This window comes from Nycticebus coucang, unplaced genomic scaffold, assembly GCF_027406575.1.
Source record: "Nycticebus coucang isolate mNycCou1 unplaced genomic scaffold, mNycCou1.pri scaffold_79, whole genome shotgun sequence".
NCBI lineage: Eukaryota > Metazoa > Chordata > Mammalia > Primates > Lorisidae > Nycticebus > Nycticebus coucang.
In genome coordinates, this window is record NW_026515595.1 from 35,114 (window position 1) to 107,202 (window position 72,089).

Consider the following 72,089-nt stretch of genomic DNA (forward strand, 5'->3'; position numbering starts at 1 on the left):
CCTCCATCTCCTGGGCTTAGGCGATTATCCTGCCTCGGTCTCCCGAGTAGCTGGGACTACAGGCGCCCGCCACAACGCCCGGCTACTTTTTTGTTGCAGTTCGGCCCGGCCTGGGGTTGAACACACCACCCTTCGTATATGGGGCCGGCGCCTTGCTCACTAAGCCACAGGCCCCGCCCCCGTTATCTTCTTCACTTAATAATAGCTTCCCCCCCACAAATACAGCTCTCCAGATACAGTGAAACCAGGTGTGGGAGAGGGATATTGAACTAAATGGAATTAGGCTGGGCCACGTGAGTCGGCTCAGTCCTGTAATCGTAGCACTTTGGGAGGTCTAGGTGGGCGGATCGCTTCAGCTCACTGAGTTGAGCTCCCGAAAATGGGTTCGTTTCTTTGCTTTCCGGTTATGGCGGAGTCCGGGGTTGAACCAACATCCACGGTATAATATGGGGCCGGCGCCCTAATCCTTGAGCCAGGGGCTGCGCCCACTCACAGGCACAGGCGTTTCTGAGCTGAGAAAAACCCCCGCTGAGGCCCCAGCTCCTGACCTCTTGTCGGCCTCCAATTGGCTGCGGAGAGGGCTGGTCCTCCGTGTCTGCAGGTTGCTGACTTGTTCTGTCTGCGTGTCCCAAGGCACCACTTTCGGGGTTTCTTTTTCCTTCTTTTATCCCTTGTTTCTCTCATTGCACATCTCACACTTGTGCTGGAACACATGATCATGACGCCTATGAACTACTAAAGGTGAAGCTGCGACACACATCCCTCCGTCCTCCACTCCCTCTCCCCTTTCTTTCTCTCCTTCCCTTGTAACATCCCCCCTCCCCTGGCCCCCGCACCTGCATATGAAACACCGGAGCTAGCTAAGAATGAGCACGCCGGGTTCTCCTGCCAGGCAGGCAGGCATGCATGACACCCACGTAGAGCACATGTGGTTGTTAGGAAACTTGGGTCTCCACAGTGCCCCGCGGATGACCAGACGTCCGTGGCAGACCTTAGACTGGGGATCTTGTCACCTTAGCGCCTGTTGTTCGACCAGATGTCTCTTCTGCGTGCTTTGGCCTAGTCAGTCCAGCATGTGCCGTCTTTGTATAAGTTGTGGTTCCCCTGAGGCTCTGAGACTTGCCTAGCTCCTCCAAACCCCGTGTTCCTTCTTTCGTGTTCGTTATCTCTCTCTCTCCCTCTCTCCCTCCCTTTCTCCCCCCTCTCCGTCTCTCTCCCCCCTAATTCTCACTCTCCCTTTATTCTGAAATGGTTCTTGTGACAATACGCACTGCTTGCCTCCTGTGTAACTACTAGAGCTAAAGAGCGAACTCGGCAGTGTGTGGGCCTAGGGGGTTTGTCATTCCTTTCAAAAAAAACAAACAAACAAAAAAAACTCTTCTTCATTCAGGTCTACAGAACCAGCTAGGACAGTATACGTGTGTGGGATTATATATTTATTTATTTATATATTTTTTGGCCATACACCCTCAGTCCACCTTCACTTGGAAGAGCGGCGTTGCGCCATTCACAAGTCACAGCACGCTCGAATTCTTGAGCTCCAGGGATGCCTTTGCCTCAGACTCCCGAACAGGTGGGACTATGGTGGGTTGTGGGGCGGTCGTCTCCTGTCTCCACTGGCCTCGGCCTCCCAGAATGCTAGCATTAGAATGGAGATCAACGGCCCCCGACCCCGTAACTTCTTTCGGTGTGTATGGAGCTGTTCCACGGGGGCAGATCCGTCCTCTCAAAGCCCAGTGGGGAGGCGGTGCGGAGATGGGCGGGGACAGATCCCAGGAGTTCTTCCCTTCAACCTCGGCTCCGGTCAGTTCAGGTCAGGTCAGGTCAGGTCAGCGCCTCTGTGCTTGGCTGCTTAGCTCTTCTGTAAAACGGAACAGATCAGAAATAAAGGTTGAAAACTTAACTGAGGGGCGGCGCCTGTGGCTCAGTGGGTAAGGCGCCGGCCCCACAGACCGAGGGTGGCGGGTTCAAACCCGGCCCCGGCTGAACTGCAACCAAAAAATAGCTGGGCATGGTGGCAGGCTCCTTTCTTCCCAGCTACTCGGGAGGCTGAGGCAAGAGAATCGCTTAAGCCCAGGAGTTGGAAGTTGCTGTGAGCTGTGTGATGCCACGGCAATCTACCCGAAGGGCATAAAGTGGCACTCTGTCTCTACAAAAAAAAAAAAAAAAATCAAAACACTTAATTCATTACTGAAGTTTTTTTGTGGATTGGAAAGCGGGGGTTGGGGGAGTGGAAGGGTTTCTGTTCCAGGAACTGTGCTAGGTGTCTATTTACTTCTTTATTAGATTGATTTTAGTATTTATTAATTTATTTTTTGGTCCTTTTGATTTTTTTTTTTTGGTGAGGCAGACCTTCACTGAGTCACCCTCCGAAGATTGCCGAGGTGTGTGGTAGCTCTCAAGAACCTCCAACTCTTGGGCGTTAACGATTGTCTGGCCTCAGCCTCCCAAGTACCTGGGACTGCATGAGCCCGCCACAGCGCCGGGGTATTTTTGCTTTGTTGCAGTTGTCATTGTTGTTTAGGTTGTCAGACAGGGCTGGAATCCGCCAGCCTCCTCGGTGGATGTGGTTAGTGCCTTAACCACTGTGCTATGCACCACCACCCCCACCCCACGCCAGCCTATTTATTTATCTATTTATTTATTAAATATTTTCCTTCTTCTGCGGTGTTTGACTGAGGCCCGGTTTCAACCTGCCGCCTCTGGTACTTGGTGCGGGTGCCCTACTCCTCTGAGGAACAGGCACTGAACTACTTTTTTTTTTTTTTTTTTTGTAGAGACAGAGTTTCACTTTATGGCCCTCGGTAGAGTGCTGTGGCGTCACACAGCTCACAGCAACCTCCAACTCCTGGGCTTAAGTGATTCTCCTGCCTGAGCCTCCCGAGTAGCTGGGACTACAGGCGCCCGCCACAATGCTCGGCTATTTTTGGTTGCATTTCGGCCGGGGCCGTGTTTGAACCCGCCACCCTCGGTATATGGGGCCGGCGCCTTACCCACTGAGCCACAGGTGCCGCCCCACTGAACTACTTTTACTCTTTCATTTTCCTCCCTCCCTCCCTCCCTCCCTCCTTTCCTTCCTTCCTTCCTTCCTTCCTTCCTTCCTTCCATCGTTCCGTCCCATCCTTTCTCCTTCCCTCCATCCCTCCCTTCCTTCCTTCGTTCTTTCTTTTTTTTTTCTTCCCAGTTTTTTGCCGGGGCTTGGTTTGAACCCGCCACCTCCGAAATATGCGAGCGGAGGGCGGGGGTGCCCGCAGGCGAACTCTTTCAACGAAATGGTTTTGAGGAGGGTGCAGTTTTTCTCGCCACCCACCTCCTCTGTATATGGGGCCGGCACCCTACTCCTTTCTCCCACAGGCACCACCCGTTAACTTGTATTGTTTTTCCTTTTTGTAGAGACAGAGTTTTACTTTATTGCTCTCGGTAGAGTGCCGTGGCGTCACACAACTCACAGCAACCTCCATCTCCTGGGCTTAGGCGATTATCCTGCCTCGGTCTCCCGAGTAGCTGGGACTACAGGCGGCCGCCACAACGCCCGGCTACTTTTTTGTTGCAGTTCGGCCCGGCCTGGGGTTGAACACACTACCCTCCGTATATGGGGCCGGCACCTTGCTCACTGAGCCACAGGCCCCGCCCCCGTTATCTTCTTCCCTTAACAATAGCTTCCCCCCCCACAGATACATCTCTCCAGATACCGTGAAACCAGGTGTGGGAGAAGGATATTGAACTAAATGGAATTAGGCTGGGCGAGGTGAGGCGGCTCAGGCCTGTAATCGTAGCACTTTGGGAGGTCTAGGTGGGCGGATCACTTCAGCTCACTGAGTTGAGCTCCCGAAAATGGGTTTGTTTGTTTGCTTTCCGGTTATGGCGGAGTCCGGGCTTGAACCAACACCCACGGTATAATATGGGGCCGGCGCCCTAATCCTTGAGCCAGGGGCTGCGCCCACTCACAGGCACAGGCGTTTCTGAGCTGAGAAAAACCCCCGCTGAGGCCCCAGCTCCTGACCTCTTGTTGGCCTCTAATTGGCTGCGGAGAGGGCCGGTCCTCCGTGTCTGCAGGTTGCTGACTTGTCCTGACTGCGAGTCCAAAGGCACCACTTCATGGGTTTCTTTTCTCTTCTTTTATCCCTTGTTTCTCTCATTGCACATCTCACACTTGTGCTCGAACACATGATTATGACGCCTATAAACTTCTAAAAGAGATGCTGCTCACACATCCCTCCGTCCTCCCCTTCCTCTCCCCTTTCTTTCTCTCCTTCCCTCGTAACATCCCCCCTCCCCTGGCCCCCGCACCTGCATATGAAACACCGGAGCTAGCTAAGAATGAGCTCCCCGGGTTCTCCTGTTAGGCAGGCAGGCATGCATGACACCCTCGTAGAGCACATGTGGGTGTTAGGAAACTTGGGTCTCCACAGTGCCCCGCGGATGACCAGACGTCCGTGGCCGACCTTAGACCCGGGATCTTGTCACCTTAGCGCCTGTTGGTCGACCAGATGTCTCTCCTGCGAGCTTTGGCCTAGTCATTCCAGCAGGTGTACGGGAAGCCTCAGCAGGGGTGTCGGAACCAGCAGGCTCACACACAGCTCCAGGGGGTGCTGGGGCTAAGACAGATGTGCTTTTGAAGTCTGTGTAAGTAGTAGCTAGAATTCCCTATCCCATTTCCACTTTTCCCAAACCATGTAGCCACATAACTGCTTCTCTCAAATCCCAGCAAAAGACTGAAGGCTAACTCTCCAGAGAAACTAAGCTGGAGGGAATCTGCACTTAGGGGCATCAGTCATGCCAGAGAACAGTGGGGACCTTTCAGAAAATAGTGGACGACATTAATAGGAGAGCCCCAACCCATTCTGCTCCTATATGCCCTTATGCTCTCTAGCCAGGAGGCAGAGGATTCTCTCTGGGGAGAAGACAAAGGGGAGTTTGAGGGTGGGGAGCCTGAAAGGGTGATGGTGGTAAGGAATTTGCTCAGCCAGTCCCACAACAGGGAAGCCCACTTAGTTAGGGTCCTCATTTAAAATACGACTGAGGGTGGCACCTGTGGCTCAGTGGGTAGGGCGCCGGCCCCATATACCAAGGGTGGCGGGTTTGAACCTCGCCCTGGCCAAACGGCAACAACAACAACAACAACAACAAATAGCCGGCTGTTGTGGCAGGTGCCTATAGTCCCAGCTACTCAGGAGACTGAGGCAAGAGAATCGCCTAAGTCCAAGAACTGGAGGTTGCTGTGATCTGTGACACTACGGCACTCTACTGAGAGCGATAAACTCAGACTCTGTCTCCAAAATAAAATAAAATACGACTGAATATGGCCCTTTGGTTAAGAGCACAGACTTTCTGGTTATGCACCCTCTCTGCTAACACTATCCTGATAATGCCATTAATTGGTTTTACCTGATTTTGAACTTTACATAAATGGAAATCGAACAAACAGTGTATGTATTTTTTATTTTTATTTTTTGGAGAAAGGGTCTATTTTCTTTCACTCAGTAATGTGTGTGAGAGGCATGCAACTTAGGGTGAAGAGTTATAGTTGATCTTTTTCATGGCTATTTATTAATAATATCCCATTATATACATAATAGGTTGCTTCCAATTTGTAGCTATTGTCAATTCTTTTATTAATTTTCTCACATGGAGAGGGACAGCTCGCTCAGTAATCTTCCTTTTATAAAATCCTTGTCTCCAGCCCCTTCCCCGATCTCTTTTCTTTTTCTCTTTTTCTGTCTTTGGGGTGTCTCTTGTCTTCTGATGAACTTCCCACAGGTCAAGGGGAGTGGAACAAAAGATAAAAGTCTTTCTTTCACTTAGTTTCTCCTTTCTGTCCCCTTATAATGAAATGCTTATATACTCCTCAGAACCCTATCTGTTTTCATTTTATCTCTATTCTAATTCTGTTGATTCTCTTCTCCTTTCCCCTTCCCGTCCTCCCCTCCCTCCCTTTCTTTCCCCCTCCCTCCTTTCCTTCCTTTTTTTTGAGACAAAATTCTTTTTTTTTTTTTGAGACAGAGTCTCACTATGTCATCCTCAGTAGAGTGCTGTGACATCACAGCTCTCAGCATACTCAAACTCTTGGCCTTAAGCTATTCTCTTACCTCATCCTCCCAAGTAGCTGGAACTACAGGACCTGCCACGACATCCAGCTATTTTTTCGTTGGAGTTGTCATTGTTGCATAGCCAGCCTGGGTGTATGTGGCCAGCGCCCTACCCACTGAGCTACGGGCGCTGCCTAGTGACAAAATTCTTAAGTCTCCGGATTCTCTATTCTTGATGTCTCTTGGACAATTCCCTTCTTCCTTGAGAATGCTCTGATCTTTTAGAAACCTAGTGGGGTGGAAACCTGTGGCCTTGTAGGTCCTGAAGTGAGGCCTTTTGACTGAATCCCGATTTTATACAACTAATCCTTTTATATTAAAAAGGGAGTGCAGCAGAGAAAGAAGAAGCTCTTCTTTCTTCCTTTGGTGCTTAAAAAAGAACAATCTAGAAATCAGAAGGCCATGGGTCTCCCACCCCTGCAGATACCTTATATAAATTCATCAGAACAGTTACCAACTAAAAGCTCTTATTACTACCAACAGCCGTTGCAGTAGTAACAATGAGAACATTTTTTTTTTTTTGACTGTGTAAATCTGTATGGTGAGTATTTTCAGTAGAGGGAAAAAGAAATACATAATGAAAGAAGTAGAAGTAATAAAAGTGTCTTCCTTGTGTGTTAGGAAAATAGTACATGCCCAAGATTTCTATTGCTTTAATATTTATCTTTGGAATATTGGCTGTATATTTAAAACTTCTAACTGGAGCAGTTTAAGTTTTTTTTTTCTTTTTTTGCAGCTTTCGGCCGGGACAGGATTTGAACCCGCCATCTCTGGCATATGGGGTCGGCACCCTACTCCTTTGAGCCACAGGTGCCGCCCCAGTCTAAGTTTTTAAACATTTTTGTTATTCCTTTTCTTAAGTTGCCTATTAGGCTTTTTACCATTTTAAGATGTTCCTTCTGCCTCATTTCAGAAATTGGGTTTACTAGAAGAGTTACTAGAAAGGCTTCTAATACAGATTTAAAGTATGGCAGTGAATGGGTAACAATAATTTGGTTGTAATCACTCTTGAAATCTCCTTTCAAATTTTCCTCTTCTAGATTTCCAGGTGTTGTAAAACAAGCTCATAACTGTCATAAGTACATGCTTCTTCGTCACATGTAAACAGTGCCCTGTGTTTGGTTCAGTGAATGTTTCCTCGAAGGAAAGCTTTGTACACAAAGGAGGTTGGATGGTCAAGATGTGGACAACCTTGCCATAGCGGCTTGGTCACACCTACACATTATGGAGTCTCAGACGATCTTCATTGTGCTGCTGAGACCCACGGTCATGCCAAACAAGGCTGTTGTGGGGATTGTTTGAGCTCAAGGAGTCATATGTTTGGAATAATAACTTCTGAAAATTCTTGCCTGAAAATTATAATTGTATTGATAAGATTATATAACAATGACAGTTATATGTTTAATATGTTAGAGAATAAAGTTAAAACTACTGTGGATGGCCCATAATCTAGGAAATTATCAAACTGATTTAAATTTAAATACAGTAGAAGCCCTGTAAGGAACTGCAACAAACTGGTCCACACACAGAGGTGGTCAACATGAGGCCCCCTGTGTGGATATGTACGTGTGGTGCACGTCTGGCCTATGATAGAGAGGTCAGTTTAAGGAGGTGGTAAGTGTAGGGAGGTGATGAGCTATGGAGGTTCTGGTGTACATGCTCCTTAGAATTAGGTGCTGAGGGCATGTGTTTATGCTGGAATAAGGAATTTTTTTTTTTTTTTTGTAAAGACAGAGTCTCACTTTATCGCCCTTGGTACAGTGCCATGGCATCACACAGCTCACAGCAACCTCCAGCTCCTGGGTTTAAGCGATTCTCTTGCGTCAGCCTCCAAGTAAGTAGATGGGACTACAGGAGCCCACCACAATGCCCAGCTATTTTTTTGTTGCAGTTTGGCTAGGGCCGGGTTTGAACCTGCCACCTTTGGTATGTGGGGCCGGTGCCCTACCCACTGAGCCACAGACACCACCCAGAATAAGGGATTTTAATGGTTTCACAAGTTCAGATAACTTAAATAGCTATGTTCACTCACATAGAAAAATTCACTTTATACCTGGTCTGAAGTGGAAACTATAGTAGATTTATTGTGGTAATTAAAAGACATAGTTTGGCTTTAGAAACAAATTATTGAATGAACAAGTTGACAGTGAAATTAAGTTAAGTGTTAATGAAAGCTTAAAAATTTTGCCATTTGCCTCAGTACCCGTACATCAGTGGGTACGGTGTCAGCCACATACACAGGGCTGGCAGGTTTGAACCTGGCCAGGGCCTAATAAACAACATTGACAACTATAACAAAAAAATAGCTGGGGGTTGTGGCGGGGACCTGTAGACCCAGCTACTTGGGAGGCTGAGGCAGGAGAACCACTTAAGCCCAAGACTTTGAGGTTGCTGTGAGCCACGACACTCTACCGAGGGTGACATAGTAAGACTCTGTCTCAAAAAATATATATATTATTTTTCTTCTTTTTGCCATTTGTTTCCTGATCAAAGCATCCATCCGCTTAAAAGATATTTATCTGTTCTGATTTTCAGGCCCTCGAGCATAATTACAAATGCTTTGGTATCATTCTTTCTGTTCTTATTTATCACTGCTTATTTATCTGTATTTAATTCAAAGGGACTGAGGGTCAGTTTTGAAAGGTTATCATTGGGACCATTAATAATTTTTAAATTTAGGCTCCGCACCTGTGGCTCAAGTGCGTAAGGCGCCAACCACATACACCTGAGCTGGGGAGTTCAAATCCAGCCCAGGCCTACCAAACAACAATGATGGCTACAACCCAAATATAGCCAGGCATTGTGCAGGTGCCTGTAGTCCCAGCTACTTGGGATATGGAGGCAGGAGAATGGCTTGAGCCCAGGAGTTGGAGGTTGCTGTGAGCTGTGATGCCACAGCACTCTACCCGGACGACAGCTTGAAGCTCTGCCTGAAAAAAAAAAAAAAATTAATTTAGTGTTAACAAAAGTAATGAGATACACATTTTTTTATTAATTATTTTTATGTTAGCACATTTTGTTAGAATATTGGTTTTTATTCCTGGAGTTGAATATTTCATATACATTCTACTGTGTCTGGGAATACCATTATGTGTTCAAGTGTCTGAGAGATTTAAAGTAGATCTTGCTTATGTTCTATTTTTTATTTTAGGTATAATAATTTTTTTAAAGTGGCAGTCATCGTTGATATTGATGAAGACCTAGTTTTACCACATGTACTTGGATTCCTCTTTTGTAACAGCGTGTTATGGGAATGATACCTGGTGACCTAGTGTCAACTCTGCATTTGCGGGGTCCTCGCTCTGGTTGTAAATGCTTGATTAACTTATTTTGGTTTCTTTTTAAAACATGATGAGTGAACTGGATGAGAAAACTCAGGGATATCATTGAAATTGTTACTTGTATTAGGTCTTAATGTAAATAGTACTTGAGAAATAATGGTACCTTTTGATTTATTTGAATGTTCTTTTTAAAACATCATACAAATGATGAAAGAACTCCTATGGTCCTTTTTTGTTAGAAAATGTATCTTTTAATTTTTTTTTTTTTTTGCAGTTTTTGGCCAGGGCTGGGTTTGAACCCGCAACCTCTAGCATATGGGGCCGGCGCCCCACTCCTTTGAGCCACAGGTGCCACCTGAAAATGTATCTTTTAGATGTAATCTCAAGAAATTCATTTTAAAACTCTGATGCCATTATTTTGTTTTTTTGTTTGTTTAGCCAGGCGTCCTCAAACTGTGGCCCACAGGCCACATGAAGCGGTGTGAATTGTATTTGTTCCCATTTTGTTTTTTACTTCAAAATAAGATATGTGCAGTGTGCATAGGAATTTGTTAATAGTTTTGTGTTTTTTTAAACTATAGTCCAGCCCTCCAACGGTCTGAGGGACAGTGAATTGGCCCCCTGTTTAAAAAGTTTGAGGACCCCTGGTTTAGACAGAGTCTCACTTTGCCGCTCTTGGTAGAGTGCCATGGTGTCATAGCTTACAGCATCCTTAAACTTTTGGACTGAAGTGATTCTCTTGCCTCAACCTCCTGAGTAGCTGGGACTGCAGGCACCCAACTGTAGTAATTTAAATTATAAATAATGCCTGGCTATTTTTAGAGATGGGTTCTTGCTGTTGGTCAGGCTGTTCTCAAACTCCTGAACTCAGGTGATCACCTGCCTCAGACTCCCAGAGTACTAGGATTACAGGTGTGAGCCACCACACCCATCCTAATGCCATTATTTTTGTACTTAGAATTGATAAGCTTGTAGTATCGCCTAATTATATGAAAGTGTATAGCATCACAGGCAAAAAGGGGAAAATATGCTTGAGGTGAACTAGTTGATTTACTTTTCTCGAAGAGAGATGATACTTTACTATCTAGAAGGTATATTCTAAAGCATAGGAAAGATGAATTAAGTCAGTGTGTTAAACTGTAGTTCAAGTGGTCCTGGTCCCCTGCTCACACTACATGCCTCAACACATACATAACTAAAGGAAATTCAAAGTACTTATTAATTTTTTATAAAAATAACTCTCACTGTATTGTTGTCCTTTTTTTTTTTCTGTCTTAATCTTAATCCACGTATTTAGTGAGGAACTACTAGGTTCTGGCCACTCTGTTCTTTCTTAACGTGCTCATCATTTCCTTAACAAAGAAATGTCTGTGGAAACTGTGGCGTAAATTCATGGTTTCTATGGAGATAAAGGGGTAGGGAATGGTGAATTATTTTTTTCTGTAGTAATTTAAATGTTTAAAAATGTAACAGATGTATTTTGCTATTGCAAGTCAAAAAGTAATAACTTGTTTAATCTAAACACTTCTTCCTTTTTTGCTTATTGGGCCATGAACTTGGAAACTTTGTAGTCTGCTCTGTCACATTAGGCCAAGAATATGAAATTTATTTTTTTGTGCCATAGTTAAACTTAGTAGTTAATTAAAGTACTGAAAAATAACACAGCAGCCAGCCCCTCAGAGTAAACAGCCAGGAAGTTCTAGATCAGTATTTTTCAACTTTTTTTTTTTTTTTATCTCAGAGCATACTTGAACCTATAGTTAAATTACCATGGCACACTTAAATTATGTTGAACAAGAAAAAGAGTGAAAATGACTCGTCGCCTGTAGCTCAGTGATTAGGGTGCCCGCCACATACACCGGGGCTGGTGGTTTTGAATCTGGCCCAGGCCTGCTAAACAATGACAACTACAACAAAAAAATAGCCGGGCGTTGTGGCGGGCGCCTGTAGTCCCAGCTACGCTGGAGGCTGAGGCAAGAGAATCACTTAAGGCTGGGAGTTTGAGGTTGCTATGACAGCACGGCACTCTACTGAGGGGGACAGAGTGAGACTCTGTCTCAAAAAAAAAAAAAGAAAGAAAAGGAAAAGAGTGAAAAAAGAATGTATTTATTGTGCTTTGAACTTCTTTTGAAAAACAATTTTCATATTACTCCTAAGATCCTTTCATGGCACACTGGTTGAAAATCATTGTTTGAGACTCTTTAGTGGAGGGTCTTAATTATTATTAGTATTGTTTTGGGGTTGTCAGAGTTAGCAAATAAAATACAGGCACCTAGTTCTAGTTACATTTGAATTTTAGATAATGAATACTTTTTTAGTCTAACATTGTCCCAGATACTTTGTGGGACAGGATTATACCCAAGAAATTATTTGTCATTTCTTTACATCACCAGTCCATTCACATTTAACTTGTGTCTGGTCTGGTCTTTTATTTGACCACCATAGTTATTTCTATTTTTAAAAAAATTTTTAATATTTTTACTTTTTTTGGAGACAGAGTCTTGCTCTGTCACTCTGGCTAGAGTACAGTGGTGTTATCATAGCTCACTACAACCTCAAACTCTTGGGCACCAGGGATCCTCCTGTCTTAGCCTCCCAAGTAGCTGGCGCTCTGGGTACATGCCAACACGCCTAGCCAATAACTCTTGCTCAGGCCGGTCTCAAACTCCTGACCTCAAGCAATCCTCCTGCCTTGGACTTTTAGAGTACTAGAATTATAGGTGTGAGCCACCCCACATAGCAGTTTTTATTTATTTTATGTTAGATGCCAAGCGGTTCAGGGATGATTAAGGAGTTTTTGAGGGTCTCAAAATCTAACTGGGAGAGGCAAAAAGGAAGAGATGTGGAGAAGAGAACACCAGAGAGGGGAAAACATCACGGGAATCTATGTGTTTGGTGCTGGGGGTCCGAGCCACAGTGGGGGTGAGGAGATTGTTACAGTGCCTTATCAATGCCGAGGAAGGTCATCAGCTTGTTTAGACCCACACGCCATCCGGCTCGGCAAACCGCGCCTGCAAGTGCCTTTGAGTGGATGATGGGAAGGGAGAGAGGAGGAAACTAGAGAGTAATAAAAATGATAAAAAGAAATGAGAATGGGAGAAATTAGAGGAAAATGAGAGAAAGAGTCGAGTCCATCCTTTTTCTTCGGTTGTGGTGTCTCAGAGAAGGAGCCCTGAGAACCCTCGGTGCCTGGCGTGGCGATTCCTTACCTTGAGAAACTAGCAGACTCTGCACCTCAGGCTCCTCACTGGTTAGATGAGGGGCTGGCTGAGACAGTCTCGGACGTGATCTGATTATCAGGCCGTCCACACAACAGAGGCCTAACCCCCGGCTTTCTGTCTTTGAAGAGGCATTATCCAGGTTTTGATACCCTTCCTCCCATTCCCTCAGTCTTGCTCTGTCCTTCCAGCCACTTTTTGGAGGTTACAACGGTGACTTCAAGCCCTTTGTTTGACCCCAACATTCAGTATCTTTGCAATGAAATTGGTTCAGACTGCCTCGAAGATATTTGTTTCTTAATTTTTTTTCTTTGCCCTGACACCAGTGTAGTTTAAAATAAACAGTTGATAAATAAAACCTTCTAATATATTTTAAAATTTCCTTTTGTTCATTGTTGATAATTCAGTTCAGATTGAATAAAATGAAGGCTTAGAGCTAAAGCCTTGTATTTTAACAGAGGCAGTTTGTGAGATTGGAAATATTCAAATGTGTTTTGATCTGTCCCTTGTATGCTTCACTAAACTACCACGTGGTGGGGAATTAGGGCAGGGGTTACTTGTGGCCATTACCTGTTTAATACTCCATTTAAGCCTATGCTATAAACTCAAAAGTGACTGCCAGTGATGATGGAAGATTTAATAGAAATAAATTTACTATTTAAAGTAGTGTTTTTTAACCATTTTTAGATTTGGAAAGTGTTTTGAAAATCTGATGAAGGCAACCAGCCCTCTTATCTGTTGAAGATAATTCAGGGGATTTTAGAGACGTCCTCCTCTCACTGATGGATGACCAGATTTTAAATTCATGATTTTGGACCTCAACTGTATAGTTAAACTGGTCTGTTCATTCAGTTCTTAAATCATTCATTCATGAACTAAGCTTAGGTATTGTGGGAGGCTCTGATTTTTAACTCTCTCCAAGCAGCAATAATAGTATTAATATAAACAGATTCAAGAGACCATTTTCATCTTGAAATGAGAAGCGTTATCTCACATACTGTGTGTCTCTAGCATGTGCTTTCTAAAGATGTAAGACTTACTTGGTGTGTCCTACGGGAAACACGTAGCAACAGCGACCTCCCTGGCTTGTTGTCCGTGGCCTTCTTGCTTCCTTTTAGTACCCGCATACGTTATTTATAGTTATAATCACATAGTATTCTCTCGCCTCCCCATCTAAATTTTTATTTATAGACTTTTTGTGCTTCCATATGACTGTTATCTTTTTTTTTTCTTTTTTTGGGTCAAATATTAGTGTAATGTTAATTTACAAGAAAGTAAACCAAACCTCTCCAGCAGCTCATTACCAACTGGTAAAACATAGGGGTCAGTGTTCTAGAGCTTTAAAAGATAAATATCAATACAATTGAGGAACCCTCCTCTATAGATAAAATGGGATGCTGTATCCATATTGCCAGTGACATTCTCCCCAGGAAATGCAAGCAGCCACATCCACCCTCCTTCAGACTGTAGAGCCATTACATTGTCACCGAAGACTCGGACCCAGCCATCCTTTTGCGTGTGATAAGAGGTCAATCAAACCTCCTGCGCAGGCATCTCTGTTGGTTTGGTAGATGGCTCAATGGGTCAGATCATAGGAGTAACCTTGATCCATGACCTGATAAGCATATACAAAGCCAGAACTCAGAGAGAAGGTGTCTCCCTGAGGTCCAGTTCCCTTCACTATCCACATAGTAGAGGCCGGCAACAGCTCCATGTCTTTGTAAAGATGCGCCCTGTTGGCCAACAGCTTGGAGGCAGCTGAGACCGAGATGCCTCCCTTATTTCAAAGCTTGTAGATTTGATGCTGCTGAGCCAGTAACTACTCCCGGAATCTTCAGGCTGCTGCATTCCAGTCATGGTGCCCAGCAGGTACCTTCTTCACCACCCAGGAGGCTATGTAAGAACCCAGTATAGTCCTGGAGTTGGCTACAACTATGACTGTGACAGAACTTGAAGGCCAGAGTGGTGTTTCCATGAAGCATTTCAATTCCTGTTCCTCTGGGATACCCCAGCTGGGCATGACCAGGCTCAGCCTATCAGCCTGGACTCCTTGAGCCCAGATCCAACAGTCTGCACCACCCCCAGGTCTGAAAAACCCACGCCAGTAGCAGCCTCTCTAGAGTGCTTACCACACCACGTCTACTGAGGGCAAAAGGAACTGACTGCTATCTCTAATGCTGCGCCACACTCCACTGAGTTGATCTTCCTCTCTAACGCTGGCCATAGATGCTGTGTCCTATTTTACACTTTTTGGAGAACGTTGAAAGTAACAATTTTAAGTTGCTTTTTCAGTCTTGTCTTGGATTAATTTTTTCTGAGGGTAGATTCTCAAGGATGGAAGTAATGGTTTATTCGTTAATGTTTTTATTAAGTAGCTACTATATATCAGGCTGGGTCAAAGGCTTGGCTATTTCCGTGACACTTGATATGGTTTGCCATTCTTTCCCTGTGTATGGGAGAAATACTTAACCAGTCAAGTCAGCTCTGAATTATCTAACCCAATAGACATGTGTTTGGTGAATGTTTAGAAGTAAACAAAAAGCATGTCAGAAAGGTAAATTTGAAGAAATGTCAGTATATAGCTAAATGAGATGTGGGTGTTTTTAGAATGATCTGCTGTTTGGTTTATTGACCCAACTTGGCCTTCTTTTGATATGGTAACTGAGTCATGAAACTGATAAGATCAGAGGAGTAGAAACATACACAAAGTTAAACATCCTGATAAATAACCTAGATTTATTTAAATCACCCAGAAAACTTTAAATTGAGTATTGACTGGGCCAGGTGCAGTGGCTCATGTCTGTAATCCTAACACTCTGAGAGGCCGAGGCCGGTGGATAGCTTGAGCTTACAGGTTCGAGACCAGCTTGAGTAAAAATTGAGACCCTGTCTCTACTAAAAATAGAAAAACTGAGGGAAGAGTATCGCTTGAGCCCAAGAGTTGGAGGTTGCTGTAAACTATGATGCCACGACACTCTACCCAGGGCAACAGCTTGAGATTCTGTCTCAAAAAACAAACAACCGAACAAACAAAAACAGCAACTGAATTTTGATTAAAGCAAAACCATAGTACACAGCTTTATTAATATAGCCAAACTTCTATTTTTGAATATTTTTTGAACACAGTATGTTCTAGGAAAACAAATGTGTTGCCTATTCTTGATTATTTCTTGATTAGTGGGGAGAGACAAATATACAAACAGATAGTTGTGCAGCATGTGGCAGACACTGGAAGAGAGTTTGTATGTCAGAAAGTAGAAAGGAGCAAAAGTTTCTGTTTACCCAGATTTTTTACTATAGAGAGGCCTTTCTTTTCCTTTCATGGTTTACTTTTATGTCTTTGGAGAGGAAAAACAACACTTGTTAAAGAGTATGGTAAATATAAGTAACTTAGTTGGGATGAAATTTCAATGAGTTTTTGACATACATGTATAATTTAATGAAGATTCAAAATTGCATAATTAAAGGACCTTTGACTTAATGGTTTGCGGTATGGCTGGCTGGTTGAAGAAAAGTCATGGGTTGATGGTTATCTGAAAAGTAGCTAGTTTCTTCATCAATATAATTTCTAATTATCTTTGGAAGAGAAAATAGAATTGTGCATGCTGTCATTAGCCATAGCAAAAACATATTCTAGGATCTTTTTTTTCTGTCATCTAAATTAAAGAGCAAAAGGGTTGGTTTATCTGCTCTTCTAGAACACTGTGGAGATCTCTGTGTCCTTGGTGGTAAATTGGGATATTAACAGCACACACTTGATAAGGCCGCCCAGTCCACTACTGTGCTGTGTTAGATACAGATACTGTACTGTGCTCATCTTTGTCAACCTCTGAGCAGCTTTTGTTACTCTTGACCCTTCTTTCATCTTAAAGACTCTTCTCATTTAGCTCCTGAGACTGCAAACTCTAATTCTTTTCTTCTACCCCCTGCTCCTTTTCATTTTCTCTTCTTGGCTCTTCTACTTAATTACTAAATGTTGGGTGCCAAGAACCTCTAATCTTTCTGTTTATTCCTTTCCAAGGTGATCCATTAGTCCCATGGTTTTCAGTATCATCTATATCCTGATGAATCTCCAGATATGACCTGTGCAACTCAGAAGTCCAGAGTCCAGACTGATTACTTCTTAGTTGTTACTCCTTTAATCCATCTCTAAGTTGGTCTCTACATCTGTCCACCAAAACAGCAAACAGAGGTTCTCGTCCTCTGTAATCTCCATGTTCAGTAAATGGCCTCGGATCTGTGACTCGTCCATGATGTTTCCGTCTTTTCCAAGCCAGCGAGCGGCAAGTGCCGTCTCCAGAACGCATGTGTTTTGAATCCATCTATTTCTGTCTTCCCTACCACCATTGTAGTCCAAACCATCCCTTGCCACTCGGCCTTCTAATTTGTCCCTTTCCTGTCTATTCTGTATAGATCTCAAATCACGTGACTTCCCTGTGTAAGATCCACTAATGACTTCCCATTGCAGTTAAAATTGAGTCTTTTTCCTTACACATCTGAGCTCGGTTTCCATAGCCAGGGAAATGGGGATAACTATAGCTTTAACTAGAATACATCCCTGAGGACATGGATTTTTTTTTTTTTTTTGAGACAGAGTCTCAGTATGTTGCCCTGGATAGAGTGCTGTGGTGTCACAGCTCACAGCAACCTCTAACTCCTGGGCTTATGCAACTCTCTGGCCTTAGCCTCCCTAGTAGCTGGGACTACAGGCGCCTGGCTATTTTTTGGTTGCAGTGGTCATTTTTGTTTAGCAGGCCGGGGCTGGGCTCAAACCTACCCCCTTCGGTGCATGTGGCTGGTGCCCTACTCACTGAGTTACGGGCACCAAGCCGAGGACATGGATTTTTACCTGCTTTGTTCACTACCGTTTTCTCATTGTTTAGAATAATGTGTACATAGAATAGACAATAAGTATTTGTGGGATGAATAAACAGATGTAGATTGTCTGGAGCCCCCAAAGCCTTTTTTCTTTCCTCTTTGAGAGAAACATATTATAGCTGGTATTTTCCACATTACATGAAAGTCCATCAAAGGCTTCTCGTGCCAGTGTCTCCCTCCTTTGCCTTTCTCTACTTCTCTGCACACTCTCCTCCTGCCCTGCTTGTTTTATTCTTTAGACCTGAGGACATTAGGAGAAGTTGGGTTATTAGTAAGTATGGCAGGAAACAAATCGAAAAGGCACCGTAATATCAATGACAATTTATTTATTCATTTATGTATGTATTTAGACAGTCTTACTTTGTTGTCCTCGGTAGAGTGCCATGGTGTCACAGCTCACAGCAACCTCAGACTCTTGGGCTCAAGCCATCTTCTTGGCTCAGCCTTCCAAGTACTGGGACTACAGGTACCCCCTGCAACACCCAGCTATTTTTTTTTTTTTTTGTAGAGACAGAGTTTCACTTTATTACCCTCGGTAGAGTGCTGTGGCGTCACACAGCTCACAGCAACCTCCAACTCCTGGGCTTAGGCGATTCTCCTGCCTCAGCCTCCGAGTAGCTGGGACTACAGGCGCCGGCCGCAACACCCGGCTAACACCCAGCTATTTTTAGAGATGAGGTCTCACTCTGGCTCAGGCTGGTCTCGAACCTGTGAGCTCAGGCAATCCACCTGCCTCGGCCTCCCAAGTGCTAGGATTATAGGCATGAGCTACCACGCCTGGCCTAACAACATTTTAAAAATAAGCATTTTATTATAGAAATCTTGTCATAAGTAGACAGAAATAGTAGATAATGTAATGAATCCTCATCTCTCTATCACATAGTTAGAAGAGTTACCAGTCATGGCTGTTGTGGCATGTAATTTGATGCCTACGGTAACGGAATGCCTAGAGCCCTGGCCTATAGAGGTTTATATCACAAACATAATCTTACCCTGGGCATCGTGGCCTGCCATTTTGTAAATGAACTTATTGAGGACAGATCAGGAATATTTTTAAGGGTAATAGAAAGGTTCTAAAATATCTCTCCTGATTCATTTTTGTGAATATCTAAAATTTCACCATTAGTTCAACCATAAATTTGCAAATTGTGAATAAGCCTGAGAAGGGAAGGACATGAAGCCCCTTGCAGTTACTTTTATCTTAGTGGAAATTGGCTAATTATAAGCAGGCTTGACAGGTAAGCAAGCAAGAGCAGGCTTTGATGGAAGGTAGAGAATCATGAGGACTTAAGGTGGAAAGGGCCAAATAGAGACAAGACATGCAGCATTCAAGACAGCAGGAGGGGCTGCTTTGCTCCCTTCCCACCTGGCCTCCAGGTGATCCTGGTGGCAAAGCCTGGAGCGAGGGGCCCTTATTCCAGTTGAGGGTGCCCCTCATGCTGTTACCTGGGTTCCCATTAGCTGGCTCCTCAGGACCTTATGTAAAGCTGTCCAGAAGATGCTTCCAGCTAACTCTGCTGCTTGTTTATTTTTAGATATCTTGCAATATATTCAGAACTCTCCCTCCTAGTGACAGCAACGAATTTGATCCAGAAGAAAGTGAACCTACCCTTGAGGCGTCATGGCCACACTTACAGGTACTTTGAACTACCATTTGTTATAAAAGAAAGCTCCATTAACTCATTAGCTGATTCAGATGGAAATTCCTTTGAAGGCCGTTATTCACCAAGATATCAAATTAGAGTACATCAATGGAAAATTGGAGAGTGCTTTTTATGTTTTTACTCTTGATAATCAGGATGCCAAAAGAATAAAATAATAGGTGTCAATGTAATGCTTTAGTGTGGGTCCCCCATGTTGCAGGGACAGGCATAGTTCTTACTCTTTTGATAGAGCTTCTCGAAGATCCTGCCCACTGAAGTCTCAAACAAGAACAGCTCTGTTTCCACATTATTATTAGTTGGATGTGATTAGGTCACAGAGTACATATCTCACTTTTAGCAGTCGGTACCCTGGGGACTTTGTATGCCTGTCTTCATGATGACCACTAATATGTTCCTTTAAGGACAAAAACTGCGATAGCTATTTCTTTCAGTGTTGTAAGGGAGAGCAGCAGCTGGGAGAAAGCCTGGGTGAAGGCCAGTTGTGTTCTCTGGCCCTGAGAAGGCCATGCTTTGCCATCATACCTGTGTGCCAGGACAGAATGGCGCGTCTGCGTCTGCCTGTCCAGGACAGATCGGGGCATCTGCGTCTCCTTGTCCAGCACCAGGAACACCTGTACTGTAGGTAGTTACTCAGACTTGTTGCTTTGCAGCTCCTTTCTAGTTGCCTTCTCTATGTTGACATTTCTCAAAAGAATAGAACGAGGAAAATTGTACATATTGAGCCCCAAAGCCATCTTTTCATTCATTGAGTCAGAATGTCTTCAGAGGCTGGTTGACCAAACACAAGGACGGAGGATTGGAAGACAAGGACTATGACCTTGTGGGCCGTCTTCACCCCTAGGCAGAAGCCACTGCATCTCTGCAGAAGTGTGTTCACTTTGAAGAGCAAAAAACCACGCAGCAGGGAGCTAGAAGGCCTAGAGATATCTAGGAGTTAATTTTTTCCCCCACTTTGGAATTTTTGGCATAAATCTGCAACTTTGCCTGTCCTGCTTTGGCAACTCAGGGTTTCTACAGATACATGTGTGTGCTGTTTCCCTGGTTATACAGAGAGCCTTGGGGGGCTTTGTTTTCTTATCTCTTACTCAGGCACGTCATACATGGGTATATATTCCTGCTGCCAGTGCCAAGATTTGGTAAATTAGATAAAACACTACAGGTGATTTACTATCTTAGATGTTTAATTTTTTTCTTAAGGTGCTAGACATGTTATCTGCATTCTAAGAACTTTGTAAGACTATTTATGCTTTGCCCAGATTGTGACAAGTTCCAAAAAAGAGTTACTCTTTTGAATGGGCATGTCTTATTTGTAATTCTAGGTCATCAGATTACAGTTTAGTCTGGGAGAAACTTTAAAAAAAAAGAAAGATAATCTCCTCAGGAGATCCCCACATCCTATGGTGGAAGAGGCAAAGAGAGAGATGCCTTTAAACATTCAACTTACTTCCTTCTCTGTATCCCAAAGAAGACCACCTTGCCATTTGTAAGAATTTTTTCAATACCTTAAATCATGATCACCATAGACAACTTCCCTCTAAATTACAAGAAAGTTTAACTCAATATTTCAGTTAATCCTTCCTATACTTAATAACTCTATAAAATATAAGATCAAATTATTTTCTGAACCTATTAAACTAAATTCTGCCACCTGAAAAACTCTAGGACTGTTAATACTGTAGGAAAATTAATCATTAGTTGATCTAAAACCTGAATACCAAAGCGATGATGAGATCTGTGCTCTTTTGGCTATGAAGTCACAAATTTCATTACAAAACTGGCTCTTTCATCTGGGTTGATGTTCTCTTCAAGCCTGAGATCCTTCTGGCCCCTTCTTTAGCTCAGATCCCTAACTAGATCATTTTAAAATTCCCAAACCAACAGGCACGCTACTGCCTCCCGCCTGTTGTTCTGTGTAAATTTTGTGTAAGCTCCTGACTTGTCTCAAGAATCCTGTGTTTCCTTTATATATTCTTCTTCTTTTTTCAATAGTCACTTTTTATTATTATGAGTTTAAAATATATATATTTTTTCATAGCTGTGTACATGCAATCATGGGTCCTGTATATATTCTTAACTGCACAAATGAGTTACCTGTCCATTTGCACCATGGGGTGGTTTTAGCACTGTCAAGAGCATTCATGGAGTGTGTAAGAAATGGTTTTTGTTTACGTATTTTCTGAAATTAAGTCTGTCTTTTTAGTAAAATACGGTTTTGTGGGACTTCCATTTTACAATTAAGGAATTGTTGTTAATGCACTTGAGACTGAAAAATGGGAATGCTGAAATCTTTTTATTCAATTCCTTGGAGAATTCATCTGTGTGATCCTGAGAAGCAGTGTGTCCTTGGCCCTTTAGAAATCGTTCTCTTTAGAAATTTAAGAGAAATTTTTCATTCTGAGGTAATAATGTTTCTCTTAAGCTCAGTGAACATTTATTTATACTTATTAATAAATGTCTGAAGTGTTTCCACCAAACTGTTTTAAGCCACATCTGCTTTCAAGGGACCAGAGATACAGGAGAGCTCTGCCACCCTGCGTGCCTGGGAGATGAGACTCTCCCCATTTTGTGGGAATTAAAAGAGGGATAAAACCCACTTTGAATAAGGCTAACATTCTGTTTGTAAAACTGAGAGTTGGAAGATGCATAAATTAATAAAAGAACAATTCTATGAGGTGTTAGGACTCAAGCATTATTTTGACCAGAAGAACAACATATCAAACTCAGCAACACCCAGATCATTGGGAAAGAAATTTTCTGACTTCAGAGTTTCAGAGAGAAAAACATAGTTTTATAAAGAAGTAAAACGCTAATGTGAATACCAAATTTAAGTTTTAAGTGGAGTCAGAAGTCACAAGGTCTGATATATAGGAAGCACATAAGTCAGCGGTATCTGTGGACAGGTAAGGGAAGCCCTAGACGTGATTTTCAGTGGCCTGCAAGGTTAAAACTACTTTAATGCTGGGTAGTACTCCCTATGCTGTTTGCCCATGTCACCATATTGACACTTCTACTATTCATTGTAAAACCAGTGGTGCTTAAAAGTGCTGCTGCCTTAGTGACAGGATGATAATTAAGGCATTTGTGCCAAACTGGTCAAGTTGTCATTGCATTCTTTTTTTTTTTTTTGAGGTAGAGTCTCAAGCTGTCGCCCTGGGTAGAGGGCTGTGGCGTCATATCTCACAGCAACCTCAAACTCTTGGACTTTAGTGATTCACTTGCCTCAGCCTCCCAAGTAGCTGGAACTACAGGCGCCCACCACAACACCTGGCTATTTTGTTGTTGTAGCTGTCATTGTTGTTTGGCAGGCCCGGGCTGGATTCGAACTCACCAGGCCTGGTGTATGTGCTCCCCGTCCTCGCCAAGAAAAGCCAGCTTAGGCCTTTGTGCAAGCAAGCAGGTGTCCAAATCCGCTTGTTCAGAGCCAACTGCACTGGTGAAATCCAAAAGTCTAGGCACAAACAAGGGAGAGTTTCAAAATTAGGATACCACAAACCAGAAACTGTGTCATGTAATTAGTGTACAATTAAAATCCATAAGAAACAATGAATCTGTTTCTCTTGGAGTGATCAGAGTGACCATCCTTCAGCATGCCTGAGAGTCTGGATAGATCATGTTATACACAGGGATGTCCCAAAAGTCATCAAACATAAAAAAAAGGAAATTATAGCTGAATGCATCTTTATTCATAAAATGTTCATTACACAATTTTACAAAATATTTACAAAATATTCTCTACATGTTGGCCACCTTTTTGTAAAATTTTGTAGTGAACATTTTCTAAACAAAGGTATATTTAGCTATGATTTTCCATTTTTCCTATGCATGGTGACTATTGGGACACCCGGTACTTTCTTGTTTGATGCTTCTTGAAACACTACCCCAGGCCCTTCCTGTGCGCCCTGCGAGAGCCGCTCCGGAGCTGACACACTTCCTGCAGCCTTCACTGGGCTGCCCTATGGCCACGTTCATGCTCTGGTTTCTACCTGTCTGCATAGTGACCTCAGCTGAACACTGATGTCCCCTCAAGAGAGGTTGTGGGCTTCCCTCGTCACACGCCCCTTCACTACGCAGCTCCAGCACCAAGTCCTGCACCTGCATGTGACCCTGTGGCACTTTCCTGGACATGCCTGGGAACCACAAGAGATGTGGAGTCCACAGCCTCACAGCTTTAAGGAGCATGAAGATGACTCTCCAGTGAGGGAAAGAATAAATAGACAACAGGTGACTAAATATAAGTCTATAGAAATAGCTAAACCAAGGCTCCGACATTGTAATCATGTTGAAATCCATGAATACATTTGTATTCTTGCCCGGTTCAGGGACCCGTAAAAGGTAATTTCATGGGGAAAGATGCTGTGATCTTGAAAGATCCAAGTCCTTGCTAAAGATCGAGTGGCAAGTCAGTGGTTCGGCGGGAGAGATCCCAATCTCATCAGCTCACATCCAGTTTCCCCCAAGTAGACAATGGCCCTGCAGGGCAGAGCATGTGTTGGGTCTGCTCAGCACGCTGACCGTGGGCAGAGGGTCAGCAAGGAGGAATGAATCATCACAAGCCCACCACACATGGGATGGAGGCTTCCAGTTCTTAATTATACAGTAATTGCTTTCAGGGGAACCATTAATAATCTGAAGCTGCTAGTAGCCTAATTGTAAAAACAATTCAGAAATTTGTATTACAAAATCTATCTTCTTTTAAGTGCTTATCAAAAATATATTTAACCCCAGCTATTTATGGATAATTGTGTGTGGAGCTAAGATTCCATCTTTTATTTGAAAGTAAGGTGACTGTACCTGTCAATCATTTGAATCCAATAAAGTCCATTTGTGGGGATTTCTATGATAGACAAACGGGGTTCGTATGTTCTTCAGGAACTTTTAAAATTTTAGGCAATTTCAAACAACAAAATTAGACTGCAGGTTAGCGTTAGCACTCACTGTTGAAGGTCAGAAAATGCAAAAACATGCAGAGAGCACAGTTTCACTTACTCCAGGTTAAAGATCAGATTTCTGATGCAGCCATGGAATGAACGAGCTTCTCATTCTGAGCACCAAGGTCCCCTCACCCTCAGGAATGCCCCCTATGTACAGGTTGGACACATTTATAGTCCTGCTTTCTGCTAATGGACCCAAGTTCATTTCCACAGGATTGGTCTCAGCCAATTTAACAGTGATAATTCTAAAAGATCAAAGGAGAAAATAAACGAAAATCTTTAACTATAATAAATAAATGGCCCATTTTAACACACAATCCCAGCAAAGTTCTTACTGAATAATAAAAGTTCCTGGAAGACAAATTTTAATATGACATGTCAGAACAAAAGGTGAATCTTAAAGATTAAAACTTACAACTGAAAATTCTTCAGTAATGAGTGCAATGTTAACAAAAATCATTGAATTTGACTGCTTTTTTGAGAACAGTATAATTTTACCTCTTTACCTATGATGAAAATGTCCAGTATACTTTTAAAATGTTTGCTCTAGAGTTCTGGAGGGAAATATACAGGAATGTTGACAGAACCTACTTACTACTGTACTATTTACTATTGATATAATACTATTTATTGATACCACAACGCTCTTTGCCACAGAATTAATCCAATATAATTTATATTGAGTTTCAAAAAAGGGCAAGGATAAAGTTGTTCAATTATAGAAATAGCACAAACATCTCATAAGGAGCTTTCTGGCAAGGTTTGGCTTCTACAACTATTTGGAATGCTAATCATGCCAGTCATTTAACTGCACAGGGTGCCAGGACAATGTTTCTGCTGGAAGCCCTGGTGAGGTCCCCACCCCCTCATGACACACGCCTTGCTGTGGGGACAGTACCTCCGATTCCTACAAGGAGATGAAATGCGGCTGTCCATCGCTGTAGGTGCCTGTGGGAGAGTGTAGGAGGGCTTTCCTCAGGCTGGACCTGTCCCCAAGACTGATGTGAACCTCAACATGGCCCTGAATCAGCAGAATGGAGAAGGGCTGGGGGCAGGAGTGTGCAGAGAATTAGCCAGAAAAAAGCTCGTTAGTATAGGATTTAAAAAATTTCCATCTTACCAAGGTAACATGGGAATATTAACATCAAGCAAGCAATTCCTTAAGACTCTCATCATTGAACACAACTATTTTAAATTTATCGTGTTACTTTCTAATCCCTTCATGTAATTTACATTCTGCCTTATGCTGTTACCACTACACATACCACCACATGTTTCCATGTCTGCATTGCCGTCACAGGGATTCTTTATTGCTACATTATGTACAATAAGTAGACAGATTATAAATTTGTCACTTTAATCAATAACATTTAAAGTAGTTTCAATTTAATAATTGTTTATTATCATCCACATGAATATTTAAATTTTTTTGCCCATGAAATTGTTTCTAACATTTCTAAAAGTGGAACTAAAGTTTGACAATGTTTAAAGCTCTTAAAATCATTTTGCCATATTGAAAATAGGTATAACAATTCATAATGCCACCAGAAGAACTGGAATGGGGGTGTTTCACAATACCCTTCTTACTACTGGACGATACTACTCTGTTTTTGCTGGCTCAGAAACAGTCTGGCAGGTCTTCCAAAAGTCAAATATACAATTACCATATGACCGACAGCTCTTCTCCTAGGTATGCACTCAGAAGACTTGAAAACAGGGCCTCAAACACTTCCTGGCAGCATTAGTCATAATAGTCAAAAAGCAGAAATAATCCCATGTATCAAGGAAGCAAATGATAAACTGTGAGAGGTTCACACAGTGGGATACTAGTCAGCCAGAAAAAGGAACGAAGATCTGGGTGGCGCCTGTGGCTCAAAGGAGTAGGGTGCTGGCCCCATATGCTGGAGGTGGCAGGTTCAGACCCAGCCCCGGCCAAAAAAAAAAGAATGAAGAATTAAGACCTTACATATGACAGTGTGGACATACTCAAAGACGGGCTAGGTGAACGACACGATCACACGTGGTGTGACTCTATTCATATGGAACATCCAGAATAGGCAAATTCATCCTTAGAGACAAAACGCAGGGGTGGGGAGAGAGGGGCACAGGGAGTGACTGCTTAATGGTCCCAGACTGCTATTTTGGGTGATGAAAATGTTTAGAAATAAACAGAGAAGGTGGCCTTGTGGCACCGTGGGTGTGCTAAATGCTACTGACTTATTTACTCTACAATGATTAATTTTATATAAATTTCAGGCTGGTTGTGGTGGCTCATGCCTGTAATCCTAGCACTCTAGGAGGCTGAGGTGGGGGGATTGCTTGAGCTCATGAGTTGGAGACAAGCCTGAGCAAAAGGCGAGACCCCGTCTCTACTAAAATAGAAAAACTGAGGCACGAGGATCACTTGAGCCCAAGTTGAAGGTCGTTGTGAGCTGTGATGCCACGGCACTCTACCCAGGGTGACAGCTGAAACTGTCTCAAAACAAAAAAAAAGTTTTTCAGTTCAACTTTTTAAAGAAGAACTGAAAAAATATTTTAAAATGAAATGATCAATGGAGTCCCAAACCATTGTTAGTCCTTATCAGCCCTTCTTCGCCAAGTGGCTTGTGACATGCTTGGCGTCTATAAACAGATGTCACAACAGCTGTGTGACCTTGGGCACATAAACTGGGCTCTCTGAATCCATTTCTTCCTCAACAAAATGTAAGCATCAGCATCTGCCTTGCAGGTGGCTATAATCCTTATGCAGCAATGTCTGTAAAGTGTCTTGTACAGTAAAGAAGGTCCCCAGTACACTGCGGTTAAGACAGGCTCCACTTCGTTAACACAATACACTAGCAATCTCTAAGTTTCTCCAAATCATGTGACAGGTGCAAGTTTGAGCAGAGGGTAAGGTAAGTATCACCTACGCTCCTAAAATGGAATATAAATATGGCAACATGAACATGGAACCCTGTCCTCGCTCCTCTCCTGGCGCTTGCTCAATGTGCTCATCACAGGCTATGACTCTCTTCTGCTCTTTCTTTTTTTTTTTTTAGAGACAGAGTCTCACTTTATTGCCCTCACTAGAGCACCATGGTGTCACAGCTCACAGCAACCTCCAACTCCTGGGCATAGGTGATTCTCTTGCCTCAGCCTCCCGGGTAGCTGGAAGTACAGGCGCCCATCAAAAGCCTGGTTATTTTTTTGTTGCAGTTTGGCCGGAGCTGGGTTCAAACCCGCCACCCTCGTATATGGGGCCGGCACTCTACCCATGGAGCCACAGGTGCCGCCCCTTGCTGCTCTTTCGATTCTTTCAAATTGTTCAAGCAATGTGTTTCAACCTTTTTTTTATCTCATGTCATACTTGAACCTATAGTTAAACTTCCACGGCATACTGAAATTATGTTGATCAAAAGAAAAGTAAAGAAAGAGAATATACTCACTGTGTTTTAAACTTCTTTGGGAAATAATTTAATTCATTATCTTTAAAATTTTTCACAGTACTCTGGTTGAAAATCACTACTATAGCAGATGAAGAAAACCCTGCCTTAGAGCAGTAGACTGAAGATCTGAACAGCACTGAAGGACTGCTGTTTCACCTTAGAATGAAAACTAAGGACCATGACGCATGGAGGACAACTCAGTGTGTGCTCGCCAAACGTGTTTTCACAAAAATTATAGGTGGATGGCAAGTGTCTTTTCCTAAGTCACTGGACAAGAAGGATGGATTGCACAGCACAGGACATCACTGATTCATAAGGGAACGGCACTCAGCGATGTAACTTTTACTTATTAAAAATACATACTCATAAACAACCAGGAACACACCAAAAGTTTAGGAGCATGCAGCCGGGCGGCAGGGGAACTACTCACCACGTGGGCCTGCCCAGGACCCTGAAGCTCCACGTCCCTGCCAAGGGCAGCCAGGATGATGCCACTGCTGTTCTTGGTGGCAAATATGGCCAGCAATTCCGATTCTGGGATCAAAGACTTGGATGGCAACTCAACATAGCTGCCTCTTAAGAGGCTAACACTTCAGATGGGCTGGTCAGAGGGGATAAGAGGAGCCGTGAGTTTCCAGCCACAGGCCGACTCCCCATTGCCGCTGGGCTTCCCCATTTTCTCCATTCTATCCACCCCACTGGTTTAGATTTTGTTATGTTATTATTTTGCTACATCAGTGGATATTTATAAAAACTCATTCCAACATCAATTAAATGTTTCCTACCTCCAACATACAACCTTTTCTCACTCCATAGGAATTTCTGAGTAAATCAAAGGTCGACCTGGATATTTCCAGGTTCTTTTTTTTTTTCTGTTGCATAATTAATGTATTCTTAAATATTGAGTAATAGTATGATAAACTTACATTTAAATCACTGTACAATATTGTAATCAATGTGATTATAATTTGGATTTTAGCTTCTAAATGGACTTTTCCTCATCTTTATTTCAGTTAATCAAGCTGTAATTGGTATTTTAATGCATAAAATATTAATTATAATGACCTTGATATTAATAATTATATACCTCAAAGTATTTTATGATTAAGAAAAATTAAGTTGAATTTAGCATAATGTTATTAGCATTAAAGGCATATTATATATATAATATTAGTTTAAAATGAAAATTATTCTGGATAGAGTCAGAGAACATTCTCCCTAATAAAGTATCACAAGAATGGAAAAGCAAGTATCCAAATGTACTTAATACTAATATGAAATCCGTAGATGAACAAATACACGAGCACATGAGAGAAAAACACAATTAAACTCAAGTGAGGGGGAGGAAAGGGATGGTGGGGGGAGTATGGAGGGAGATTGGTGTGCTCTCGCGTAACAGGCACAATGTAAGCGTATATTATGCCCTGGAGGAGGGGCACAACTACAACCTGGACTTTACCTAACAAATGCAAATAATGTAACCTAATTGTACCCTTTAAATCTAAAATTAAAAAAAATTAAATTAAAAAAATTAAATGTAATTTATATTCTACATATTTATTATTTTATTAACTATACTTAGTGCTCCGATTGTTCTAATAGAGAAAATTGAATTTATCACAAACTTAGGAGGAAAAATGCAAATTGGAAAGCATGAAATTTTTATTCTAATATAGCATCTAAATGTAAAAATGAGATAATAGGAGATAAGAAAAGGAAAAAATAAAAATTTCAACAAATTTTCATATTGTTAATCCTAGATGTACTACATGCTATTAATTTCAATGCCAAGTAGTTCATTCTACTTTCTAAACCTAATACCTAGAAGAAGGCTCAACGAAATTAATAGACCTTTTCATTTTAATGGAAATATATTACAATGAGAATGACTTTATGAATTCATTCTGCATGAATGATTAACACCTCATTCTTTTCACTTTCTCTGTAGGTAAAGCAATAAATATTTGGTGCTCACTGAGTAGTTTATAATAAAAATAATATAAAATATTACAATATCTACTTCTCTCTTTTATTTTATTATTATTATAAATGCCCACCAACCCAGGAATGGATTAACAAGCTGTGGTATATGTATTCCATGGAGTACTATTTAGCTATTAAAAAAAATGGAGACTTGGGCGGCGCCTGTGGCTCAGTCGGTAGGGCGCCGGCCCCATATGCCGAGGGTCGCAGGTTCAAACCCAGCCCCGGACAAATTGCAACAAAAAAAAATAGCTGGGCGTTGTGGCGGGCCCCTGTAGTCCCAGCTTCTCGGGAGGCTGAGGCAAGAGAATCACTTAAGCCCAGGAGTTGGAGGTTGCTGTGAGCTGTGTGAGGCCACGGCACTCTACTGAGGGCCATAAAGTGAAACTCTGTCTCTACAAAAAAAAAAAAAAAAAAAAAATGGAGACTTTACATCCTTCATATTAACCTGGATGGAAGTGGAAGATATTATTCTTTTTTTTTATTTTATTTATTTATTTTTTTTAATTAAACCATAGCTGTGTACATTAGTATGATCATGGGGCACCATACACTTGGTTCATATATCGTTTGACACATTTTCATCACATTAGTTAACATAGCTTTTGTGCATTTTCTTAGTTATTTTGCCAAGACCTTTACATTCCACATTTACTAGTATTCACATATACCCTTGTAAGATGCACCGCAGGTGTAATCCCATTAGTCCCCCTTCTTCCGCCTCCCTCCCCCCTCCCTCCCCTCCCTTTCCCCTTTCTCCCTATTCTTAGGTTATAACTGGGATATAGCTTTCATGTGAAGGTCCTACATTAGTTTCATAATAAAGGTGAGTACATTGGGTACTTTTTCTTCCATTCTTGAGACACTTTACTAAGAAGAATATGTTCCAGCTCCATCCATGTAAACATGAAAGAGGTAAAGTCTCCATCTTTCTTTAAGGCTGCATAATATTCCATGGTGTACATATATTACAATTTATTGATCCATTCGTGGATCTATGGGCACTTGGGCTTTTTCCATGACTTAGCAATTATGAATAGGGCTGCAATAAATATTCTGATACAAATATCGTTGTTATGGTGTGATTTTTGGTCTTCTGGGTATATGCCCAGTAGGGGGATTACAGGATTGAATGGCAGATCTATTTTCAGATCTTTAAGTGTTCTCCATATCTCTTTCCAAAAGGAATGTATTAATTTGCATTCCCACCAGCAGTGCAAAAGTGTTCCCTTTTCTCCACATCCACGCCAACATCTCTGGTCTTGGGATTTTGTGATATAGGCTAGTCTCACTGGAGTTAGATGATATCTCAAAGTAGTTTTGACTTGCATTTCTCTGATGATTAAAGATGATGAGCATTTTTTCATATGTCTGAAGGCCATGCGCCTTTCTTCTTCAGAGAAGTTTCTCTTCAAGTCCCTTGCCCAGCCTGCGATGGGATCCCTTGTTCTTTTCTTGCTAATGCGTTTGAGTTCTCTGTGGATTCTGGTTATTAAACCTTTGTCGGAGACATAACCTGCAAATATCTTCTCCCATTCTGAGGGCTGTTTGCTTGCTTTACTTGTTCTTGGCTGTGCAGAAGTTTTTTAGTTTGATCAAGTCCCAATAGTGTATTTTTGAAGCAGCTTCAATTGCCCGGGGGGTCTTTCTCACAAAAAACTCGCCCAACCCAATTTCTTCAAGGGTTTTCCCTACACTCTCTTCTAGTATTTTAATAATTTCATGTCTTAGGTTTAAATCTTTAATCCAGTGAGAGTCTATCCTGGTTAATGGTGAGAGGTGTGGGTCCAGTTTCAGTCTTCTACAGGTTGCCAGCCAGTTCACCCAGCACCATTTGTTAAATAGGGAATCTTTTCCCCACTGAATGTTTTTAATTGGCTTGTCAAGGATTAAATACCGGTAAGTAGCTGGATTCATCTCTTGGTTCTCTATTCTGTTCCAGACATCTACATCTCTGTTTTTGTGCCAGTAGCATGCTGTTTTGATCACTATCGATTTGTAGTATAGTCTGAGGTCTGGTAGCGTGATTCCTCCTGCTTTGTTTTTATTTCTGAGTAATGTCTTGGCTATTTGAGGTTTTTTCTGATTCCATATAAAACGAAGAATTATTTTTTCAAGATCTTTAAAGTATGACAGTGGAGCTTTAATGGGGATTGCGTTGAAATTATATATTGCTTTGGGTAGTATGGACATTTTAACCATGTTGATTCTTCCCAAACATGAGCATGGTATATTTTTCCATTTGTTAACATTCTCAGCTATCTCTTTTCTTAGAGTTTCATAGTTCTCCTTATATAGATCTTTCACGTCCTTTGTTAGATAAACTCCCAAGTATTTCATCTTCTTTGGCACAGCTGTGAATGGGATAGAGTCCTTAATTGTTTTTTCAACATGACTATTGTTGGTATATATAAAGGCTACCGATTTATGAATGTTGATTTTGTAACCTGAGACACTGCTGTATTCCTTAATCACTTCTAGAGTTTTGTAGTAGAGTCCCTAGTATTTTCCAGATATACAATCATATCGTCTGCGAAGAGTGAAAGTTTGATCTCTTCTGACCCTATGTGGATACCCTTGATCGCCTTTTCTTCCCTAATTGCGGTGGCTAAAACTTCCATTACAATGTTAAAGAGCAATGGAGACAATGGGCAGCCTTGTCTGGTTCCAGATCTAAGTGGAAATGTTTCCAATTTAACTCCATTCAATATGATATTGGCTGTGGGTTTGCTGTAGATGGCCTCTATCAGTTTAAGAAATGTCCCTTCTATACCAATTTTCTTAAGTGTTCTAATCATGAATGGATGTTGGATGTTATCAAAAGCTTTTTCTGCATCAATTGAGAGAATCGTATGGTCTTTGTTTTTTAATTTGTTTATGTGCTGGATTACCTTTATAGATTTATGTATATTGAACCAGCCTTGAGACCCTGGGATAAAACCGACTTGGTCATGATGTATGATTTGTTTGATATGTTGCTGGATTCTGTTTGTTAGAATCTTGTTGAATATTTTTGCATCTATATTCATTAGTGATAGTGGTCTATAATTTTCTTTTCTTGTTGGGTCTTTTCCTAGTTTGGGGATCAGGGTGATATTTGCTTCATAGAATGTGTTGGGTAGTCTTCCTTCTTTTTCTACCTTTTGGAACAGGTTGAGTAGTATAGGTACTAATTCCTCTTTAAAGGTTTGGTAGAATTCTGACGTGAAACCATCTGGTCCCGGGCTTTTCTTTTTGGGGAGATTTTGTATGGTTGATGATATTTCTGAACTTGATATGGGCCTGTTCAACATTTCCACTTGTTTTTGATTAAATGTTGGAAGGTGACGTGTTTACAAGTAACGGTCGATTTCCTTCAAATTTTCGTATTTCTAAGAGTATAGTTTCTTGTAATATTCATTAAGGATTTTTTGGATTTCTGAGGAGTCTGTTGTTATTTCATCTTTGTTATTTCTGATTGATGAGATTAGAGATTTTACTCTTTTTTTTCCTGATTAGGTTGGCCAAAGGCTTATCTATTTTGTTGACCTTTTCAAAAAACCAGCTTTTTGATTTATTGATCTGTTGTATTATTCTTTTGTTTTCAATTTCATTTAGTTCTGCTCTGATTTTGGTTATTTCTTTTCTTTTACTGGATTTGGGGTTGGATTGTTCTTCCATTTCCAGTCTCTTGAGATGTCCCATTAAGTTGCTTACTTCCTCTTTTTCCATTCTCCTGAGGAAGGCTTGCAGTGCTATAAATTTCCCTCATAGAACTGCCTTTGCTGTGTCCCAGAGGTTCTGATAGTTCGTGTCTTCATTGTCGTTTTGTTCCAGAAATTTGGCAATTTCCTTCTTGATCTCATCTCTGACCCAGCTATGATTCAGCATAAGGTTATTTAACTTCCATGTTTTTGTATGTGTATGCAGATTCCTGTTGTTACTCATCTCAAGTTTTATTCCATGATGGTCCGAGAAGATGCATGGAATAATTTCTATTCCTTTAAATTTGCTGAGGTTAGACTTGTGACCTAAGATGTGATCGATTTTGAAGTAAGTTCCGTGGGCTGATGAGAAGTATGTGTATTCAGTTTTGTTGGGATGAAATGTTCTGTAGATGTCAGCTAAATCTAAATGCTGGATGGTTAGATTTAAATCTAGAATTTCTTTACTCAGCTTTTTGTTGGAGGATCGATCCATCACTGCCAAAGGAGTGTTAAAATCTCCGACTATTATAGAGTTGGAGGGAATCAAGTTGCTCATGTCTGTTAGAGTTTCTCTTATAAATTGAGGTGCATTCTGGTTGGGTGCATAGATATGCACAATTGAAATCTCATCATATTGAGTCTTACCCTTAACAAATATGAAGTGACCATTTTTGTCCTTCCTTACTTTTGTTTGTTTAAAGCCTATTGTGTCCGCAATTAAAATTGCAACTCCTGCTTTTTTCTGGATACCATTTGCCTGAATTATGGATGACCATCCTTTCACCCTGAGTCTGTATTTGTCTTTTAAGTTAAGATGTGACTCTTGTATGCAACAAATGTCTGGCCTGAGTTTTTGTATCCAGTCAGCTAACCTATGTCTCTTTAGAGGGCAGTTTAAGCCATTCACATTAATGGAGAGCATTGATAAGTTTGGTGAAATTTGGGGTATTGAGTTTTTTGAAAGTCCAGTGGGCATTTTTAATCCTTTTGCCATTGTGGAAGTTAGAGTTTGATCAGAAGTTTCTGAGTGAGTTTACTTTTGTAGTAGAGGATTGGGTTGGTTATTATGGAGGATAGGTCTGAGAATATCCTGAAGAGCTGGTTTGGTTATGGCAAATTTCTTTAGCATACGTATGTCATTAAAGTATTTAATTTCTCCGTCGTAAATGAAACTCAGTTTAGCTGGGTACAAGATCTGGGGTTGAAAGTTATTTTGCTTGAGGAGATTAAACGTTGATGACCACCCTCTTCTGGCTTGAAAAGTTTCAGCAGAGAGATCTGCAGTCATTCTAATGTTCTTCCCTTTGAAGGTAATAGATTTCTTTCTCCTGGCAGCTTTGAGAATTTTCTCCTTCATATTAACTTTAGTGAAGTTAATTATGATATGCCTGGGGGATGTCTTATTGGGGTTGAGTCGTGCTGGGGTTCTGAAGCTGTCTGCAATCTGAATTTCAGGTTCTCTAGGCATGTCTGGAAAATTCTCTTTCATAATTTCATACAGAAGGGCCTCTGCGCCCAGTGAGGCCACTTCATCTGTTTCAGGAATTCCTATGAGACAGATATTTGCCTTCTTCGAGTTATCCCAGAGCTCTCTGAGTGAGTGATCCATTTTTGCTCTCCATTTCTCTTCCTCTTTGAGAGTTTGGGAGCGTTTAAATGCTTTATCTTCGATGTCGGAGATCCTTTCTTCTGCTTGGTCCATTCTGTTACTAAGGGATTCCACTGTATTTTTCATATCTTTGAGGGCTGCAAATTCTTGTTTCAGTGTGTCTAAGTCTTTTGTGGTTTTGTCTTTAAATTCGTTAAATTCTTGAGACAGCTTTTGAATTTCTCCACGAATTCCTAATTCCATTTTGTTAATCTTGTTTACCATCCAAATTCTGAATTCGATTTCTGACATCTCAGCCAGTTGTTTGTGAATGGGATCTTCAATTACATCTGCCGTATCTTTCCTTGGGGGGGGGTTGATCTATTCTGGTTATTCATGTTACCAGTGTTTTTCTGCTGATTCCGCCCCATGATTGTTTTACTCCCTTTGATTTTCCTCTAGTGTTTTGTCGAGGACCCGTACAGTGCTGTGGCCTGAGAAACTGGGGCCCTGTTTGGTGTAGAGGGGCTAAGTGGTTCTGACTTGTTTTCAGCTGGTTTCTATGTGACCCTAGTGAAACAGTTACTCTGGGTTGAAGTCTCAGCTGTGGAGAAATACCAGCAATTAAGTCACCCCACCCACCACGGGCAACAAATGGAAAAGGAAAATCAAACCTTCCTACAACCACACACCCAGGGCACCACCTGGATAGTCCCCAGGTGAGTGACTCAGTTCAAAAAGTCCAAGTCAATTTTCTCAGTCAGCAGCTCCTCGGGTGGGAGAGTTCAAGAAGTCCCTGGGAACTGGGTCACAGGGGTCTGGTGGCTGCTCTAAAAGGCTTACTCCAGTGCTGCGTGGAGTCAGGAAGAGCCACCAGTAAATAGATCAGTCTGGGAAGTATGATGCCTCCTTCCCCTCCTTGCAGCTCTGTCACACCCAGTCTCTGCTAGCCGCACAGGGCTGTGACCCAGTCAGTTGTCTGCAGTAAGCAGATACTCCAGGGGTTTGCACCTGCCTAAGTCACAGGGTAGTCTGTGTCTGCTCGACTAGGCCACTATTCTCTGTCTTTATCCAGTAGGGAGTGGTGTGGCCTGTCAACCTCGGGCACTTGATGGAGGCTGGAGGTGTTCACTCAGTTCCAGCCCCACCCTTAGTTTATGTTACTGGGTGAAGGGAACAACCCTGTGGGAGTTTGTTTCTGACCTTGCCAGATTCCTCTGCAGAGGAGAGGCTGATTTGAGTTCCCAGAACCTGTGTCTCAGGCCCTGTCTTTAGTCCTGCGGGTTTGTATTCGCAGCACGATCAGTTGTTGGCTGTAGCCTCTTGACCTCCTTTGTCTATGGGCTGGTGATCCCCTAAGGGCCAGGTGCGTCTTAGGTTCAGTAGAGCAGTTCTCTGGATCAGCCCTACCCTAGGAGTTTCCCGGCTCTGCGGGTGTGTTTTCTAGTCCCGGTGTTCCACCCAGGTCAGTACCGTCTCAGGAAAACCCTTTACTCACGGGGCCTGTGTTTCAGTCCCAGGCCCGTTCCATGGTGGTTGCCATCTGAGAAGATACTCGGCCTCATCTGGTTGCCCAGGAAGACAGTAGGAGAGGCTATGGGATATCTGGGGATGGGCCTTGTTATTGCTGAAGATGGCTGTTGCTCTGCACCTCGGGGCACCACCGCTCCAGTCTAATTCCCTCTCAGCCGACCGTTGTCTTCTTGCTCCTTTGCTACAGTGTCAGCACTGGCCAGCTGCAGTCCAGGTCCTGTCTATACCTCTTGAGAGTTCAGCCAAGAATCTGGACTCCTGAGGGGGCAGGTCTCCAGATCACGGAGTGAGAGAGGAGGGGGGGTGTTAGGAGCTCAGGGTTACAGGTTATAATACCAAGCTCATTGAGTCCAAATGAACAAATAAACAGATACAAAGGTTACCAGGCACATGGGCCCATAGATACAGAGATAGACGGAAACACATAAACATACAAGCAATAGCCACGACAACAGCAATATAAGAACAACTGCAATAAAAACAGTGATAATCGTAAAATAATTGAAAGAAAGGAAAAAAAAGAGAAAAAAGTGGTGTTAGAAGGAATGTTAAGTGAGAAGAAAGAAGAAATTAAAATTAGAAATAGAAATAAAAAAAGTATCTATATAAAATGTAATAATAAAAAATTATCGAAATCTCCTCTAAGAAAATGGTGAGGAAAAATCAGACAAAAAGAAAACAACAGCAAAAAAAAAAAAAAACCCATGAAAACCAAAAAAAAAAAAAGGCACCAACTGCAAAAATATTCTTGTGGTAGAAATATACCTATAAATGTCTATATATAGTCTGCTGTAGGGATCAACTTTCGTAGGAATATATTCATACTGCAATATACTTTCTGGACACCAGGTGGCTCTGAGAGTGGTTTTGAGACTTATACCTGGTTTATAGTTTATACCGTTACCATGGTAACCACCTTCCATGGCCGATCGCCATTTTGGAGTTTCTGTAAAAGTTTGTCGCCTAAGAATTGTGCAACCTCGGCTGTTCTCCTCGGGACAGCACTTGCGACCGACTCTCCCACTCAGTGCAGGTGTCCACGCTTCCTAAGTTCCTCCACTCTGCTCCCAGGTTCCCCTGCAAACTGGCGACTGCAATTGGCCATAAGGGGAGTGGTGCTGAGTTCCCACGGTGTCTCCTGTAGCTGGTTCCCGCGGCTTCAGTTGCTCCGTGGCCCCAGAAGCCAAAGCCGGTCCTGGGCTTCAAGCCGTTCCGTGGTTGGAGCGCTTGTGGGATTTATTCTGAGTTTTATGGTTCAGAGTTTTGGATGGGCGGCCACCAGTTCGCTGCACAGTCTGAACTGCCAGCCCCCTCCAACACCTGGGGGAAAGGTGCCTGCCCTTTTGGGTAGTTCAAAATGTCTGTTTCCCGGGCAGGATCCCTTCCCTTCAATTGTCCAGCAGTTTGCCCAGCTCCCTGTGGTTTTGAGTGGCTCTCCTTTCGGATGCCTCCCTCAGTTCAGGATTAATTACTTGTCAATTGGATTTTGTCAGCATTTACAAGCTGCTGACCTCCGTTGGGGAGGGGCCTGCTGGCCGGCACGGCCAAGCAGGGAAGATTCTCTACAACAGAGTGTGTGATTTTAAATTACCCCTCATATATAGCAAACTGCCAGTTTGCTGGGCTTCTCCAGCTGTCTGTCCACTCCAATAATCCACACACAGGGAAGGTCCAGACTGCCTTTCCTCACCTGGTGGCTTGGGAGAGGTGGGCTACACGTCCGTCCTGTCCGCCATCATGCTCCACCTCGGAAGACATTATTCTTAGTAAAGCATCACAAGAATGGAGAAGCATGAATCCTATGTACTTAATTTTGATATGAGGACAATTAATGACAATTAAGGTCATTGTGGGGAGGAAAAACAGAGAGAGGGAAGGAGGGAGAGGGGTGGGGATTGATGTGTGCCACACCTTCTGGGGGCAAGACATGATTGTAAGAGGGACTTTACCTAACAAATGCAATCAGTGTAACCTGGCTTATTGTACCCTCAATGAATCCCCAACAATAAAAAAAAAAAAGTAATATAAAAAAAAGATATTTCCAGGTTCTTGATACAGCCCACATAGCTTTTGCTGGTGATTCCTTCCCTGCAGGGCAGGATGTGAGAAAAATCATAAGGAAATTTGGAGTTCATAATGCCACTTTTGAAAGAAGGAATAAAAAAGGACCTATATTTATAAAAAAAATCTGTTTCCATGGGCCACACAGCAGAAACGTCTAGGCCTCTCTTTAATAATGGTATTGATGGTGAGAACTTCAGGTCAAAGGAATACTCTCCTAAATACTAGAGAAAGGGCTTAGTTAGACCAGTGAATGTGGCCACTTTGATGGCTGCCTACAAACAAATACATTTAATATTTTAAGAGGAACTCACTTTAAGTTGTGACAATTTAAATAAACTCATGAAAACACAGTCCAATTATAATAAAGGCAATACATTGTCATAAGTAAATTATAGCCCACAGGTTATAATCCACTTATCATGTAGAATAGAACATTTGCCTCTCATGAGGATAGGTGTAAGGGGTGCTAGGATCAGAGGCTAAAGACGTCACCAGTTTCTGTCCATACTATGCACCCATGAAGTCTGTCCTAAAGGAAATAATTGCATTTGGGAAAGTCTGAGATTGCCCAAGACCCTATTTCTTAGCCTCCAAGTCAAAAGCATATTTTTCTTTCCAGAAGTTGCCCCATGCCAGGCCGGGGTCAGGCTCTCATTTCCAAACACGGAGACCGCTGACCATCTCCAAACTTCACGCATCAGCTTGTTACAAGAAAGCTTTGAAGTGAGGTGGTTTTCTCTTACAATGACAGCTCTTTTTTTTTTTTTTCTGTCTATGTTAAATAATCAGCTGGGGACCTTTAAGCAACTGCATGATGTGGGGCAAATTTCAACCTTTCTGGATCTTTGTTTCTTCCAACGTAAATAAGGAGGTGGGCCACGAAGATACTCAGGTGTCTTCTAACATGAACGTCTGGGGTCTGAACTCCTTTCCTTTTCTCCAGTGTCTACCCTGTACCGTGTGGGCAAAGTACAGACGCACGTGACACTGATGAAGACTCGGATGTTGATTCCTTGTAGCCACCTCTCACGAGGCTAAACTAACCACAGAAGGAACAGGGAATGACACCTGGGGTGGGATTCAGAGACATCCACAGTCCTGGCTCTGACTTGGCAAGTAACCAGCTCCCCAGAGGTTTCCAGTATTCGCGTCTAAGACCAGGAAGTGACTGTGGTTGCAAACTGTTTCTCCTGAGCCCTTTTCCAGATGCCTGGCAGAGGGGAGGGGCACAGTGGGAAGTGGACCCTGGGCTGCTCACGGCCACTGTATGGCTGCTCCTCTGTGTCACACATCGGTCTTTTGTAAAAGAACTGGGTCTAAAGACAAGGCACTGCCATGGATAATTTGGAAGCCACTGGGCTGGGTGATCCAGATTGGACATTTGATGACTCTACTCCCCGGAAGCTATCTTGCCTTGATTGCTAGACTTACACAAATGACAAATGGGTTTAGGTAAATCATTAAAGTCACAAAGCTAAACGTGAATCACTGTTACAAAGGATTCCTTGTCTCTCCCCTGCCCCATTTCATCCGGGCTCTCGATGCTGGACTTTAAACTTCCACGTACATTATTCATTCTAGCTCACAAAAGGGGAATCCAGAGAAGTTTGCGGAAAGCAGGATTACTTTTTTCCTGTAATGAAATTCTACTTTCTGACTCAGCGCCGATAGCACAGTGGTTATGGCACAGCCACATACACCGAGAGTGGCAGCCCGGGCCAACTAAACAACCGCAACAAAAAAATAGCTGGGCGTTGTGGCAGGCGCCGGTAGTCCCAGCTACTTGGGAGGCTGAGGCAACAGAATCGCTTAAGCCCAAGAGTTTGAGGTTGCTGTGAGCTGTGATGCCTCGGTAGTGAGGACAACATAGTGAGACTCTATCTCAAAAAAAAAAAAAAAAAGAAAGAAAGAAAGAAATTATACTGTTCTGTTATTCTGTACTGGCCATGGCAGCTCATGGGTGGCTCTCAGCACTTTAGAAGGTCAAGGTAAGGGGATTCCTTGTACCCAGGACTTCAACCCCAGACTGGGCAATAGTTAGACCCCCATCTCTACAAAAAGGAAAAAAAAGTAGGCGGCACGGTGATGCATGTCTGTTATTCCAGCTACTTAGGAGGCTGAGGCTCCTAAGCTCATCTGAATCCAAGAGTTTGAGTTTTCAGTGAGCTAGGCTGATGCCACTGTACTCTAGTCCAGGCAACAGAGTAAGACCTTGTCTAAGGAAAAAAAAAAAAGAGAGAGAGAGAGAGAGAGATTCTACTACTTTAAAATGTCCAGGGGCTGTTCCTGTGGCTCAGAGGGTAGGGTTCTGGCCCCATATACTGAGGGTGGCGGGTTCAAACCAGCCCCTGGCCAAACTGCAACAACAACAGAAAAATAGCCAGGAGTTGTGGCGGGTGCCTGTAGTTTCAGCTACTCAGGAGACTGAGGCAAGAGAATCACCTAAGTCCAGGAGTTGGAGGCTGCTGTGAGCCATGTAACACCACGGCACTCTACCGAGGGCAATAAAGTGAGACTCTGTTTCTACAAAAATAAAAATAAAATAAAATGTCCAGATAGGGAGTGGAGTATGACAAGTGGGGTCCCCAAATATTGCACAGTAAACAATATTTAGATGTTCTACTGGTCAGCCAGGCTCCTGTAATCCTAACACTCTGGAGGCTGAGGCAGGTGGATTGTTTGAGGTCAGGAGTTGGAGACCAACTAAGCAAGAGTGAGACCTCTGTCTCTACTAAAAATAGAAAACCTAGCTGAGCATTGTAGCGGCACCTGCAGTCCAGCTACTCAAGAGGCTGAGGTGACAGGTTCACTTGATCCTGGGTCTTTGAGGTTGCTGTGAACAAGGCTGATGCCACAGCACTCTAGCTGGGGCAACAGAATAAGACTCTCTTTCAACAACAGCAACAACAAAAAAAGAATATTCTAATGGCAATGAATATAAAATAATTAATGTTTCTGCAAAAGGCTTGCTTTATTTGCCAATTAATATGGTGTAGAGTACTTTGAATAAAAGCATGATGGGTTATGAGTCTGAACTGAATTGAATTGAATTGAATGGTGTCCTCTCAAAAGATGTTGCAGTTTTGGCCTCTTCATTCCCTCACAACCTGAGATTGTGATCTTATTTGGTAAAAGGGTCTTTGAGGAGTTACTCAAGTTAAAAATGAGGGAATTAGGGTAGGTCCTGATCCAGGATGACTGGGGATGACTGGGGATGACTGGGGTCCTTATCAAAGGGGAAATCTAGACACAGAGGGACCGTGGCACAGAGGTGAAGCCACAAAGAGAACGTCATCCACAGGCTGAAGATCCCTTGAAGCCACCAGAAGCCAGGAGGGTGGAGTGGGTTCTCTCCCACGGTCCTCCAAGGGACAAAGCCCTGACAACACCTCGATGTCAAAATGGAACTGGGAGAGATTAAATTTTTTTCTGTTTGTTCCTTTGGTGTTTTTTGAGACAGGGTGTCACTCTGTTGTAGAAATGAGGGACACAGAAGTGCTGCAGTTTAACATCATACCTTACAACTCTTGACCGAGGCAATCCACCCACATAAATGGGATCCTTATCTAGATGATTGCGGTCAGAAGATACTCCCAGAGTCTCGCCTTGCTTAGTCTCTTTGTAACTAGTGTTGTACGTGATGACCGCTAGGAGACCAAAAAGGAGGTTGAAAGGAAGAGGCAATGAAATGAAAATCACTTTCTATATTAAAGTAAAATGCACACATCTGCTGACAAAGTTCATTTACGAAGACATCAACTTTTAAATTCTGCAAATTTGACCAGCTGATGTTCTGGGCTATTAAAAGACAAGTGAAAAATCTTCTTGACCAAAGTCAATAAATCCAATATACACGTTGATAAATGACAGCAGTACGGGTGTGGAAGAAAACAGAATGGATTCAATGTTTGATCTCAATTCAGCATTTAATGTTAAATAATGTACGTGGGGGCTGCGCCTGTGGCTCAAGGAGTAGGTCCTGGCCCCATATACTGGAGGTGGCTGGTTCAAACACGGCCCCAGACAAAAACTGCAACAACAACAAAAAAATGTAATTGGAATCCATAGCTAATTATTATACTATTCCTCCCGCAAACTGTGAATTTTGTTGCTTAATATACCAAAGACAATGGCTTTCAATTAGAATATTATTTAAGAATGCCTAGGAAACTAAAGTAGAATAAGGATTGCTGCTTTTAGAAGAATTTGACGGGCAGAAGCCAAATCCATTTGGGCACCTACCTTGTTTCCGGTTTCACTGAAAGGCAATTTTGTACCAGGTCATGTTGCTGTAACATCTGTCTGTAATAAGAGCAAGGGGTTCCGAACCCAGGTAAAAAGTAACTTTCACTCTGCTGTGGACCAACTCGATGGATATAGTCTTTCTGTAAAGAAAAGAACACATTTCCCCATGGCTATATCTGGATCCCACGTGTCCCTTTCCCTTCAAGTCAGGAATGGCAGAAACCCAAAATCAAACTCAGAAAACTGGATCTGGCCCCATCACCAGACGTCTATGCTATAAAACTAAAAATGTCCATGAAGGTTTTCTGGAATACTACACAAATAAGAATGAAAACATCCTAGTTGCTATGAAAATCTACACAAATAAGAATGAAACCATCTTCGTTGCTATGAAAATTTACACAAATAAGAATGAAACCACTCTTGTTGCTATGAAAATCTATGCAAATAAGAATGAAACCATCCTCATTGCTATGAAAATCTACAATTTTCATAAGAGAAGTGGAATCTCTTTGGATCTTTTTTATTCAGACTGATAAATGGGCCAGTCCTAAAAAATAAAAGTAGAAGACGGAGAGATGGAAATTACCAGCACATGAGAGGAAGCTGGGATCATGACATTCCTATGAGTGCAATTTAAATAAGGTCCCTGTGGTTGCAGTGAACATAGAACAAAATATATTATTTGAACACAAAACTTAATAACAAATGTTTAACTGATATGTGTAATGACTGGAAGACTGGTTTCCACTTGGTGCTCTTTTATACGTCCCAAAGGTTCTTTTTCTTTCTTTCTTTTTTTTTTTTTTGGCCAGGGCTGGGTTTGAACCCGCCACCTCTGGTATATGGGGCTGGCGTCCTACTCCTTTGAGCCACAGGTGCTGCCCAGTCCCAAAGGTTCTATAGCAGTGGTTCTCAACCTATGGGTTGAGACCCCTTGGGACTGTATTAAAGGTTTGCAGCATTAGGAAGGTTGAGAAGCTCTGTTCTACAGTAAATTCATATTAACATAATAAATAAATGATGCAAAATTGGGATATTGTATGACATACATACCTATATATTAGTATATGTTCATAAACTTGCATGGCGTACAAATGTATGATTTAATTAGAAAATCCTCACTAAACAAAAGTAAATTCATAGCAATACAAACGTGTGTACATGGGAGGGCTTTGTGCCCAGACTCTTACTGTGCCGTTGGAAGCCAGGTAGAGAAGAAGTCCATTGGGTGAAAAGGTACTGAAGAGCATTATTATCTGAGTCACAGTCGCCTGAAGCGTCTTCTCCACAAAAGAGTACCCACTCCCATCAAAATGGAAGGAAGAGTCTTCATTCTGGGAGCTGCAAAGCAGAAGAGACAAGATACAATCCATTTTCAAGACAGTTAAGAGAACAAACAATAGGTTTATTGATTTCTCCCTCACAAAATTTACGGTAGAGCTATTAGTCATAAATTGATAACATTAATACTTTGATCACATTAATTAGGTAAACCAGCATACATTAGAACCTCTTGAAGTTGACCACTCAAGGGAGTGTAACAAATTGGTCAACATACAGAGGTGGTCACCATAAGAAACTAGGCCTACTATACTGATATGTACATGTGGTGCATGTCCTGTGGTCCACCACCTCCCTACACTGACCACTCCCTTAAGTTGCCCTAATTTTCATACACCAGACATGCATCACAGGTACTCAATGTATAACAGGCCTAGGTCTTTATGTTGACCACCTCCGTATGTTGACGTGTTTGGTGCAGCCTCTTGAGTGGTCAACTTACAGAAGGTCTACTACCACATGCTTGCCTGAGTTTAAGCCAGTTGCTTTATAAGGAAAAGCAAGTTAATGTAGGCAGTGTTCACTCTAGTAAGAAGAAAGTTTTTCACAGGAGGATAATGCTATAAATATTTCTACTTATTTAGATTTGTTTGTTCTAGTTTTCTTCAATGTAACTATCTTTTCTTAATTCCAGTGCCCTCAACAGAACAATTTTTATATTGGCATTTATCATCTTGTGCCGTTTTATTTTTTAACTCACTTCATTTATTTATTTAGAGACAGAGACTCACTCTTTCCCCAAGCTAGATTGCCCTGGAAATACTTTAGCCTACAATCTCAAACTCCTGTACTTAAGTGATCCTCCTGCCTCAGCCTCTCCAGTAGCTGTGACTACTGGCTTCTGCCATCATGCCTGGCTAATTTTTCTATTTTTAGAAAAGGCAGGGTTTCTTCTTATTCAGGCCGGTCTTGAACTTCTAAGCTCAAGGGATCCTCCCACCTCAGCCTACCGGAGTGCTAGAATTGTAGGTGGGAGCCACCATGCCCAGCCACCCTCTGCTGGTTTTAACTAATACATCAGGTAAAATAGTATTATATGGAAAACAAACATGTACCAGAAGGATCATTAAAAAAATCATTGAGGCTTTGCACCCGTAGTGCAGTGATTACGTCACCAGCCACATACACCGACATTGGCGGTTTTGAACTCGGCCTGGGCCAGCTGGACAACAATGACAACTGCAACAAGAACAAAATGGCCGGGTGTTGTGGCGCCGCCTAAAGTCCCAGATACTCGGGAGGCTGAGGCAAGAGTTTGAGTGTGACGCCACAGCACTCTTCCAAGGACAAGATAGTGAGACTCTGTCTCAAAAGAAAACAAGAAAAAATCATAGGTATCCTCAAAAATCTGCCTGATGAGTTTAAAGACCTGCTTTACTTTGTGGGGTGAATGTATGGCTTACACAGACCTGCACCGGAGGGCCAGGGCACTGCTCAGATAAGTTTGTTCCACACCAGAGCTGCACCGGAGGGCCAGGGCACAGCTCAGGTAAGCGTGTTCCACACCAGACCTGCACCGAGGGCCAGGGCACTGCTCAGGTAAGCATGTTCCACACCAGACCTGCACCGGAGGGCCAGGGCAATGCTCAGTTAAGTGTGTTCCCTGGTCTTCCTCCTATACTTCAAAAGGCTGACTGGACTCACTGTTCATTTAGAGTAATTCATCTGGGACACAACATAGTTATGTTTTAAAAATAATTTTTTGGACTGTAACATAGGGCTTGAGAGTAAAATCTGGATTAGGATGGTTTGGGGGTAAGAATTCACCTTCTCCCTAAGTGAAGGTGTAACAACCAAACCCAGTGCCTCATGTCCCAGCAAGACAGGACATTCAGTGAGAAGAAAGAGTCCCCAAGCTGAGGAAACAAAACAAAATAAAGAACAGCAGTGCTTTGTAAGCCTGAGGTTTCACATTTACAGCTACCTGCATTCTTGCTTTTTCAAAAACTTCCATCATGTGATCTCTTTTAGGAGGTGTAATTCCCAGGAAATGCACTCTGCATAAATTCTTAAAACAGTGTGGTTTGATTCTGAAGTTTTTGTGCTAAAACTTTTGGCTGCAGTCACAGACTCCAGAACCAGATGCCTGGAGTTCAAATCCCAGTTTCCCAATTTACTAGCTGTGAGAACTCAGAAAAGTTACTTAACCAGTGTCCCATTCTCTTCATCTGTAAAATTTCTAATAATAGAACCTCTCTGGGAGTGCTATGCATGAGTTAGAATACATAAAGTTCTTGAACTGGTGCCTGGCCCCCAGCAGATGCTCACACTACATGAGCTCTTCTGACTCTGCTGTGTTCCGAGCTCCTCCCTACACTCCCTTCATCAGGCCTATTAAAAGCTGAGCCACCTCAAAGAATACATGCCTTGCCACAGACACACCCCAAGAAACTGAAGTTTCAAAGAAAACTCTGGATATCTGTCTTGTCCCTGTGCAGACACCTGCTCTCCCAGACCCTGAAAGCAATCTTTTCTCAGGAAGGTGAGTCCTGAGCCCTTCCCTCAACAGGGCCTGTTCAAGCCAGGCAGCTGTGCAGGATGAATTCACATAAAATGATGACTGATGAGACTGTCTGCAGGCTCGTTCCCCTGGGGGCAGTGTCATGTTTCTGGGGCCTCCCCACGTCCCCGGGTTCTCAGGGGCTACTGCAGGATTTTGTTCTATGACCAGAGGCTCATATGAGTCTCCAGTTAGCCCCGGGGCCTGTACCCAAGGGGGCCATAGGAAGATGGCTCCAGCCTTGTGCCCAGTTGAGGGACACAAGACAGCACTTTGTGGATAGCTCTGTTCTTGAATTTGGAAATGTCCCCATTATTCTGAGGGCACATGTGGGAGCCACATAGTCAGCAAACCCAGCTATCAGTCCTGTGAGTCTGGAGGACTCACCAGCCCTCCCTAATCTCCAGCTTGTCATTCCTGAGATTCAGATAATCCTGTGTTGACCTTAGAGCAAGTGTGTGGGGGTGATGTGGGGTGTGAGATAATCCTGGGCCTTGTGTTCAGGCTGCTGCCTCTGCTGCCCTTCACACACCTTGGCACAGCCCCTCACAGCTGCTTTTTGTATACAGGCCATTTCCCTAACCATGAGCTATCCCAGGAGACAGACTGTGTGGCTGATGTAGACTCAGCCAGTGCCTAACAAAAGGCCCTGGTCCAAGGTCAGCTGGTGGCCAACACTGTCACCACAGCCACTCTTAAGTAATGCAAGAATTGTGCCCATTAACTAAATAAAAATTTTTTCTATATTCATTTTAATGAGAACTGTTAGAATTAGTGATTAATTTTATAATATCCTTTTAGAATTTAAGGGATTGTTCACAATTATAAACAGTGATCCCACATAAAGAAGTGTAAAAATGTAGTCAAGGAGGAATAAAAAAGAAATCAGCATGTTGACTTGCTATGTGAGTTACACTTATGGGTTAACACTCATAAACTTTTTTTTTTTTTTTGTTACAGAGTCTCACTTTGTCAACCTCAGGTGAGTGCTGTGGCATCTCAGCTCACAACAACTTCCAACTCCTGTGCTTAGGTGATTCTCTTGCCTCAGCCTCCCGAGTAGCTGGAACTACAGGTGCCCACCACAACACCCGGCTATTTTTTTGTTGCGGTTTGACTGGGCTGGGTTTGAACCGGCCACCCTCATTATATGGGGCCAGCGCCTTGCCCATTGAGCCACAGGCCCTGCCCCACTCATAAATTTTTTAAAAAATCTAAAGGATATCAATGGAGCACCCTCATGATTTCATAATGGTAAATTACACAAAGAGGAAAAATGCAAAATGAATTCTAATCACAGTCAGCCAAAGTGAATTATTATTAAAATTAGGTTGTTATTCCTTCTAAAGTTTTTGCCTAAGGTCAGGGGAAGGGAGTGGGGTTTATAATGAAGACAGCTCAATCCATTCACAAACAGACTCAAAGCCCCCCATCTGTGTCTATATCAGTACCTGCTAAAGTATTTTCTGCATTCTCCTTTTAAAAAAGGGTTCAGGGTCGATTCATTTGGAAAATTCTGCAACTCCGCCTTATCCTCAGGACTGGGTTACCATGCATATTAGCACACCAATGATAAATACAGGCTCAGATAGCCTTGCAGCAAAAAAAGTTTAATTTTTTAACTTAGTGCTTCCAAAACATTCGTGATCAGGATATCTATTATAGGCTATCTATTCATGTCCTACCAAACTGGTATTCTTTACAAATACCAATTACTGGAAATGTTGGCCAATAAACACAAGAATAGCCTGCTGACTTGTTCAGTCTGCAGAAAAGTGCAATTCACCAAGCCCTAGTTTTCTTTTTTTTCTTATTTCTACTTTATTCTTTAATTTTTTTTTTTAGTAATCTCTGTAATTTTAAAGAGACCTTTGTACATTTTGTTTTTTTTCCAAAGACCTGGTTCTTGGATGTATTTTTTTTTTTATTAAATCATAACTGTATACATTGATATGATCATGGGGCATCATACACTCGCTTCATAAACCATTTGACACATCAATCCTGTAATTCCTCTGCTGGGCATATACCCAGAAGACCAAAAATCACAACATAACAAAGATATTTGTACCAGAATGTTTATTGCAGCCCAATTCATAATAGCTAAGTCATGGAAAAAGCCCAAGTGCCCATCAATCCACGAATGGATTAATAAATTGTGGTATATGTATACCATCGAATACTATGCAGCCTTAAAGAAAGATGGAGACTTTACCTCTTTCATGTTTACATGGATGGAGCTGGAACATATTCTTCTTAGTAAAGTATCCCAAGAATGGAAGAAAAAGTACCCAATGTACACAGCCCTACTATGAAACTAATTTGGGACTCTCACATGAAAGCTATAACCCAGCTACAACTTAACAATAGGGGGAAGTGGGAAGGCGGGGGTGGGTAGAGGGAGGGGGATCGGTGGGATCACACCTGTGGTGCATCTTACAGGGGTATTTGCGAAACTTGGTAAATGTAGAATGTAAATGTTTTGGCACAGTAACTGAGATAACGCCAGAAAGGCTATGTTAACCACTGTGATAAAAATGTGTCAAATGGTTTATGAAGCCCTAGTTTTCTTGAGCTGATAAGTCTCTGTGGTCCACCAGCTGAGTGTGGCAGCTGCCCTCTATCCACAAGCCAGGCCGTGTGTTATCAGGAGGACACAGCTTGTCAGGCTCCCTCCTCCTCCTCATCATCAGTCAAAGGTCCTGGGTGGGTGGGAATCTGTGGGGCAGGTGTCTCAATGAGAACAAAACTGACCACACAGAAAACTGACTTCCTCCTTCCAACAAAAGACAAAAAGAGCCAGCAACCATCACCTTCACTCAGGGCTGTAACTGGAGGTCAGGGGATTCAAAATAACCCTGAAGATGACAATGAAAATAGGGGACATTGTAACAGCTAAAGTAGGGGGACATTTTCCAGATTAGAAACATTAAAATGTTCTGATTAGGAAACTGCTGTTAACAATTTTCCTTTCTAACCGTGAGGTTTCAGCAGGGGTGGGAAACCTGCAACCTTAGGGAAACTTGTGGCCTTCTAGATCCTTAAATGTGGCCTTTGGACTGAATCCAAATTCTACAGAACAAATCCTTTAATTAAAAGGGCTGCAGCAGGGAAAGATGATGCTTTTCTTAACTCCTTTGGTGCTTAAAAACAATCATGAAATCAGAAGGCTATAGGGTGGGGTTGGGGCATTTTTCACATTACAATTACTAAATTGCTGGAGAGTTCCTTGGTAGGAACTCTGTGTAAGAAAAAAGAGACAGAGTCCACTATGTCCCCCTCAGTAGAGTGCTGTGGCATCACAGCTCACAGCAACCTCAAACTCTTGGGCTTAAAATGCCCGGCAGTTTTTCTATTTTTAGTAGAAATGAGGTCTCCCTGCTGCTTGGGCTGATCTCCAACTCCTGAGCTCAGGCGATCCATCCACTTGGCCTCCCAGAGTGCTAGGATTACAGGTGTGAGCCAACTCAAGTTGCTTTTAACTGATCTTGTCACACTTGCTGTTAATTACAGATATTTATCTGAACAGAGCAGCCCCTTAGATGAGAGAACTTAGATGTCACAATTCTCTAATAGCAAAAGACAATTTATTGTCTTAATTATTACAGTGCTAGAAAGCAGACCTTACTTACGTAAGGGACTACAGCTACTTTATTACAAAATAACAGGGCAGGTATTGAGCTTGGTGAGATTGAGTTATTAAATGCCTCCTATTATACTAATATGTGCAAAAAGATGTTGTTCTCCACTTATAAATGCATTTCATTTCTAGAATTATACAACTTGGTTAGTAATAGGAAAGTATTTATCTGTAAAAATTGTGTACACACATACCCCTCATTCTTGGAGGAACAGTGTTTTTTTTTTTTTTTTTTGAGACAGTCTCAAGCTATCGCCCTGGGTAGAGTGCCGTGGCCTCACAACTCACAGCAACCTCCAACTCCCGGGCTCAAGCGATTCTCTTGCCTCCACCTCCCAAGTAGCTAGGACTGCAGGTGCCCTCCACAATGCCTGGCTATTTTTTGGTTGCAGCCATCCTTGTTGTTTGGTGGGCCCAGGCTGGATTCAAACCTGCCAGCCAGATATATGTGGCCGGCGCCTTAGCTGCTTGAGCCATAAGCACCGAGCCTCTTGGAGGTATTTTCAAAACAAAAATGTACAGTGATTTCCCCACAATTTAACTGTGGCTCATTGAGACAGAGGTTGTTTGAAGAAAAGTCTGAAGCTTTTAGAGTTTATGATCCACAAACAAAGCATATGGTACACATACAAGATGCAGCAAAAAGAGCACTTCTTTTTAAAGAGTTAAAAATTATGCCCAAGAGATAATCTATTTCATATCCTTTGCAATAAAATAAACAATAGCACAAACCCTCTGATGTACATTAAGTTTTTTCCACAGCCCTCAGATGTTAACAGAATGACACATCACGTGTAAAATTGTGGTGACATCTCACCTTCCAAAGCAGCCGTGACATTTACCCTCCTTTTCTAGGTGGTTCCACAGGCTGATGGATTTTCCATTTAAGAAAGCTTCTCCCATGCAGTCTCTGAAATGGTTACCTTCACGACAGGAGATTTCTGATGTAAGGAAACAAACACATAAGCTACATTTAGTTTACTTGATGAAGTGAAAAAAATACTCCCAGAGCACAAAACTCCCTGAGAACGCAAATGGAACAAATTTAAATTTTGAGAGAGTAACATTCAGAAAAACGGCCAGTTTGTAATCACTGGATTTCCTTTTAGTTATGAAGTGGGATTTTAGAATGAGCAGGAACTAGACAGGATCTTAAGGATCATCTTGGTTACTGCTGGAGAAAGCTTCTTTTACATATGAGGAAACAGAGACCCGGGGGATGTGGTTGGTCTGCTGAGGGTCCCCTACACGATTCCAGGTCCAAGGAGCTCAACTGCATTTAACAGGGGAGGGTTAACAGATGAAATAAACATGGTAGGCCCCTTTGCTAAGCACCAATCAGTATCAGTCAACCATTAGCTAAAGAAACTTTATAGAAATTAACACGGAATATTGAATTTCCTGTTTTGCCATTAGAAAAGAAACCCAAAACAACAAAATGAGCCATTGGCTTCCTGTCATTGATTACATCATTGAACAAGCACCAGCCTAGGTCTGCAGGTGAGTTGTTACAAAGCAAAACAATAGAAGTAGAAAAATCTTCATCTGCCTGATACCTACTCAACAATTTAAAATATTAATTTTGTAGATGGGTAAAGTCAGCCAATCGGTCCTGTTCAGATCAACTTTCAGAACGTTACCTTGATTTGTCCTCCTAGTCCTCCAACGAACATGAGTGTTGAATTGTTTATATCCAGAACCTTGGCTGTTCCAGGGGATTTACTTGTTTTTGATGGTGGCTTTTGATTTGAGCTCATTTCCTTTACACTCAGTGAGACAATGTTTACAAATGTACGGGTCACAAAGAATCATAAAAAGAACTTTCAATGGGAAGAATGATGTGTGTGTCACTGAATAATCTGACACTTCCCTTTTCCTTCTACAGATTAAAGTCGTTATGTCTGCGGACAGAGACTGCGTCAGGATTATTCAGTGACACACACAGCAAGCAGCAGGTCCAAAGTGCTATCCTATAATGAATTTTCCATGTGGGGCAGGCTGCTTCTCTTGATAATGCACACTACTTTGTGTTTCAAAAAGTGAGCAATCAGATGATGGTAAGAATGATTTTGTTTGGTAACATGTTTACATATGGGAAAATCCTCTTTTAATAGGGTATCATAGGAAACTGTCTCACTCACATGAGATTTAATTCTTTAAGGACAAGGAACTTATCACCTTGAAATCTTTCCACCTGAACAAAGAGGATATTTGATGATCATCTGGTAAATTGAGAGGCTCATTTGACAAATATTTATAGAACAATTACTGCACTTGCCACATTATTTCTTGGATTAGTAATGATTTGCATATGTATCTTACATTAACCTTAAAGATTCTAAGTTGGCATTAACTTTTGCATTCAGAGCCATCCTTTGGGCTGACATTTGTTTGTTTTTGCCACTGTAACTGAAGCAAATGGAAGCCAGAGGTCATGGAAACCCACATTTCTTTTCTGATAGTGAGGGCAGTGAGGAGGGGTCACAGAACGCCCAGAAAATCCCCTCCCCCAGAACACAGCCAGCACATGTCCTAAGGGTGGCTGTAAAAACTCTCCTGAGCTTTGAACTTCTCCAGATGCCCAGCAGCTTACGAATTTAGTGACCTGGATTTGTACGACATTTGTGTGTCTACAAACTGTCTCCTCAGACTCCTTTAGAGGACGAGGCCAAAGCCGCACAGACGTTCTGAAGAGTATTGTGATTATTAAAACTAAGTTGGTAGAATGAAGAAGCAGCACCATATAAAACCAATGAAACTCAGAGGGTCGGTAACACTTGTATCACCGCGTTCTGTTCCCTCGAGGCTGATGTAGCCGTAAATCTAGGCCTACCAATAGCTCTCCATAAAGACATGGAGGTTTCTTGGCTGATGATGTTTGGAAACATGCTAATAAAAAGCAAATCTCAACGAAAATGAGTTGGGTCACTGGTTTAAATACACCAAGATGAGGCTGTGAGGACCTGGGGTTACTAGGACCTGGTGTGCAGGAATACTGGGGATGGGGCGCGACCCAGCCAGGCTGCCAAGAGCCAGGGATACAGAGAGCCCGGGGCCCCGACTCACAGAAGCTGCTTGTTTCCGGGCCTGGCTGATCAGCAGTTTAATTTCGGAAAGGTTTCTGTTCAGATTCTCTTCTAAAATCTTCAAAGGTTTCAACTGATCAAATAGAAGGTTGGCTTGTGTTTCCACATCTTTTTTCTTTCCACTAACAGAGCTGGCAAATGCAACAGGGCAAGGGGTGAAAGGGAAGGAGGAGAGGGGGAGAAACAAGATAGTGAACTGTTCATCACTAATGCACCAGGAAAACAGAATATCCTAATAATCATTCTGTGAATTATTGGTAAATATTTGAAAAATGCACCAGTAGCATGCATTTACCCAAGGCTCTTCTTTATAAATGCTAATCATATGTTAGCACATTTTTCTTTTTAAGGACGGTTATGAGCAAGGCCCCGTTGCATGTTGAGTGAGCACGATGCAGATTTAAAAACTGTGAGGAAGGGCCAGGTGCCGTGGTGGCTCATGCCTGTAATCCCAGCACTGTAGAGGCGGGTGGATGGCTAGAGCTCAGGAGTTCAAGACCAGCCTGAGCAAGAGTTGAGACCTAGCTACCAAAACCAGAAAAATTAGACAGGAGATATGGTGGGCACCTGTAGTTCAACTACTCAGGAAGCTGAGGTTAGAGGATCGCTTAGGCCCAGGAGTTTGAGGTTGTCATGAACTATGACCCCACAGCATTCTAACACCCATGGTGACACAGAGAGACTCTGTCTCAATAAAAACCCCCAAAAGACCCTCCAAGGAAGGACACTGACGTACTGGTCAGGTTCGAGTCATGCAGGACCTTGTTTGTCTCTCGCAATGTGGCGTTGACCCCGGACAGGCCAGTCGACGTGTCGAGCAGCTTCCAGCTCAACCCCCTGCCACATCTGCCAGCGTGCTCACAGCGCTCCTGTTTACAGATGTGGCCAGCTCTTTAGTTCTGGCTCCTTGGTGTCCCACATCTAAAATAAATATATACGTGAGCACTCTGCTGATTACACACAGGGAAAAGAATAAAAATGTGACAAATACAACTTTACAGAAAAATATGTTATGGTAGTTTACTGATTGTTGAATACAAACTGAGCCTTCTTTGCTTTTTTTTCTTTTGGGCAGTGGTCAATGGTCTACAGAGCTTCTTGTTTTCCATGGAAATACACCTGCATATAACATGCTCTACTACTTCTCTGTAAAAGAAAATAAAAACCTCAATGTCACCTCCCCACCAGCCCCTACAACTAAAGTCTGTTTGATTCTGTGCTAAAAATGAATTACAAGTTTATCTGCACAGGGAGAAGACCAGAGAGAAGAAGGATCAGACTTGCTTCCTGAAATTAACATTCTTACTAAAATTAACAGAAAAATATCAATAACAGAAAATTATCTAACTCATAGTTTCTCAGTAAGGGATCAATCATATTACCCATGCCCCTCCCGCTCTCCCTTGCTGGCAGGCATGGGGTGGGGGGGTGTCTCTGTTTTCACAACATCTGGGAAGAGCTAAACAGAAAGAAAAGAAATGTGCATTTTTAGACCTATTGACTTGAAACTACTTTTGAAATTCTGTTTTACAGCCTCAAACAGCTCCTGGGCAGACAGCTTAGGTGTGAGCTCCTACTCAAAAAAACAAACAAAAAAACCCACCAAAAACCCCCTACCACTACCTCTGGGGCAGAATTACTAAGATCACAACCACCACTGACAAACCTGTCCTTCCCTCTGCTGGGGGCCTGCCACTAGGAAGAGGGACGGAGCCGATGCTGGGTCCACAGCAGCCTGTGGATTCAGCTACAGCCATAAATCTTCTTCACCAGCTTTACAACAACTGAAGAAAAAGCCAGAATTCCTGGTTATCTCAGCCAACAATATCTCTCTGTCTTTCACTGTGTTGGCTATTTTTCCTGTCTACATAAAGTAAAATAAACTTTTTCTTCTTTCTATTCTGATCTTTGTCTGGAGAAATCATTCTCAAAACCGGCCTGCTCTAGAGCAAGGACATGTGTGGAACCGAGGCTTCCTTCACTCCCTCCCTCTTCTCATAGCTCCCTTGTCCTGCGTAAAAGGTACATATTCCTGGGGGTCACAAGAATGTGACTACTTTGTCTCACTACAGCTGCCCCCTCCCCACTTTTTTTTAATGCCCTACTCCCCTTTAAATCCTGAAAACTCCAAATTCCACTTTGGAAAAATAGCCACAAATCTAGAGGTGGTCTGTGTTTGTCCCAGGCATGTCTTCAACTTGGGCTTGAAAAGCCTCCATTGATTGGGATTTGTCCTTCAGTCACTTATTTGAATTCAATACTCTTTCAGGGACAAATTAAATATATATATATACATACATACATATATATATATATATATATTTTTTTTTTTTTGAAGACCAAGTCTTACTTTGTCATCCTTGGTAGAGTGCTGGGGCATCTTAGCTCACAGTAACCTCAGATTCCTGGGCTCAAGTGATTCTCTTGCCTCAGCCTCCCAAGTAGCTGGGACGTGCCCACCACAATGCCCGGCTATTTTTAGAGACGGGGTCTTGCTCTGGCTCAGGCTGGTCTTGAACTTGTGAGCTCAGGCCATACACCCGCCTCAGCCTCCCAGAGTGTTGGAATTACAGGAGTGAGCCACCACACTTGGCCTAAATTAAATAATTTTTGATCCCAATTCTTTGGAATATGATTTGAATATACAATGAGATCATGAAAAGTATGGGCTAATAACCCCACGCTTGGTGTCTTATATATTAATAAGCTAAATTTCTTTACTTGTTTTCTTTTATCACCCCTTGTTGCCACAATTAAACACATTCTCCACCTCAATTCATATCTGGTTAAGAAAGCTTTGTAAAGAAAGTCTGCAGTCAAGAAGGACTTAGGATAGAGGACTGGCCTTTGCCCACAGCATCAACTGGATGCAGAAATAATAGCAGAACAAAGACTAAATACCCATTCAAGGTAAACTGGAATCAGCTGTACTAAAAAAATCTGGGTAAGGATTTTTTTTAAAGCACTATTAATTTTTAAAGTGTTTTATCACAAATAAGGTGAAACATTAACAATAGAAGAAGCCAGATAAAGGGTATACAAAATGGCCTTTTTATCCTCCTTGCAATTTTTCTTTAAGTGTGAAATTATCTCCAAATGAAAAGTAATTAAATTGTTTAATTAAAATATTAGGTCAGGCACACTGGCTCACACCTGTAATCCTAGCATTCTGGGAGGCTGAGGCAGGTGGATTGCTTGAACTCAGGAGTTCAAGACGAGCCAGACAAAGAGAAAGACCCCATCTCTACTAAAAATAGAAAACTTAGCTGAGTATCATGGCAGGATTCTGTAGATGCAGCTATTTGGGAGGCTGAGGTAAAATGACTGCTTGAGCCCAAGAGTTTGAGGTTGCTGTGAGCTACGATACCACAGCACTCTAGCCTGAGGCAACAGAGTGAGACTCTATCTCAAAAATATATAGAGATCTACACCACATTATCCTTTAAAAAAAAGGAAAGGAAAAATGCACTTCCAGATCAGAAAATCCTCTATTGATTCAAAGTAAGAGATAATTCCAGGGCTCCCAGCACATCTCTGCTGGACACGCTCAGACTATGTCAGAAACTTAGCAGGCACACCTGGGAGCAGAGCTTCTGCACCTTGTTAAGACTTTCAAAAAATGCGTAGGAAGAACCAAGGAGAAGTTTGAAGTGGTATAAATAATGAACTGCAGCACAAATCATTCGTATTACACTTAAAAAACTATTCTACTTAAAATGCTAATGAATCCTGCATTACCAAACCATCAATATGAAGGTGATGGGTGGGCCTATTTCAGAATGTTTGATTGCCTCATGAAGGAAGATGACCAAGTCAGAATTCTTCCACTTACTACATGTATAATAAACCTGGCATTTTCTCTTCAGGCAGGTAAAGGGCAATCTGGCTTCCTTCCTTACTCATCTTTTTGGATGCCTCTTCTTTTATCGAAGTGCTATGTCAAGCTCATTTCAAAAATAATCAATTAAGATGGCTCTATAAAGTCTCTGTTCTAATATTCTACTATGTCAGTGTAAATGTTCTGAAGTTATTTAAAAAGAAAGACCCGGTGATCTTCACTTCTCAATCATATTCCTTTACAGATAAAACCTTTATCAGTCTTGGTCTGATTTTCCAGTGGGGACTCTGGTTGGACTGCCTGAGACAGGCCTGCCTGTGCTCCTGTGTGGTGCTCTTACAAGGAGAAGACATTGTTAGATCCATAAACTCCTTTCTACTTACCTTCAGGAATTGCTCTATGTATCGAGAGTGATTCATTGGTCTGCCTGGTAATTTTATCAGCGTTCTTTTGAAATGTTTGCTGTATTTCTCAATTTACTCAGTTCCGATGCAATACCTATTTAAAGAGAAGGGGGTGGAAATGTTCTCTTTTAGGTTAGCCTACTAAAAAGTTGCCTAGGAAACAGCTTTCTTTATCACTTCTGACCCATCTACTGAATCAATAGCTTAATATGGAGAATCGCAATATGGAAAGTTTTCCAGCAAGACTTAGCACCATCCATGATGGAGAGTAAGAGTGTGTTTTTAGCCAGCTTGGTCTTTTTTTCCACTTTGCTTATTGCACTTTCTCACTGATATTTCTTCTTAAATTTCATCCCCAGTTTTGAGCTAATAAAATGAAGAACTGTGTTTAAATTGCGCAGTGTTAACCAGACTCACCAGCTCCCTGTTCACACTTTATCATGGTCACCTTTCTCCTCTGAGCTATGAACCCCAAACATGGGATTCTATCGGGAGCTCCTTGTCCTCTCTCTACTTCCCTGGCCATCCTGCTGCCCCTTCCGGACACCCAACTAGGACTCAACTCAACCTCCTTCACAAGTTTGGTAAAAGATTTTACTTTTAAAATTTCTTCTTTTTTTTTTTTTCTTGTGGTTTTTGGCCGGGGCTGGGTTTGAACCCGCCACCTACGGCATATGGGACCGGCACTCTACTCCTTGAGCCACAGGCGCCGCCACTTTTAAAATTTCTGTTCATAATATACAATCACATTTACATTTTGAACACAAGGTTAATGTAATTTCTTTCTTTTTTTTTTTTCTTTGGAAACAGAGTCTCACTATGTTGCCCTCAGGAGAGTGTTATAACATCACAGCTCACAGCAAACTCAAACTCTTGGGCTTAGCGATTCTCTTGCTTCCCAGGTAGCTGGGACTACAGGTGCCTGCCACAATGCCTGGCTATTTTTTTGATCCAGTTGTCATGTCACTCAACCCAGGTCAACAGAGTTAAGACTGTCTCAAAAAAATAAATATATAATGGTACAGGGCACAGTGACTCACTGTGCTAGTAATCTTAGCACTGTGGAAGGCCAAATCAGGTCGATTGCCTGAGCTCAGGATTTTGAGACTAGCCTGAGCTAGAGCAAGACCCCATTTCTAGTCCCTGTGGCTCAGTGGGTAGGGTGCTGGCCCCAAATACCAAGGTGGTAGGTTCAAGCCCAGCCCTGGTCAGCTAAAAAAAACAGCAATGACAACTACAATGGAAAAAAAAAAAAAGTGGGGCATTGTGGCGGGCTCCTGTAGTCCCAACTACTTGGGAGGCTGTGGCAAGAGAATCACTTAAGCCCAAAAGTTGGAGGTTGGAGGTTGCTGTGAGCTGTGACCCCACGACACTCTACTGAGGGTGACAAAGTGGGACTCTGTCTCAAAAAAAAAAAAAGACCCCATTTCTAAAAACAGCTGGGCATTGTGCCGGGCACCTATAGTCCCAGCTATTTGGGAGACTGAGGCAAGAGGATCACTTGAGCCCAGGAGTTTGAGGTTGCCATGAGCTGTGATGTCACAGCACTCTACTGAGGGTGACGAAGTGAGACTCTGTTTAAAAAGAAAAAGAAAGAAAGAAAGAAAAACAGAAAGAAAGAAAAATATACAAGTAAGGTAAGTTAGTGTTGGGGTTCAAAGTTTTAAGAAGCTAAAAATGATGTTGACACAGGAGAATTTGATTGCCAGTTCTAACTATGCAGGATGGAACATGTCAGACTCACCTCAAACTCTCTCAGGGTGGCACTGGCCACGAGCAGCAGACGGTCGCTTTCCTGGCTCTTTCCCTCTGCGTCCTTCACTAGTGTCCTGGCCGCCTGCAGCTGTCCACTGCTCGGCCAGGAGCCGGCTTGCTATTTCTTTCAACACTTCCAACTCTTCCTGTGGCTTCTGGTATGCTTTCTGAATTTATGACAGTAAGTCTTGAGCAGCCCTGATAAATGTGAATAGTCCCCACAGTAAGCAAATGAACAGCAAAACTTGTTCTTTCACATGACAGCAGAAGGAATTTTTACATATTCACACCATGTTTCTCCCTGAAATCGTGACACAGCATAACTGTTTAAGCATGGAAACTATTTTTCCAAGATAGCTACAGATATGGAAGATTTACACTTTATCCTTAACAAATTACTTTTATTCACAAAATTCCTAACACATTTTAGTAATGGAATCGAAATACATAGTCTCAGTGAATCTGGATTTAGAAAATTAGGACTGCAATCTGTGTTAATGTTAGGAACTGCAATCTTTCATCAGAATACGATCAGAGATTAACAGGAGGCTAATCAGTGATTTGCTGTGAATTCAGCAGTTTATTTATATGATATAAACGGTTTTCTATATCTACTTAAGAAACAGATTTTATAAAAACTTTCAAATTCAAATTGCTAAAAAGATATAATTTTTACCATGATAAAAGTAAGCATTAGGAAATGGAAAGATTTTCTCCTATTATAAGGAGAAAATGCTACCAAATTGTTTATAAGTATGCTACCAAATTGTTTATTTAAATTAACTTTGAATTCATGGCAGTGTGAATAAACTTCATACAACAAATTCTTGCAGTGGTTGAATACAGCCCATTAACTCTCTGCTTCAATTGGTCAGGAGAACTTGGAAAAACTGCATGGAAAATTCCTTATAAAACATCCTCACCTTTCACAGATACCAGATCTCTGGGTCAAGTCATATCTGACGGTATTTTTCAAGGATATATATTTTAACTCTGACATCATTAGAATAATATTAGGACTATTTACACATACTTATAACTTCTACTTATTATAAAGATGTTGGTCTATGAAACAGGTAATAAGATCTAAAATAGATACATGAAGAACACAAATAAAACCAATATATTTCTCTACTGTCTGATCATGAATCTGTCATTCCTTATCATTAAATAAGGTATCTTGGGTTGGGGATGGTGGCTCATGTCTGTAATCCTAGCACTGTGGGAGGCAGAGGTGGGAAGATGGCCTGAACTCAAGAGTTTGAGACCAGCCTGAGTTACAGTGAGACCCCCATCTCTAACATAGCTGAACATTGTGGTGGGCGCCCGTAGTCCAAGCTACTCATGTGGCTGAGGCAAGAGAATCACTTGAGGCCAAGAGTTTGAAGTTGCTGTGAGCTATGATGCTACAGCACTCTACCCACATGAACAGAGTGAGACTCTGTCTCAAATAAATAAATAAATAATAAAGAAAGAAAAAAATAAGGTATCTGTCTGAGGAAGTTTAAGATGAGGTCAAATTTTCACGTATGACGTGACTTTACTCTCTCAACTACAATGAGATGAAGTGACAGTCCTTCAGTGGCAGGGACAGGATTAATAAAACCCTCAGAACATTTTGTTGGCTTTTTCTTTTGTGTTCAGTTAACAGAATGCAACAGTCTTTTTGAAACTGTGTTCCGCCACAACACTAGTGTCCCATACAGTTAGAGGGGTCTGTCCCCATCTAACTTACTTGAATACAGGGACCCTTTTCCTCTCTTCTGACATCCCACCCCCAGGCCACACTGTTCTTTCCATTATGCCTTCTTCTCCTTTGGAGATAACACCCAAGCTTCTGTCACTGGGAACTTACTTGAGTTCCAGGGTGACATTTTGGTGCAACTGCATGAAGTGCCTTTTCTGTATGGTTTTGAGCAAAGATGAAATGTTCTGCTGCATATTCTCAAGCATCAAGCTGGGCAGCTGGAAATCTTCATACAAAGTCTGATTCAAAGTTGTTGCCTTTGCAACTGTTTCTATGGAGAAAATCATCAATTATATAATAAATCTCTCAAAAGTGAACAGAAATAAATGAAAAACTTAGATCCCTCTTTGATAAGTGATGTTCTGTTCACCTAAGCTGGGCTGGACCTCCAGGCCTGGCCAGGGACTTAGGATAACCAGTTTATTGAATGTGAGTCTTGCCAAGTACTCATCATCTCCCTAAGGGCAGGGTCCATTGTGTGTACCTGGCACAGACGTTGACACATAAAAGTTCTTAATAAATAATTATTTAACTTAATAGCACATGAAGAAACTACTGATACTTCATAGTATTATTAATATGATTTGTTTTAATAATTTTCTTACCTTTGTCCTACAAAGTCGGACTTGCATAGGATTCTATACTTTTAAGCCTTCTACCATAATCCAAAAAGAAAAGCAAAAATATGATTCTAGCAGCCAGAAAATTGAAAATAGCATGCTAAAAGCCAGATTAGATCCCACTGAGGAGTGACTAAATTTACTCCAATGTGGAGGATAAATGCTGGCACCAAATGGAAGCCCCAAATCGTACCAGCTCCTACTTTGTGCAAATGGATGGGGAGATATCTGACTTTACCATAATGGGGCTTGAGAATTAGCCATGATACAGAAAATTTAAAAAGAAACATGCATTTTTTAAAAGCTAAAATTCTCAAACACTACGGCCTGGACATTTCAAGATCCCCAAACTGTGGCATATGCCAGTCTTTTGGTTCCAGGAAGCCCAGCACAAGACACACACAGCTGTACATTTGAACGCAAATGTGACTCTTCTTTCTAGAATAGCACAGAGTCCCCAAACCAGACACTGCTCACACTACCTTGGACGTTCCTCTGCAGCCTCTCGATGAACGTGCCAGGTCCCGCCTCTCTTTGAGGATTCGCTCAGTTTTCTTATTCTCCTTTTGGCTACTTGTTACCACTCTAGTGAGCTGGCAGAAAATTAAGGTCTCCCGTTAGTTTGATTGTCAATAATATGGAAGGTTTGGTTTCCAGTCGTTGCCTCTTCCAAGCAACAAAATTATATAATCCAGAATAGAGAGCAAAGATGTACACCATCACGTGAACCAAGGTTAATATCTGGGATTACAAATGATTGTCTAAGTGGTTAATGAAATACGTAATTTACAACCCACCCAGCATGAGAGAAGATGGTATACTTTTATTTCATTTTACTTATTTTTCTTGAGACAGAGTCTTACTTTGTCTCTCTTGGTAGAGTGCTGTGGTGTCGTAGCTCACAGTCGCCTGAGTAAGGCCTGAGTGAGGCCTCATCTCTAAAAATAGCTGGACGTTGTAGTGGGCACCTGTAGTCCCAGCTACTGGGAAGGCTGAGGCAAGGAGACCGCTTGAGCCCAAGAGTTTCAAGTTGCTTGAGCTCAAGCGAACGACCTGCCTTGGCCTCCCAGAGTGATAGGATTACAGGCATGAGCCACCATGCCAGGCCTGATGCTGTATTTTTAAAAGCAGTGGAACTGGCTGTCAAACCACAGATTTTTCCAGAGTCTATACTGAGAAGACCCTCTATTCACTTTAGGACCCAACTATGCAGAATACAGAAAGCAAATTTTACTAATTTGCATGGCCTATGAGACTATAGTCTAAGGGATTAAGAACATGGAGTCAGGCAAGGTAGAAGTTAGACCTGATTCTGCCAGGCCGAGGACCTGGGTTATCACCAAGCTCTATGTGTAACAATGGGGTGACAGTAACACTTGCCTCCTGGGGCCATCATGAGAACTCAGTGAGATGATGTGTAGAAGCTGGGGCTTAGCTGCCCTCAGCCGTTACTTTTATTAGGAATTTTATAATTGGTTGAAACAAAGATTGTTTGTAATTTCCAAGAATGTAAAGTAATTGAGATAGGGTCTAAAATTGTTTTCTTTTTGCATCACAGAAAACATTTTTCTTTCCTTGAAACTGTCATTTAAAAAAAGGAAAATAGGGCCAGGTGTGGTAGCTCACTCCTGGTTTTCTAGTTGAAGACCAAAGAGAATCTCCTTTAATAAACAGAATATGTTTTAATCAGCTTATCACTCCTACCAAATGTTTACTTGATAAGCTGCTTAAAGTCCACACTTAAACCCTCAGCCATTTTCCAAAGCATCAGTAATTCTGAATTAACAGGAGGCAAGCTAGTACTTTTTACAGCAGGTGGTAGTGTGTGTGTGTGTGTGTGTATGTGTGTGTGCGCGCGCTGAGAGACGGACCAGATACACCCATGTGTATCCGTTTACACAGATACACTATCGCATTTTATACACAAAAATGTGCGTATGCATGTGTACACACATGATTCATAAGTGAAAAATTGTCCTTCCCTCCTCAACCGCAAAAGAGATTTGTTTTTAGGTCACTAAAAGCCATTCATGTGCCATAGGCTGAACAGAATAAGTAATTCCCCCAATGAAATAAAAATGAGCTCACTTGCCTTTCAAAGTCCTAAACTCCGAACTGCACTGAAGCCTGAATGTTGCACAGACACCAAGTCCTAAGGACCGTGCCCTGCTGGCTCAGCCCAGAAGTCTCCAGAGTGCCTTACAGGTGTGTAGTGGTGTACCTCGTGCTCACCATGTGCTCAGTTACAGACTGAATTTAGCAGAAGAAATCCCAGTGATTTTCTAATCATGTCCCACCTCTATGTTGTGGTTCAGAGGGGAAATCAGAAGTCCACGAGCAGAGTAACTGCCCAACTCTTTCCTTAGCAGAGGGGACAATAGAAATTAAGGCAGAAACCTCTGAACAAAAAAGTTGCAGAGGATATAAACAAATATCCTGACTTAGTAGACACAATAATGTTAAAGAATCAATACTACCTAAAGTGATTAATAAATGCAATGCAATCTCCATCAATTTGCCAAAGTCATAATTCACAGATAAAGAAAAAAAATATTTTATACTTTGTTTGGAGCCATAAAAGAGCCTGAATCTTAAGCAAAAGAACAAATCTGTAGGACTCCCAGTGCCACACTTGCAGCCATACTATGAAACTATAGCCTTGTAGTTTAACAAAAACAGCATGGTATTTCTACAAAAATATGGAAATACACCAATGGAACAGAGGACCCAGATATAAAACCACCTACCTTCAACAAAGTTATCTTTGACAAAGCAGGCAATAACATACACTGGGGAAAAGAAGCCTTATTTAATAAATGGCTCTGGGAAAATTGGATTGTTACATGCACCAGAATGAAGTAGGACCACTAGTCCTCACCACTCAAACTCAGGATATACAAAAGATTTATGGCACAAAATCATAAGTATTCTGGAGGAAAATGTAGAAAAAGCTCTTCTAAATATGATTCTAGGCAAAGAATTTAAGAAAAAGACCCCAAAGGCAATCATGACAAAACCAAAACTGGGATTTGTTTCAGCTAAAAAGCGTCTGCACTGCTACAGACACAATTAACAGATCAAAATAGACAACCAACAGAATGGAAGAAATAGTCACAAATGACACTTCCAATAAAGGACTAGTAACTAGAATTTACAAATAACTCAAGTGACCAACAGGAAAAGACAAACCATCTTATAAACAAGTGGGCAAAAAACGTGAAAAGACAATTCTCAAAATAAGAAAAAATGGTCATTAAACATGTGAAAAAATATTCAATTTCATGACCTATTAGGGTAATGCAAATTAAATTCACAATGACATTATCACCTTACTCCAGTTACAATGGAATTTATTAAAATTCCCAAATCAATAGGTGCTGACATGGACACAGAGAGAAAGGCATTTTTGTATGCTGTTGGTTAGAGTGCAAATTTGTAAAACTTCTATGAAAATGAGAATGACGTTTTCTCAAAGAACTAAAAGTAGACCTACAATTTGACCCAGCAGTCCCACTACTAGTTATTTTCCCCAAAAGAAGAGAAATTATTTTACCAAAAACATACCTGCATTTGAACGATTATTGCAGCACAATTCATTATTGCCAATATGTGGAAACAAACCAAGTGCTAACAAATTCATGAGTGGACTAATTAAATGTTGTATATGTATTCCATGGACTACTACTCAACCACAAAAAATGATAAATTAATACCTTTTACAACAATCTGTATGGCACCAGAGACCATCCTTCTAAGTAAAATACCTCAAGAATGAAAAACAAACACCACATACAGTCACTATTAAATGGGAGCTACTGATGAGCTCACATGTGCATAGAAGGAAGTAAAAGTCTGTGGAAATCAACCAAGAGAAATGGGTAGAGGGAAGGAGGCAAATGGACTAAGCCAACCTAGTGGGTACTATGAATACCATTTGAGTGATGGGCATACCTATAGTCAGGACTGTAGCATCACAAAAATGATCCATGTAACATGAAATATTTTTACACCAGTAATATGTTGAAACAAAATAATCCATTCATTTTTGTGAAAATATAAAAAATCTTCTAATCTATTTTCAGTCCATAAATACCCAGATGGGTTTTAAAAAGAATAAAGAAAGGGAGGCTCCATGATGACAGACTAGAGACATTTCTTCATCAGCTGATCTCAGTCAATTGATGAGCAGAGTCTCTAGGTGCCTCCATCTGGATTGTCCTGTCCAGAAACAACATTGCAAAGGCACAGTGAGACAGAATGGAGTACCAGGAGCAAAACGTTAAGAAGGGTGAGAGGCACACATGAAAAGCAGATGCAAAGGACTGCAGCAACCCAGGGAGAGAGAGAGCCTGCATGTGGAATCCCTGGGGGTTCAATTTTGCAGGTGATTTCCCCACACCGCACCATGGCATTCTGTAGGAGTGGACTGGGAATTGAACTGAACTCTGAGAGGGCCTGTCCATCCATGCCTGAAGAATGATACGAAACAAGCAGGAATATAGGTCCCACAGGACGTTCAGGTGCACAGAAGCTGCCTTTTGTTCAAGGGTTGGAGAGAGCATATTCTGCCTCTTAGGGACAAAGCCAGAGGCCTGAACCCAGGCTATCATTTTACTGCCACTGGCTGGGCAGATCTGGTCCTGGAGCCTGTTCAGTGGGAGGCCTGGCAGCCTGGTCCCCATTGCCTAGGGAGACTGACAGGGCAGGTGTGGATAATGCTAAAACCTTGAGCTGGCTGACACCCAAGGGAGCCAAGCTTGGAGCAGCCTCACAGTACCCCATTATGTTAATGCTTCTGACTCCAGCAGTTGGAGCTACCCCAGGGCTGACTTCCTTGAACACATGGGCAGAGGTGAGCAGATTATGCCTACGACACTGCTCCATCTGTGGCTGCAGGGAACTGTTTGGATGGCAGAGTCTTCCCTGCCTCCCCACCTCATAGTCTGGCATAAGCTTCAAGAATTTGCCTCTACCACCCCCATGGGGATTCATCTCTCATACAGTTAGCTACCAAGCCCAGAATAACATCAATGAATCAGGAAAACAAGACTGGATCTCTTTGGCAACTAGCTGATAACAACCCACCTCTACCACATGCAGAATACAGACTACTGGGTTTTTTTTCCCCCCTCTTAACCAAGAAGTGGCACGTATTGTCATTAGGAAGAAAAGGTTTTTTCTTTTTCTTTTGCTTTTCCTAATCTGGGAGCTTTACTTACAGACCATGCAATACATGTATTTTTGATTTTTTTCCTTTTTTTTAACTTTATACTATTTCTATTCTCTTCTCCATTTCTTTTTCTTTTTGTTTATTTTTCTACTTTTCTAATCTTTCTCTCATAACCTTAAGTAACAATCAAGATAATCTCTCTCTTTTGAGTGTGTTTTGTGTTTGGTTTTTTGGAAGACCATTTCTCTAAGGCCTCCATGGCAGTGTTGCAGCAATGGTCTGGCTCATGGTGGCCTTCAACACCTGGATTTGGAAATCCCTGCTTTGACCTCCTGAGGAGTTGCAACAGCTGTTCCTCACTAAAGTTCATGTTTTTGTTGGTTTGTTTGTTTTTTCCATATTTGATGGAAGTAGGGTCTCACTCTGGATAAGGCTGGTCAGAATCATCTAACTTTGGGTAATACACCTGCCCTAGAGCCGCCAGATCACTGATAATTGCTGGTATGCTTCACTATGCATGGCCTGTTACAATAATCATCATTAGCTTTCTTCTTTTTATCTCTCATTTTCTCATTCTTTTACTCTCCTTCCTTTTCATTTTTTAATCCTTGTACCAAAAGACAACTTTTTTTTTTTTTTTTGTAGAGACAGAGTCTCACTGTACTGCCCTTGGTAGAGTGCCGTGGCATCACACGGCTCACAGCAACCTCTAACTCTCGGGCTTACGAGATTCTCTTGCCTCAGCCTCCCGAGTAGCTGGGACTACAGGCGCCCGACACAACGCCTGGCTATTTTTTTTGTTGTTGTTGCAGTTTGGCCGGGGCCGGGTTTGAACCCGCCACCCTCGTCATATGGGGCCGGCGCCCTACTCACTGAGCCACAGGCGCCGCCCAAAAGACAACTTTAATCTCAAAGCACAGAAACAAAGAGGCTTAAGGACAACTAGGAAGTGCGAAAAGTTAAGTAGGGGAAGGAAATAACAAGAAGTAACAACACATGCAGCGGATCCAACAAATAAAAATTATATCAACTTGAAAAACTAGAATAGACCAATTCTGCAAGGGATTACCAAGCTGCTGTCAAAGATGAAAGGACAAAAAGAATTTAGATTATAGATGTCCAAAGTGATGAAGAGAATTAAAGGGCAAGTGGAAAGTCACCAAACAGAAATAAAAAAACTGACCCAAGAAACAATCAAAAGACATGATGAAATTAGAAAAGAGTTCAAAGTATTGAAGGAGTCATTCAAGGAGTTTAAAAATGCAATAGAAAATTTCAATAACTGCATAAACCTTGAAGAAGAAAGAATCTTAGAACTTGAAGACAAGGCTCTTGAGCTAACTCACTTATTTAATGAGGCAGAAAAGAGGAGAGTAAAGGTCAGGTGTGATGGCACACACCTGTAATCCTAGCACTCTGTGAGGCCAAGGAGGGTGGATTGCTTGAGCTCACAGGTTTGAGACCAGCCTGAGCCAGAGTGAGACCTCATCTCTAAAAATAGGCATTGTGGTGGGCGCCTGTAGTCCCAGCTACTTGGGAGGCTGAGGCAAGAGGATTGCATGAGCCCGAGAGTTTGAGGTTCCTATTAGCTATGACACCACGGCACTCTACCTCAGGTGACAAAGTGACAGTCTATCTCAAAAAACAAAACAAACAAACAAATCCAGGAGAGTAAAAGAATAGCAATCTTAGAGAATTATGGGATTTTATAAAGTTTATAAACATACAAATTATAGGCACAGAAGACCTATTGGAGGATATCATAAATGAAAAATGTTTAAGTATTACCAAAGATTCAGAGAAAGTCCGTTGAGAAATATCAAAGCCCAGTTTATCTCAATTCAAACAGAGCATCTTCTAGACACATTGTAAAAAACTTGGCCAAAATGAAATAGAAAATTTTGAAGGCCACCAGGAATAAGCACCAGTTGACCTACAAGGACAATTCCATCAGAGTGACAGCAGATTTCTCAGCTGAAGAACAACAAGCTAGAATAGATAGGACTCTCATTTTCAATATACTCAAACACAACAACTCCCTGCCTAGGATTCTGTATTCTACGAAACTAAGTTCCATATTCAATGGATACATCGAATGTTTTCCTTGCAAGTAAACGTTGAAGAAATTTGCCACTATAAGACCACCTGTCCAGGAAGTATTCCAGAGTAATATTACACATCAAACATAACAATGTACCACAAGCAAAGACACACAGAAATTAAAGGTCATAGCCTAACTTCCTCAATGGTACAAGTGATAAATGTAGGTGGCAACCTTCACAAAAGACAAACACAAATCCATCATAGTCAAGCCATAGTGAATGGCTTGAATTACCCACTGATGAGACACAGACCAGATGACTGGATCAAAAGCACAAGCCAACTCTATGCTGTCCTCAGGTAACATATTTAACAGCTAAGGACAAAACAAGACTCAGGTCGAGGGATTAGAAATCAATATTTCAGGCAGATGGAAATCAAAAGAAAGCAGGGGTCACAATTTCAAGATACACTGGGCTTCAAACCACAAAAGGTAAGGAATGATAAAAATAAAGTACTCTATTTTCTTGTCAAGGGAACAATACCAGAAGACATCTCAAGCCTAAGTCTTTATGCACCCAAATTAATTAAATGTTTCCAGATTTACAAAATGAACTCTAACAAGTCTGAACAATATAATATCCTATAACAGCATAATTTCTGGGGACTTCACACCCTATTGACAGAACTGGACAGACCCTCCAAACACAAACTGAGCAAAGAAACGATCGACTTTAACATGACTCTACAAAACATACCACCCCGATATTACCAAATACACATTCTCCTCATTAACTCATGAATAATTTTCCAAAACTGACCACATCCTAAGACAGAAATCAAACCTCGCCTAATTTAAAAGAATAGAAATTATACCTTGTAGCTTACAGATTACTATGGAATCAAGGTCGAACTCATTTCCAACAAAACCTTTCATTCCCAAAATCATAAAAACTAAATGATCTTACGCAAAACACAACTATTTCAAGGAGAAGACAAAGGAGAAAAATCATTAGATTTGTCTAACAAAATGATGATGAAAAACCTCTGGGATACTGAGAAAGCAGTCATAAGAGGGAAATTTATTGCATTACATGCCCACAGCCAATAATTTAAAAAGCACAAATCAACAATCTAATGCATCATTTCTAGGAACCGGAAAAGAAAGAGCCATCCAATCCCAAACCTAGCAGAAGGAAAGAACCAAAATCAGAGCAGAAGAAAATGAAATTGAGAACAAAAGAACCATTCAGGAGATTAAGAAAACAAAGAGTTGGTTCCTTAAAATAAATAAAATTGATAAAAATAAAAAAATGATAAAACTTTGGCTAGTCTAGAAACAGAAAAGTAAGATCTCTAATAACCACACCGAGAAATGAAAGAGGGAAAATAACAATAGATGTCGCAGAAATACAAGAGATTATCTCTGATTGCTACAAAAATTGCTATGCCCAGAAATTTAACATTGTGGAGGAAATGGACTAATACCTGGAATTATACTACCTACCTAGACCTAACCAGGAAGAATTAGAACTCTTGAACAGACCGATATCAAGCACAGTAATCGCAAAAATAAAACAGCTTCTAATAACGACAACAAAATGTCCTGGACCAGATGATTTTACACCAGAATTTAAACAAACATTCAAAGAAGAGCTCATACCTATGCTGCAGAATCCATTCAAAAACATTGAGAAGGAAAGAACACTCCCAATTCATCCTCTGGAGCAAATATCTTCCTGAAACCAAAACCATAAAAAGGACCCATTAAGAAAAACACACGCACACCCCCCAATTTCACTAATGAATACAATCCAACAATACTCAAAATCCTAGCAAATAGAATACAGGTGTGGGACGGCGCCAGCGCCGGCGCGCTGCGGCGGGTGTCAACGGTCCCCACATCAGTCTCACCTCACCGGCTGCCGTGGTGACAACCGCTGCGGCTCCCCGGTGCCTCGCCGCCTCGGCCTCCAGCAGCCCCGCGTCGCGGCCAAGTCTCCGCCTCCGTCAGCCGCTGCCGGCCCGACTGCGCGCCACGTGACCGCGTCACGTGACCCAGCGCTGTGAGCTGTGCGTCTGGGACCCGTCCAGCCGGCCTGACCGCGCGCGACGACCGTTCCTGGCGCAGCATCCATCCCCAGCGCCACGCGCTGCGGGGCCCATAGTTTGGCCTCCTCCTCCCGGTCGACCTTCAGTTCCCGAGCCCTCCCGCGAAGCCTCAGCTGGCGGCGCCGGACCCTCCAGCCTCCGCCGCGCCTCGTCCAGATAGGCGGCCTGGGTCAGCGGTTGCAGTCGCTCGGCCTGCTGGGCACGCAGCGGCGCGGCTTGGTCGTGCAGTAGGGTCCAGGCGCAGCCGTCCGCCTCGGCCTCCCGCAGGGCCTGGCTCAGGCCGCGCAGCCGCGGCACCAGGCACAGTACCGCGCGCAACCGCGCGCGCACTTCGCCTAAGCTGGGCCTGGCGTGAGTGCGCTGCAGCACCCGGCAGGCTCGCCGCGGTGTCCCGAACACCGCCTCCAGCCACTGCCGGTCGCGCAGTCTCTGGAGGACCACGTTGGCGTCGGTCCCCGGGAAGGGCCGGCACTGGGGCTGCGGCGAGCACCGCCTCCTGGCCCAGGGCCACTGTGGAGCCCGCGCTGGCTTGAGGCGCCTCGGCTGTCCGACGTGCGCGGGGACGCCATCTTCCAGCGCCGGGTCACGTGACGCGGTCACGTTGTGCGCAGTCGGGCAGGCGGCGGCTGACGGAGGCGGAGAGTTGGCCGGGACGCGGGGCTGCTGGAGGCAAAGGCGGCGAGGAACCGGGGAGCCGCAGCGGTTGTCACCACGGCAGCCCGTGAGGTGAGACTGACGAGGGGACCGTTGTCACCCGCCGCAGCGTGCCAGGGCGCTGGCGCCGTCCCACACCTGTATTCTATTTGCTAGGATTTTGAGTATTGTTGGATTGTATTCATTAGTGAAATTGGGGTGTGTGCGTGTGTGTTTCTTAATGGGTCCTTTTTATGGTTTTGGTTTCAGGAAGATATTTGCTCCAGAGGATGAATGTTTTGACCTATTAGGAACATGGAATACTTATTTGGGGGAAAATGTAATCTTAAGACTCCAGAATGCGGGACACCTGGCTAAGGTCAAACTTCTCCTAGAGCCGTGTAAAAGACGTTTTAAGGTGCTGCTAATCGGTGCTTATTAGAAAAACATATGCTACTCTTCTTACACTCTCCTAAATCTGGAAAAAATGGAAATTCTTTTTCACGTGAGAAAAGGACAGACAGATTTGATTTTTTTCCCTCCTCTATGTTGGTACTCTAATGTCACAGACATCAGGTCATCTATTTGGAATCCAATTAGTGAATATTTAGGGCT

General features: G+C 42.3%; 1 pseudogene; it reads right to left on the reverse strand.

The window, feature by feature from the left end:
* Window positions 1–19,513: 19,513 nt before the first annotated feature.
* On the reverse strand, window positions 19,514–45,063 carry LOC128579599 (laminin subunit alpha-1-like; annotated as a pseudogene).
* Between the last annotated feature and the right edge of the window lie 27,026 nt (window positions 45,064–72,089).